Source organism: Lutjanus erythropterus, chromosome 2, assembly GCF_056507025.1.
Source record: "Lutjanus erythropterus isolate fLutEry1 chromosome 2, fLutEry1.hap2, whole genome shotgun sequence".
In the NCBI taxonomy this organism is placed as follows: Eukaryota; Metazoa; Chordata; class Actinopteri; order Lutjaniformes; family Lutjanidae; genus Lutjanus; species Lutjanus erythropterus.
The window spans coordinates 20,761,424-20,833,512 of NC_139318.1; the positions used below are offsets into that span (position 1 = coordinate 20,761,424).

The 72,089-nt window shown below is 37.8% G+C and overlaps 3 protein-coding genes across 10 annotated transcripts in view; 1 reads left to right on the forward strand and 2 right to left on the reverse strand.

The window, feature by feature from the left end:
• The first annotated feature begins 3,792 nt into the window (after positions 1-3,792).
• On the forward strand, positions 3,793-16,722 carry lrrn2 (leucine rich repeat neuronal 2). The gene is made up of 2 exons (XM_084731506.1): positions 3,793-3,975; positions 12,326-16,722. Exon 2 carries the CDS (start codon positions 12,742-12,744, stop codon positions 15,103-15,105), a length of 2,364 nt encoding a protein of 787 aa, XP_084587632.1. The 5' UTR covers positions 3,793-3,975; positions 12,326-12,741; the 3' UTR covers positions 15,106-16,722.
• Positions 16,723-23,171: 6,449 nt separating this feature from the next.
• On the reverse strand, positions 23,172-53,619 carry elmo2 (engulfment and cell motility 2). Of its 4 annotated transcripts, none has more exons than XM_084731523.1 (23): positions 53,538-53,619; positions 44,198-44,267; positions 43,766-43,863; positions 43,351-43,391; positions 42,075-42,147; positions 41,920-41,970; positions 39,521-39,690; positions 39,219-39,318; positions 38,613-38,764; positions 36,724-36,802; positions 33,544-33,579; positions 33,109-33,159; positions 31,370-31,492; positions 30,275-30,394; positions 30,050-30,154; positions 29,854-29,962; positions 29,548-29,684; positions 27,869-28,032; positions 25,852-25,964; positions 25,648-25,755; positions 25,405-25,487; positions 25,211-25,288; positions 23,172-23,887 (listed from the first exon to the last, which is right to left on the reverse strand). In XM_084731523.1, the coding sequence occupies exons 3-23, from the start codon at positions 43,841-43,843 to the stop codon at positions 23,687-23,689; spliced, it is 2,172 nt and encodes a 723-aa protein (XP_084587649.1). In that variant the 5' UTR covers positions 43,844-43,863; positions 44,198-44,267; positions 53,538-53,619; the 3' UTR covers positions 23,172-23,686. The 4 variants fall into 4 exon arrangements, with proteins under 4 accessions (XP_084587649.1, XP_084587642.1, XP_084587658.1 ...); XM_084731516.1 differs by having other exon boundaries at positions 53,317-53,603; XM_084731532.1 differs by lacking the exon at positions 44,198-44,267 and having other exon boundaries at positions 53,317-53,603.
• Positions 53,620-60,244: 6,625 nt separating this feature from the next.
• arfgap1 (ADP-ribosylation factor GTPase activating protein 1) overlaps positions 60,245-72,089 on the reverse strand; it is a 13,544-nt gene continuing 1,699 nt past the window's right edge. Inside the window, exons 2-14 of one of the 5 annotated variants that reach the window (XM_084731553.1) lie at positions 68,643-68,713; positions 67,984-68,093; positions 66,838-67,009; positions 66,590-66,690; positions 66,422-66,508; positions 66,223-66,337; positions 66,078-66,134; positions 65,536-65,568; positions 65,258-65,287; positions 64,222-64,278; positions 62,810-62,869; positions 61,998-62,053; positions 60,245-61,479 (exon numbers count right to left, since the gene is read on the reverse strand). In XM_084731553.1, the coding sequence (XP_084587679.1) occupies positions 61,140-61,479; positions 61,998-62,053; positions 62,810-62,869; positions 64,222-64,278; positions 65,258-65,287; positions 65,536-65,568; positions 66,078-66,134; positions 66,223-66,337; positions 66,422-66,508; positions 66,590-66,690; positions 66,838-67,009; positions 67,984-68,093; positions 68,643-68,702 (1,278 nt within the window). In that variant the 5' untranslated portion in view covers positions 68,703-68,713 and the 3' untranslated portion in view covers positions 60,245-61,139. The remainder of the gene's footprint in view (positions 61,480-61,997; positions 62,054-62,809; positions 62,870-64,221; positions 64,279-65,257; positions 65,288-65,535; positions 65,569-66,077; positions 66,135-66,222; positions 66,338-66,421; positions 66,509-66,589; positions 66,691-66,837; positions 67,010-67,983; positions 68,094-68,642; positions 68,714-72,089) is intronic. The other 4 variants (XM_084731561.1, XM_084731570.1, XM_084731578.1 and 1 more) reach the window with 4 other exon arrangements.

Below are 72,089 nucleotides of genomic sequence, written 5' to 3' on the forward strand. Positions count from 1 at the left end.
ATTAATTAACCATCAAAGTCCCATTACCCAAGGACAATCTTTAACATGATCAATGATCAATTATAATCAATCTTTCATCAATGTAATGACAGAGACAGTGATTTGTGACATCATGGATTCATCCTCAGCTTTGACCAAAATGTATGCATCACCTTTCTTTACAGTGTGACTGTGTCAGCATGAATTCAGGCAGCTGGCAACAAGTTTCCCTGCACTGAAACATTTACTGTACATTATCACTGTAGTAATAATCACTATTTAAATAAAAATTAATCTGTCTCAAGCTTTAGATACATTAGTAAAACACTGATCAATAAACAATCATTTATCATATTATGATCGGTCACACTGATGGAACATTCCTATTATAGTTATCACATCATGTTGGCGATAACGTGAATATTTGTGGGTGAGGATGACTGTGGTGCAGCTGAAACCACTTTATAATTCTGAAACTGGATTAATATTTTTTAATATAGGGCTCTAAATCATCCCTTAACTATATAGTGTAAATGATGAATGAATAAAATATAAGTGCTTTAACTCCATCACTGTTTTTAAGATAAATATCATGGTTCACATTTGCATGCATTCATATTTCTAAGTATGTCTAATTTTTTTAAACCTGCTTTCTGAAATAGGCCCCTCGACTGGAGTGCTTGGTGAAAAGCAGCTTCAGTAACTTTGTCTATGGTTTACTGCTGGGCAGGTAACATACAGCAGGTTTTTAGAAATGTTTGGGCTGGACTCAGATGCTTTGTGGGTTGAAACAATGACGATGAGAGTGGTTAAGTCTGAACAGTTATGTCTTGGGTCAAAGAACCAAAACTAGAGTTAGGTGATAATTCCCTGTGGATTGATTGCCATGAGTGTTACTTTTCATATTTCATGTTGTTGCTTGATCCTTTGTTAATATAAACATATAGCAGCTTTAAAATTATTTTTGGTAATAATCACAGATCAAAACAGATCCAATTCCTGATTCTGTGTCAGGACCTGTCAGGTAACCAATAAGCAGCTGAATTGAGGCCAGTGGTAATTTTATTTTAGTCATGTTGTGCAGCCTGAGCTGCCCGCCTCATACATCACCAGATCTCACTGCATTAATTCGAAAACCTGCTTGAAGTTTTCAAGTTTACTCTCAACACTCACATGTGCACCGCTGCTTTAACTACAGGTGCTATTTGTACAAACTTCAGCCTCAGCCTGCCTCACACCATTTGTTTGACACGCAGAGTGTCTTTTCCTTCCAAATTAATTCTCATGGGAGGTTACTAACAGTGCTGCATCCATGCTATTTACCATGTAACTGCTGTATCCCTGCAGTCTGGAGCAATCCACAGAGTAGAATTATACCTCCATTCCAGGACAGTCAGTGCCTTCGTCATTTTCATAATGACATAAGTTATTCCTCACAGAACCATGGTGATGTTATTGAAAATATATGCATGCTGCAGTAAGTCTGAGTGCCTCTCAACGTCTGCACACATACTGGACTAAATTACTGTTCTTTCATACATAAATTACCACCAGTAGCCACCACCTGTCAATTTGGCATACAGGAGCTGTTAGAGCTGTTAGAATATAAGAACTTAAGAATCAGAAAACACTGAGACTTCGGTAATCAGAGAAATTAAATAAACAGTACCTACTTGTTTTTAGTTATTGTTTCTCCTTTGTGTCTTCTGTTGCTTACCAGTATGTACAGAAGGTCTTAATTAGTTGATCAGTTTCGTCTCTTGACTACTTTCTATTTTTCACTGTTATAATGACAGATTGTGCCTTGGAAAAAAAAATGAACTGCATTAAATCACCATAAGGATGCTGTAAGGAAAAACTCTTTGAGTGTTTGGCCTTAGCTACAGTAAGTATTCTCTTATGCGTTGCAAGAAGGTCCTTAGTGACCATTTTCCTCATAGAATTGTAACAGATACATAACTGTCCCTTAAAAGTGAAATAACATGAGACACTAGCTGAATTTCTGGTGAATGAAATAGTTCAGGCAGACAACTCAAGCTGCATTGCCAATCATGTGACATACCTCACACTAGATAGTACATACCAAACGTACCCTTCCAGTCTAGCAGTCTATTTAAACTACTGAATCTCCCATTTCCTCCTCTGCCTGCATGCATCGCTGCCCCGTACAGTGTGGCTGCTTGCTCTTTTTACCCCACCTCCACCCCAGCATCCATCTGTAGGCTCTGACGGGGGGGTTTCAAGAATTTGCTCATCACTCCCCTTATGTCTCTATGTAACTTAACCTGTGTGGAGCGATGAAGTCGGAGCCTAGATGCCAAACTTAAGTCATGTTCTGCTGCTGAATAAACATGAAATGTGAGTTGTCTAACTGAAATGTATAAATTGTTACGTATATAAACATTGTAAATTTTTTAGCAAATTAACTAAAACTATATGAATTAACTTAACTTGTAAAACTTACACTAAAGCCAAACATTAACAAAACTCTATATAACTCTGCCTCATATATCCAAGTTAGCTATAACTCACCAGTTATTGTCGAGTCTTGCTGGTCTCCTTTCTTGCTGTCATACACTGATATTTTAATATTTCTTCATGAGTTCAGGGGAGGGAGTTAAGCTAGCTTGCTAATTGTTTGCTTGTGAAACAATGACTAGCCAGGCCACATAAAGCTGCACAGCTAATGTATAAAGTTACATCAGCGTTAGCTAATTTCAGCTGCAACATAAACGCTACACACGATACTGATCCCTAACTTGAGTGAAAAAGCTAAAAAGGTGACAGAACTTGACTGTCTCACCCTTGGTCTTGGTCAAGACTTGGTCTCGGTTTAGGTGGAATTAAAAATCAGGTAAAGCAAGAATAAATGTGTGTTTTGAGATTGTCACGCCACAGAAACGTGAAGGTTTATAACTGGGGAGGAAGAGGCTCCACAGTTCATTACAACATAATGTAGTTCTCAGTCTTTTCAGATGTTTTCAGCAACTATGCTCTTACATATACAATGTTTTTTCTTTAAATAGACATTAACCGTAAAACTGCTATTTCCTGCTAGTGATACCGACTTTTAGACATAGGCATACCCTAGCTCAATAAATCACAACCTTCATTGGGCTACAATAAATCTCATTAAAGCTTTGTTGTGATCTGAAGTTGTCTAAGCTCATGAAATAGTAAAAAACTGAGATCTGAACCCATGCTCTGCAGTGTGCACTGTAGGTTTCAAAGATAATTCCAAAATTGAAACAGAAACAAATCTGTTTAAAGGAGAGACAAGACACAGCCTCAGCTCTGAAAAAGTTACCGTGAGTATTGATCAAGAGTATTGATAAGTATCTATTAATAAGCAGCATCAGTATCGACCTCAGTATCAGTTAAATTCCATTCCAATAGATACTGTCATAGGATAGTGAAACAACTTTCCTAACTGCAACTGTGTTGGTCCTGCTGCTTTGCAACCTGCTCTCCATTCATGGCCCGGCATTATGAGCAGGTCTTTAATCTGCAGACGATTCCAGAAAACTAAAATGCCACCAGGAGCCATAGAAAACTTCTCATCTAGCAAAGTAACACACTGTAACTAACTAACGCAAGTGCTTTTCCTTCGGTTTGTGACAGAAGAAAAGAGAAAGAGGGAGAGTCAGGCAGGCAACAGAAAGAGAGAAGGAGAGATGAGAGGGACAGAAGCTCTGCTGCAGAACACACCTCATCTCCATTTTAGCTGGAGGGAGAGAGAGGGAGAGAGAGGGAGAGGAAGAGGAAGAGGAGGAGGGAGAGAGATCCAGTCTGTGCCAATTTGCTCTTCAGCTCCAGTGACAGAGAGAGGGGAGAGCTAGGGAAGTGATATTTCAGGAATTTTAAGAGATCCGCAAACGTGCGACTGAGAGAAAGAAAGATACAGGCACGAGAGGCATCTGCAAAGACAGAAAGATTGGCTGCAAATGAAGGCAAGAAGAAACAACAGGGAGAGATGTAGCTGATGCTTCAGTTGCGGTAAGAAACCTGGAATATGTTGATAGAAATATGTTGATAGCACTCACACAAACATGCAGTCACTCATGCACACAGCCTCTGAATGATAACAGTATTGAATCAGTGGTGTTGGTAGCAGGTGCGTGTTTGACATGGAAGAAACAGATTACAAGTTTATGTGTCTGTGTGCATGCTGGAGCAGATTCAGCTGCAGTACAATGCGTCTCTGCTTTTATTAATATTTTTATTATGATTATTAGCATCTGCATGCAGCACCTCTGTCTCTGTCATACATCCCTGTCTCCTGCTCTCTAAATCTTTCCTCTCTCTATTCCGCCCTGTTGCAGTGTATTTCTGTGTCGTAGCTGCACAGCAAAAACAAACCTTATGCAATGGACCATTTCATGCAAGCATGTATTTCTGCTCCGTACCTGTTTTCTCCTTCCATCCATGATTCTGGTCTTAAAAGCTTTTCCTTGGTTCTCTCTGTCTGTTAGACTCCAAAATAACAGAGATGGAGAGGCATGTTTGACTTTAACTTCTGTAGAAGCATTAATATAACTGGGCTGCAATAACACAGACTTTTAATTCCTGTGTGTTTTGGAAACCCCGTCCACAGGGGTTCCTAAAACTTTCAAGCCATTGACTTCATGACAGTTGCCTATTAGAGGACAGAGACCACCATCTAATCAATTATCCCGCATGTGATTGTCTAAATTAGGCCTAAGACTAGAATTGCATGGCACAAACTAAGTGTTTCTGCAAAGTTAAAAAAAAAAAAAAAGACCTTTAGTTTAGCACATTAAATGCTGTTCATTATTTTCAATAGTTGACATATTTCTCTCTAGAATGCAAAGGCTTGTGTGTCAGTTTGTGTGCGTGTGTGTGGGGTTTTATGGGATGGTTTCATTGTATGGGCTTGTATTTCTCTCTTGTAGCAAATTTTAAGTGTCTGTTACATCCCTCTAATCATTAAAGTACCAGACAGGCAGTCTGTAACAGTAAACGATGCAGAGTTTTTCATTTGTCACACACACAAATGACAAAATGCCAAGAAAGTGTAACAAAGGTAATCAAACATATGTCATTGTTTATGTATTTAATTATTTTTTGCCAACTAGACACATGTAGGAACAGTGGTAGTGGAGGTTTGGCAAATATTCACGGGTATTGGGTGTGTGGGTGGGTGTGTGGGAGGGAAACAAATCCATTTATATGTATGAGAGAGAGAATAATGTTCAAAATTGGTTAAAAAGAAAAAGAAACAAGAGAAACCTGTCAAACGGAAATGTGGGTAGATTAGGTATTGATCGAGGAACTTTCACTACATCTGTTGGATTCAGGACTGATATGAAAGTCAAACAATCCAGAAAAATGCAAAAAAAAAAAATCTGGTATTCTGTGTCATAAAGCATCTTTTAAAAGACAAATTAGGGCAACAGTTGCATTTAACATCCACAATAATGTTCAAATTCACATCTGCATGAGGGCTGAAGCCTGACTATGAAGCTTTGTGTGACTCCAGGTGTAATCTGACTATTCTGACAGGAAGTAGGCTGTTGTTATAAGCTTGTCATTGACCGACTACTTCAATCAGCATTCTTCTCCCCTTCCGCTGTATCCTGGGCTTAACAACACCCAGGAAGATTATGATGGGTTTTAAGAAATACAAACAAGCCAGTTTGTTTGTGCTTTTTCCCCTACACCAGAATGATAACTGGTTCAGCCAGACCTTCCTCCAGCACTGGCACAGCACTAAAACATAGGTCTGGATAAGAAAATGTTTTGGTGTGGAGTTAGAAAAGAGTGAGCTTAACAGACCTCTGCAGCCCACTCCTCATATCTGCCTCAGGTTAGCAACTTGAGGCTACATTAGCTGCTAATAGCATAACACAGCTGAATCTCAAACCCAATTGTTGGTAGTCGAGATTGAGGCACTTGGTTTTGACAAGGAAGTAGACTGCATGGAATAAAACAAGATCACACATCTGGTTCTGCTGCATCACTTTTTACCTATTTTTTAAACTGTTCATCAGTTCTGTTTAAAGAGCGTTTACAAAAGGGGTGGATTATTGCAGGCGTTCTCAAAGTTTTGATGAATGATTGCCAGTTTAGGGAGGCAACATATGATTGAGGAAAACCCATCTTGTTGTAGTATTTGTGATTGTGACGGTGTCATAATGGCATTTCACATTACAGTCCTTAAGCATCAAATTCACCTGTTTGCGGAAAAGACAGATCAGATTCAATTAATTTAAGAGTTGATCCGTTTATCCAGAAACTTCCCTCAGAGCCATTCTCTCATTCTCACATTAAACTGCTGAGTTGTCCACCACAATGACCAACTTTAAATTACATCACTAACACTGATGACAGATTGTAATTCCCACAACACTTGCAAGGTGCCGCTAATTGCCATGCAACCAGTTGCTACATAACATGACAGACACTTTTTGGGGGGCGCAGTTAGATGCAGTGGCTGAATAGTGTGAGAAATGTATGCTGATGAAAGGACTGATAACTAAAATAAAATGAAATGTTCAAACAAAATATTTTGCAGGGCCACCACTGCTCCATGCAATGCACTGTGAGAAACGCCGCTGGACTAGTGACATAAGATAGGGTTTATCTTAAAAGAGAAATATATTTGCTGTACTAAACCATAAAATGACAATGAAATGTCATGAGAGATGAAGCAAACGTGCTAAGTGAAATACTTCTCTGAACACAACATTACAACCAGCATGTTCCCCTTTGGAATTTCCATTCCAGCTAGGAATATCTGTTATTGTTTGCCAGTTTCACATTTATTAGAGTAAAATTAATGCTGAATGTTCACAGAATGATTAAGTGTCTTAATGAGCCCTAAGAAGTCTTTAATAGTCCGTCAGGAGTAGATGTTTATAAAGGTTAAACTAAGCAATATGTTAATGGAGTCTGGCAGGCACTCCAACTCCAACTGCAGAGTGTGTGTGTTCTCGGAGCAGTGCACTTTTGTTTTCAGGATAACAGGCTTAGCTTTACACTGACTGACAAAGTTATAAATCACTGATCCACTTACAGTATAGGACTTGTAGCTGCTTGTCACAGCTTAATGTTGCGCTCGTCTTGTACTCGTGTAGGCTCAGTATTTTGACTTTTGGAGATATCAGCCCTAGAGATGTCTACTTTCTCTCTTTTATAAGAGCTAGATGGCACTCGGCTTGTGATGCTGAAAGCATAAAATAAATAAATAAATACATTTTAAAAACTTAACAGCAATGTCTCTTTCCAGAAATCATGACTTGGTTACTCAAGATTATCCACAGACCTTGTTGTGAGGAGTTTCATGTACAAATTATTTTCTTTATATGTTAGAAAGTTCCTACATGAGAGAAAGCAAACATCTCTTGAGCTGTTATCACCAAACTCACGCCAAAACAATCAAGATGGATGATTAGCATTACAGGTAAGAGGAAATATATGTGTTTCGGATTTTAGAACGAACTCAGACCTGACGGAAATTTAGTTCAGTACAATTATATTCAGTCACTGTTCCTATTTACAATATTTATGCAACATTGGTCTTGCAAGTATTTACGAATACTTTAAGAAAAATTTTCTGTTCCTCAGCTGTTTACTGGAGGATCACGTCTGAATGTGGATTAAGGTCAGTGCGGTTTCATCTTTTTTGTTGTTATTATTCATCCTATTCTGGCCGGGGTTGCTGTGTGGATAATATGTGAGCTACGGTGCAGTCATACATTCTTTCAAAGAAATCTGAGTCAGAAGAGTCAAGGGAGTAATAATGGCCACTAAGAGCAAATATATTCTCTATTTATCCAGAGGACAAGGAGATTGTGGAGAGCCGGGTCGACACATGACTTATGAAAGCCGCTGAGTCATACAGATCTATTTTACACTCCTTTTCTGAATAGTTCAAATTACAAGGCAGCGAAAGCCTTTTGAATACACACACGAACACACAGTTGTGCTTTCCTGAAACACTGTGAGCTTTTGAGAGCAAATGACAAAAACTGTGGTACATCAAAATTAAATGATGAATCCATTATTGAGAAGGTTGCATATGAAAAGATGAGAGAGTGCAGATGAAAGTGAATGGCTGATACAAGAGTAGAAGAGCCCCAGGAGGTAAGAAATGCTCCTGTGTTTTTTTACTGTTACAGCTCCCAAAGTGCACACAAAATCATGCAAACACATGGTGTTCACTTTGTGCTGCTCATGCAATTAAACTACATGGTGTTTAAATGCTAATAGCTTTTCTCTTCATCTCAATAACTGTGCTAAATTGAATCTGTAAATGATTTCTCCTTCCTGTTTGTGAAGAAAACTTGGCAGGCATCTCTCCACACTTTCTCCTCATCCACTCACCGATGTTAAAGCCTGCAGAGCACTTCCTGTTAGTCACGTAGATTGCAGATCTCAGTGGCAGATATACAGTTTCATTACACCAGCTGCAACGATGCAAAGAGTTTGCATGTGGCAGGAGAGTTGAAAAGTTCATCTAATGACAACTTTATTTACAATCATAAATAACATCATCACAGAAAACTGACTGAGTTGCAGAAAAAGTGGAAATTGATTAAAAATGCAGTTTTGCAACTTCAGTAATGTAGTCATGATGTAGTTTCCTCAGTGCAGTCTGTCTTGTTTCATCTGTGTTCTTATCAACAGATACACAGATTGGACCAAAACAAATTCCTAAGTAAATCTCAAAACACTGAGACAGAGTGAGGCTGGGAGATTTGTTTCCATGGCAACTACGCAGTAAGCCTTGCATGGCTCCTCGGCATGTGTGTAATACCAATATCACAAAATACAACTCTTGTGTGTTCCACTGAATATTATTTTTCTTGTGAGGATGACAAAAACCATCATACTGAAGACAAAGGGCAGTAAAACATCCCTCGCCCAATGTCTCTATTATAAGTAAACTTTAAAGACTATATAACTAATAATAATTTATAATAATGTAATAATGTAATTCAGCTCATTAACAAGTACCCCCTCTTTAGGGGCGGCCCTGTAGCTCAGTTGGTGGAGTGTCTGCCCCGTGTATGGAGGCTGTTGGTCCTCTGCAGCAGCCGCTGGTTCGACTCCCGCCTGCGGCCCTTTGCTGCGTGCCGTCCCCCCTCTCTTCACCCCGCTTCCTTTCTGCTCTTCAGCTGTCCTATCCAATAAAGGCAAAAAAATATATCCCAAAAACAAGTCCCCCCTCTTTGTGCACAAGACCAAAAATTACATAACCAAACTCAAAATAAAGCCCCTCTGTGATGGATTTGTAAATTCTCTATGAACAGAATGTATAAAATAAAACTGTAATAACTTTGAAGAAGACAATCACATAAGATTTCTACAGGTATTTTCTAGCATTCCCACAGCTCTGCAAGTGCAGCATATGTCCTAATGAAGCAGGGGAAGCATTAAGTGCCAGCTGCAAAGATTTCAGTCCTGAAAATAATTGGCATTTTTCCATCATTCAGTGAGCAAGTATGATCAGATTTTTTGTCTGTGAACAGCAGGGCACAGTGAAAGGAGTTGGTTACCTCACTGACAAGTTAGTTTAGAGTGAGCGGCCTGTCGCCTGCAGCTCTTCACCTACCAGTTCATTCAGGCCCCTTCTTCTTGTTCCATTATTCCCTGTTGTAAACTGATCTGCTGTCCAAAAATGCCAAAAATTACCGTTGTCTCGTTTTATAGAAGCATTTTTGATTAACGATAAGGTCAAGTGTTAAGCTCACTGATAAACACATTGCACTTACTGTGACTACTTCATAATAAAAGTCCATTTGTGTGTCACCAGCTAATGCTTTTTAATGTAAAGCTGCAGCAGTGAGCAGAATCAGAACCCACCGTCTTTTGTCTATAGCAATAATTTAACATTTTGCATTCATATGCACATTTCTATTTTATTACATTAGTGGTAACTTAAGACACCATTTTTTCCATGAATGTTGCCACAAATATCCAGTTCATAATACTGCAAATATATAAATATTACAATATATTCATTACCTTGTAGATAGTTACTTTACCTTTAAATGAAAATCTTCAAAATTGCCACTCCTAAAGCTGATAAATTATTCTTATTATATAAATAATAATGCGTAAGGTGAAAGGTATCACTTTTCACAGTTTCAAAGATGTAGGGAATTAACACCATTCTCTGTGGTTTGCCTCAGCTCTACTGACCCTGTCAGTGTTTCAGCCCATTATTTTGGTTTTATGACACATATCTTTACTGTTTGATTCACTCTCACCATTCTTATTAGCATGTAAACTAACAACTAACAATAGTGATGTTATGTTCATGAACAATCCAATGCCAAAATTTCACCAAGCATAAGGCATAAGATCTGGTTCCCTTCAAAGACCCATAATTCCCATCACTAGCTAACAAGTAATATGTTAGTGTTGTGTTTACATCTTATCACATAGCCCACAAGTGGCCAACAGACCAATTAATACGGGTTTACTGTTGCAGCTTTTATATTTTGTAATGCACTATATCAATTAAACTCTGATGCTGAGAATAGGTTGATACTTGTTAGTCTGATGCATAAAATTTCTCCCGGTAGAGTGTTTTTCCACTGCTGGTCAGCTAATTAGCCTTCTGGGATGCTCTCATGGCTGCCAAATGTCTACAATCTGTTAATGTGATGCTGTTGTTGCATGAATACTGAACAGTACTGTCAGTCACTCTAGATAAGACATTTACCAAATGTTGGAAATGTAAATACTGATGTAACTGGTGTGTGTGTATGCGCGCGTGTGTGTATGTGTGCAGCTACATCCACAGTTTTTCTCGTTATAGCCTTAAGTACAGAAGCCTGATAATATAAAAGATCCTTGGGGTCTTTTTAACTGTTACATAATAAATAACATTTGTGGGACGTTATGTTCTAACAGGCACTGAATGTGAAGTACTGGCATGAAATATTTAAGTGCTACACGATTTCATCACTCCTGCATATTTACCTATTCTCCTGTAGGCTGAAAGAAACACTGGAGATTACAGCAGAGCACTGTTTTTCTCGCTTTTTCCTATCTGCTTCCATTTCCTCTTTTATTCTCTCAGTTTTTGCCATGATTGTCTACATTTGTGAATTACTCTGTGCTACTACAGTCAGTGCAAGATCTCCTTGGAAAACAGAGATTCCCCATTACATGCTTTTTTTTTTTTTTACCCTTCCCTCCTTCCTGTCCCTCTCCGACTCATCCATTTTCTCTTCTTTACCTCTCCCTTGCTCTTCTTGGCTGCTGCTAGTATTTCTGTCTTTATTAGTCTGCAAAATACATACTTGAAAACTCCATATGACCTTGCTTAGACTCGTATTGTATTTAGAATTCACACAGACTTGGTTTAGAGTGGGAACTGATGCATACTCAACAGAAATATAAACACACTTTAGTTTTCATTTCAGAAAAGATTTCTTCTCTGCACACAAATTTGTTAAAATTAATAAAAGTTGACTGTAAAATGTGCAGTTTTATCTTGGATAAGACATTTATTAGGCACTGAACTGTGGCTGTTTCACAGAGGGGTAGAAGTACTAGCCAATCAGAGGCAGAGTTGAGTGGGTCATGACTTTGCCCTCCTGGGGGAAAAAATTTGTATCTATAGTAGCCGTATGTGAAATAGCCATAGTTCTGTGCCAAGTAAATGTCATTTTAGACTGTCCTTTTATTATGACCACTCTGAGGCACACCTGTGCAATAATTGTGATGTTTCAGCATCTCTATTAGGGATGCACTCAAATCTGAATAAGTTATTCAGAAAAGCACAAATAATGCAATGGAAATAGATATTTCTTCTAGCTGCTTGTAATTCTTCAGGAAAAAAGAATGTCCAAATTGTAATGCAGTAATGTTCACAATAATGCTTTTAATACAATAAATATTTAATCATGTACTTAATTTTACCTGAGTATAAAATTCTAGTACTGAAAAATGCAGTAAGATTAACACATCGAGAATCATAAATGCAGCATTATCGCAGTTTAAGATTTTCCCACCAACCAAAGGATATGTTTTATTTCTTTCGTTTCAAGAGTTCATACTTCCAATTCAAAACAGAGTCTTTTGATTTTATAAAGCATTTTCTTAAGTTTCTTGTCACTCACTGTTCCCCAGAGAAAGAGAAGTGCTCACTAACATGGATTTTAACTAATTAGTGAACAAAATTTGAGAGAAATAAAAATCTTATGTGCACAGAAGAGGCCTTAGATTTTCTACTTCAACTCATGAAAAATGCTTGAAAATGTTTTCTGACACATTGACAACAAACTGTACTAAACAGCTAATTATAGTGTTTAGCTATTTTAGTTTTCATTTCTGAACATCTTTCTTTCTCTTCTTGTGTGTTTGTCAGTGAGCCGCCGCGCTGCGAGCCATGAGTCCTCCACCTGTGGCCAGGATATGAGATCGATGGTGTGACAACAAAGGCTGTCATCGAGCTGCAGCCACTGTGCAATCCCTGTTCTACCACTGCAATCAAAGACACACATAAAAATATACTCTTGGTATAACAGAGTCCTTGACTACAAAGGAGAACATACACAGTTTTTATTTGTCTGAAGCCACTGTAGAATGCAGTCAATGATATAATCACTTTTATGAATGATGACACTAAACCATCTGGCCTACCTTTTACAGTTTGCACACACACCTTGAAACTGTTAATAACACGACTTCACACACATTTCTGGTCCAAATGATTCATCTGACATCCTCATAACCAACTTTTCCTCACCTTTTCTGAATCAGTTCCTGTGACCTGTGAGGATTATGAGGCCCACTTTAGTGTTTCTACAGACACAGTGTCTCCTGTGTGTGCTTGTTGGTGTGTGTGTGCCCACCGGCGTAGTGGGCTCGCTACCTCACGCACTACCATGGCACGTCTCCTGCCCTTCACGATGTGTGTGTCAGATCAAGCCGTGGTTCTCCTCTGATTCGGTCTACCATGAAGCTCCCACCGTGGACTGCAACGACCTGCTGTTGACCAAGCTTCCATTACCCATACCCACGAACACACACACCCTTCGCCTGCAGAGTAACCTTCTGTCTGAGCTAGATGCTGCTGTGCTGCACGGACTCCCCAACCTCACCGACCTTGACCTTTCCCAGAATCGCTTCAGCCGCGTCAGGACGATAACTCAGAGCTCCTCTCTGCCCTCTCTGCTGTCTTTACACCTGGAGGAGAACCATCTCAGTCGCCTCCCTGATGCCTCCTTTTCCTCGTTGCCAACTCTGCAGGAACTCTTTCTCAGCCACAACAACTTGCACTCAATCGCACCTGGAGCCTTTGCTGGATTGGACTCCCTCCTGCGCCTGCATATCAACAACAACAGGCTCATCACGGTTGACCCTCGCTGGTTCAAGGCTTTGCCTCGCTTGGAAGTTCTCATGCTTGGGGGAAACCCTGTGGAGGTCCTGCCTGAGCGGGGTTTCCTGGCCCTGAAATCCCTCCGGAGTCTCGTTCTTGGCGGTATGGGTCTGAGAAGTTTGGCTGAAAAAGCACTGGAGGGGTTGGAGGGCCTGGAGAGCCTCTCCTTCTATGATAACCTGCTGACGAAGGTGCCCACCCAGGCCCTGAGGAGAGTGCCAGGATTGAAATTCCTCGACCTCAACAAGAACCGCATCAAACTGATCGAGACTGGAGACTTTCGAGACATGATCCACCTGAAGGAGCTTGGCCTGAACAACATGGAGGAGCTGGTGTCCATTGAGAGAGCCGCCCTGGAGCACCTTCCGGAGCTCACCAAGCTCGAGATCACCAACAACCCGCGACTGTCCTACATTCATCCGCAGGCTTTCATCCAGCTGAGCCGGCTGGAGAGTCTCATGCTCAACTCCAACTCTCTGAGCGCTCTGCACCAGCACGTCATGCTCTCCTTGCCGAGCCTTCAGGAGGTGAGCTTACACTCTAACCCACTGCGGTGTGACTGCCTGTTTCACTGGGCTGCCGGGGACGCCTCTCACCCTCACATTGAAGACACACAAACAGACACGCGGACACCTCGGATGGTGCGATTCATCCAGCCCCAGGCAACGCTGTGCTCCGAACCTCCAGAGCTGAGAGCTCGCAGGGTGAGAGAGGTGTCCTCCAGGGAGATGTCAGCCTCATGCCTTCCCATGATCCCTGTCAGTTCCCTTCCCTCCTATGTTGGGGTAAGAGAAGGAGGAAAACTCATCTTGCACTGCCGAGCTCTTGCAGATCCACAGCCTGAGCTATACTGGGTGACTCCCACTGGATTGAGACTTGGTCCTGCACCAAACCATGCATCCAAAAGTTTACCAGCTCCTGCTCCATGCCACAGCCTGACAGCTTTTGAGGGGTTCAACCACACATCTCCCAGCCAGGCTCCGGATGATGTTCCCTGTAACCCCTCCAAACACTACCGGCTACTGCCTGAGGGAACTCTGGAGATGAATAAGGTCACCCCCAGTGAGGCAGGGTTGTATACCTGTGTAGCCGAGAATGCACTGGGAGCAGATACACGCAGCGTTACTGTGGGTGTGCATGGGAGAGAGAAGAAAAGAAAGAGGGGGGTGGCTGCTAATATGAAGAAATATCCATTATTCAGAGCAGATACCAGGTTGGAGGTGAGGGAAGTCGGACAACACTATGCTATACTGTCCTGGCAGAGCGGACGCAACCTCCCATCAACTCGCCTGTCTTGGCAAGCCATATACTCAAATGCACACACACCTACATACACCACACGCATTCTGGCTGGCACGCAGAGCTTCAATCTGACCCACCTGCAGGCAGAGACATTTTACAGAGTATGTCTACATTTAGGGATCAGTGAGGGTGCCAAGCACGCCAGCAGGAGATCAAGAGAGAGCAGAAAGACTCAGTGTGTTTCATTCAGGACAAAGGATGTCCCAGAGCCTCAGCCCAGCCTGCAGCTAAGCCCAGAGCTGACCTCCACAGCAGTCACACTTCTGCTCCTCGCACTCATACTGCTGCTGCTGGCAGGCCAGGGCTGGGACAACGAGGCCGGCGACGGGGCAGGAAAGCACCACAGTGCCACCCTCCAGGAGATCAAGAGTCCCAAGGCTCTGATCATTAATCAAAACACAGATGGGTGCAACGAACCTCAGCCAAAGCAGAGTGAGAAACTGCTATTACATCAGGACTGCTGAGATAATTATGTTTGTGCACATTCAAATCCAGACAAAAACACTGACACACACATACATACGTGAAATATCAACCCATTCTCATCCCAACTCGTCAGATGCCAATGTTTTGTCACTGTACCTTGACGTCTTATACAGACACACAAGGTGCCCTTTTGCAGCTGTATAAGACGCTGCCGGAAAGACTCTTTTAACATGTGCTTAACATTGTGAAATGATTACAGTTTGTGTAGGTTTAGGCACAAAACCTCCTTGGATAGTTTTGGGCAACAAAACATCTCGGGTAGTTTCAGTAGAAGACCAATAAATACGTTAATTATGTACATCAAATGATGTCACTGAAGTGACTCAGAAGACATAAGTCACATGATGAAAGTGTTAGGGGCTTGCTGTATGGCTGTACCCTCTTCTTCACTGAGTGAGAGTCGTGTCAAGAAGAGAACCCTTGATTTGCAAAACTCTTTGTACTTTTTCTCTTTGTTGTCAGGGTTAGAGAAAGATCAGGGTTTGGGTCAAATGATCACTTTTGTAAGATTTTTGGCAGGTTGGGGGTTACCTTCTAGACACAACTGTGAGTGAGAGACAGACAGACGAGGCGAGTACTTAGAGAAAGAAAGCAAATTACAGACTTTCTTGAAAGAAGAATTTCCAGTCCAAATGGAAAGTTTTCAAAGAAAGAGTGATTTTTTCTAAAAGCACCCTAATTAATATACCCTTTGACAAAAATGCGAAATATTAATTTTCTGTTACTGCAATCAGATGTGAAATTGGACTAGGTAAGGCTAAATACTGTGGTCCCATTCCAGCTAATGAGTATCAGCTATAGGTCATCTGCAGGCATCTCTTTGCCAAAAATGTACCTGTTATTTTGTTATTTTCATTCACTAAAAGTCACCAGAATGTAGGAAACAAAGTCTAGACTTTTTGAGGTTCCCAAGATTGTCAAGTATGGGGCTAGGGGCGGTGACAAAGCATTGGTATTTGGCGAGGTGGGTATGAGAAGGGGCTGCAAATATACACTTTGTGAATCACACAGATAGAAGAGCAGAGTCATAGGTCAGAGCAGCGGTGTAGAAAGAGATTTGTATTTATTTTATATACCGTATAAAGTATATATTGCCATTGTTTCTGTGTTGAGATGTATTGTAAAGAATGCCTAAACCCTAACCAGGGAAATCAATCTGGACAATCAAGCTCCTGCAGCACAGTGACTGAACACAGGAGAAACAAATGAGTCTGAGCTGCTGGTAACCACTGGACTGAAACTAAAGAAAACCTGATTCAATCCAGGGACAGACATTTACAGAGGAGAGCGGCTCAGACCTCCAGGGTATTGTCATGTTTCCTCTCTACATGTTCCACAGACTGAACTCATACTTCCTCCAAGCAGCTGATGTCTTGAGACTGATACTGAATGAAACTCCTGCATTGATGTAAAAACAACCTTTTTGCTTACAGCTTTCAGTACCTTTGGACTGGGTTGTCCATCTTGCAGTACATATACAGTATACTCATCCAGATTCCCTGCCTAACATCCTCTTTCAGTATAAAAGTGATCTAAAAGTGATTGTGTTAAATTCTATTTTGAGCTATTATACAATAAATTCTTTTTAATTTACACACTTTTACTCTTTATTTCTGTTTTGTTATCACATAATCTAGTTTAAATTACACAGAAACATATGATGATGATATTAAGGGATCAAATCAATAAACAGCTGTGTAAACATGGCATTAAACCAAACTCCCCACATAAATGTCAGATATTAAGGATTCATCTGCAGCTACAACTCCCTGCTCATCTGTATGCAGCCGCCGTTTCGCCACAGTAGGAGTAAGTATGATAATAGCTCAGGACTTCTGACACCTACTCAGTAAACACAAGACTCAGTGTGTCCCCTGCTGGATAAGACCTGGAACTGAGCTGAGGGTTAAAGGATACGTTCACATTTTTTTCAAGTCTGTCTTAATACAAAATACCCACATGAGCATTTAAATGTCAAGTTAGTAGTTACTGTAGTCAGTCTTCCTCATTATACTGGAAGTGAAGAGATTACTTCCCGAGATCAGCCACAGGTAATACAAAGTTTCAGCAGTCAGATTCAGTCAAATCAAGGGATTATCTTCCACAGTTAGAGTCTTTTGGGTATGAAATTCACTCCTTATGTTTCCACAAACAGCATCTGAACTGAAGCACAACCAGTAACTCTGTCAGTGTACATAAGGGCTGTCATTAGGGCTTTCACTACACAAATATTGTGGATATTCTCATGATATTATCTAAACAAAATTTGAAAAACTAAATAATGTTATCAGTCAAATTCATCTTTAATTTTGTTCATTGTAGGTTTAGTCTCTTTTTAGGCAAATGAATTTCACACTCGGCACTCAAAATATGAGTGTGGGGAGGCGGAGAGAGCTTGTTACCATAACTACAAAACCATACAAAAAGTGCAGTTATACTTAATGGATAGTGAAAAGGTTTGTTGGGGTCGGAACAGAAAGAAATTATTTAAGAAATTATACAGTATACAGTATGTTTAAGAAGTGTTGGATTACACAGTATTATGATGATGTCTATATTTCAGTTTTTAAATATTTATTGTTAATACTAGTATATTGTGACATCCCTAATGTACATTTGCAAAGAAAGAAAAGACAGACATGAAAAAATGTATCTGTCCTTTAAAAGTACTGCGGTATGTCCAAGTGTCCTTATTACCAATTTGTACAGCTGACACAGGCTAAACTGACTGCACTGACGCTTTCGTGGATCAGAGGTGTGAAATGAAAATGTCGATTCATCCTTTAGTTATATTTACAAGAACTTCAATCACAGATCATAAGGAACATAAAGGTCATAATTACTCTGCTATCACTCTCAGACTGACGTACAGGACAACATACAAATGAACACTGAACAACTAAATGTTACTCAAAGTGGTCAAAGCAACAAAGTAACTACATTTACTAAAGTACTTAAGTTAAAAGTACTCATACCTTTCTTTACTATTTAAATTTTATGCTAGTTTATAATTAGATTTCACAGCATTTCAGCAGGAAATATGTACTTTTACTTAAGTGCATTTATTTGACAGGTGACATTACTAGTTACTAGATAACATTTTATTTCATTTTGAATTGAGATATTATTACATTGTGGTATTACTACCTTTTCTTTAAGGGCCCCTATGGAGTTTTCACACTTTAAAAAACATATTTATATTCACTCACCAAAACACACTGTGTGTATCCTTGAGGTCTACAGAATGTGTTGAATGTGTTTCCTTCCTCATAAAACAATTAAAAAGCAGATTAGAAAAAAAAAATGCTGCTTTTCATCTGTCATCTATGAGAAATACAAATCTTAATTTCCTATCCAGAACTCTAACTCATCAGTAATATGTTTGAATATACCTTAATTTTTGATGATTTATATTGGATCTTTAATGAAAAAAGGTAAGCACTGGTCAGTGAAAAACAAAGTTTCAACAGTAGTTAGACTTTGTATTTATTCACACAAAACATAATACATTTTCTTCAATAAGGCAACACAATACTGTATATACATACAATGATCTATATGTATACCATATTTAGATTTTATGTTGTTATTTCTTAACTAACAACATGTCATTCTTTACTATCACTAGTAGCAAGTGTAAATAAATAGTTTAGCAAGTCATGTAAAAGAGTACCAGATGCGAAAACTTCAAGTCATACTGTTAGTACATCCAATGCAACAATCCTTTATTCACTGTGTTATTGATATATTTTAGTTGCAGCTGTGATTTTTCTGAGAGCAGCTTCAGGGTTTGATGACTTACTGGAATATAAAATAACCCTTTCAAGCAATTAAAGGTTCCCTGTGAAGGTTTCGCGTACGTTTACATTCACTAATATGCACTAGGTATATCCTTGAGGTCTAACAAATGTGCATTTCCTTCCCCGTAAAACACTGCAAAGTTTGTTTTGAAGTATTTTAAATCCTGTGTTGTTTACAGCCACCTTTACTTCTTTCTACCCTGCCTCTGTTGGTGCATTGCTGTAAATCTTGGTGAATTACCACCACCTGTTGTTCAGTGCTTGAGACAAACAAAACAGGGACTCATCCATAGAAAAACAGATCTATAGCGCTACAACAGGTAAAAAAAAAAAAAAAAAAAACTCCACAGGGAACCTTTAAAATCTCCAACATCAGTTAAAAAACAAATAAATTCAAATATATTCCTTTTCAGAAACAGCATCAGTAATGGCAATTGTAATATTCCCATTAGCAGTATAAGATACATTAACACTGACATCATCATTAGGTGCTGGCATGGGTGTCATTCCTAAACCACATGAGGTGCTTGTGCTATGAAAATGTTTTTGTGAGTTTAAAAAATGTGAAGACCAAAAACTCTTTTTTTTTTTCAGTGTGCAATATTCATAGTAATAATGAACGTGTTGAATGTACTGTACAGAGTGACACAGAGTGAAAATGCTGTTTAGTCTGATACCCATTCTCTTCACAGATAAGATTGTACAGTCATTTACAAAAATATACTTCTATTCTGCATTAACAAATGACAGCAGTGATTAGTACTGGTTTAGAAGTGGACAGGACATTAAATGACATGGATAAGACAATGACCAAACAATATCACTATAATTTATACCACCATATACAAAGCACTCAACACTGTATGCTCATATGTTTCATGAACAGAACTCGATGCTCCTGATGCGCGCAGCTCTGTCACTCTGTCTTCATTCATCTGAGGGTCGTTCTTTTGGCACATCAGATAAAACAGGCCAACAGAGCTGCTCTTTGTCAGGTTTGCGTGTGCAAGTTTTAAAAAAAAAATCTGAAATGAAGCCTCAAAGCTGCAGATTAATTGAAACATCAGGGGGATCAAACACTGTTGTAATGTGAGTTAAGTTTGTTTTAAACAAAATGTCTGTACTGAAAATAACACCACTGTAATAACACTATAATCTTTCCAGATATAGCACACTTAATGTTAAAGCTACTACAAGGAACTTTCCTGTTGTATTGAATTTGGAGGCTCCCTGTGGACTAAAGTGTGTTTCCACTGTAATAACCACAAAAAGTAATGTCAAAAATGAAATTATCTCCTGCTGTTTCTTTTTAATTGGCTTGCTGGAATTTTTTAATTGGCTTGCAGTAATTTTGCCTAAGAAAATGCAAACACATGCTCATTTAATCTGATTTGAAAGAGAATCCGACCTGGTGGCAGGTATTAATAATAACTATACAGAAAAAGCACAGATGGTTAATTTAAACAGGTCATGACGAGGCATCAGTAATCAAGACTGTTTTAAAACCGATTAAAAACTCCTTGTAGTAGCTTTAACCCAATTTACCATTTATAAGCAGTATATATACATGTAATGAATGGTTTTTAACACACTAAACCGTCATTGTAGCCGACATAAGGACATTATTAAGTGTTTATTATTGTCTTTGTGAACAACTGTTGCCACTCCTATGCATCAAAGCTTTAATAACTGTTAAAGAATATTTGATAACACAGTATAACATCATAAGTAAATCATACATTTCATTTTCATTCATTTAATTGTCGTTTTAATCCTGCTGTACATGTTTACACTTTATGTAAACAGTTAATAAACGCTTTATAACACTTTGTAACTAATCATTAACTAATGAAAATATACTTTTATATGTCCAGGGTTAAGATAAGGAGCAACATGAATCTAAGTTCAATATTAGCTCTCCTGTTTGCTCAGGTTTGGTCTCCTCCCCCTGCTAAAAGCTCAAAGGATGCTAACGGAGAAGTGGCATGCTGTGGATTTTTAGATAGAGTTAGTATCGCTTTCTTAGAGTAAAATTCAGGTTCTTTTTAAGCATTTTCAAGGTACCTAAACCAAGAGCTTTCAGAAGCTTGACGCTTTGATCATCACATCTAAACTGTCACTATAAATCCAATTGTAGAGTCTTTTTAACCCACTGCAATCGATGTACATTGTTACTGTGTTTATTTTAGTTGTTGGTCATATTAACTTTGTTTTGATCATGATTTTTAATAATAATTTCCAGATACTTATCTAGCTATGAATGACAAATATAGTGACAGAATTACTTAATTTCAAATAATAAAAGGGTTTTGGTTTACATGAGTGATTGTTTAGATGAAACACCTGATTATGTTGAAAGTCAAGCATTTATACAGAGTATATTTAAATTCAAGTATGTTTCTAAACTTGAAAACATTTTCACATGAAACATTTTCCAAACTTTCAACACTTTGTACAGACCTGTAAATTACTACAGTTATGTTATACTGTTATCAAACATTCATTAAAACTAGTTTATACACCACTTATGAATGCTTCATAGGAGAAGTCATAGTTGGTAACAAAAACATTAAATAACTAAAATTAAACCATTCATACACTGCTTATACATGCTAATGTCACCCAAAATAGAGAGTGTATGACTGATAAGGTTTCGGCCAAGACTTCTTTTTAGCATCACACTCATGAGATATAAAGATTATTCCTTACATCTCTCAACTGAAACAACTAACCTGCACACACAGACAAACACACAAATACACACTCACAGACACATAAAGCAGGCAAGGGCTTTGTCAAGAACATTCACACATCACGTACTTCAACAATTCAATGGGACAAATTTAGTCGCACTGTTTAACGGGCTGTGAAAACGATGTGTGTTAGTCTGAGGAGAGAAGTGAGTCAAATGATCTGAAGCAGCATGAATATTGAGTAAACACCTGACAGATATATGCTGACAGCACCACTCTTGTGCAGCTGAAAGGATTAGTGTAATAATGTCTTGATTATTATATGGTCTGATTTTAGTATTTTACACTGCAACATGTAATTTTAACCGTTGCCCGAACGATCAATGCCCATCAACGGACTGTTGTTGGAAATGAGCTTCTCCTATTAACACATGTACAGTATGTCAGACACTGCTTATGCAACTGTCAATGTTTTTTCTGTACTTGTCCCTTACAAATAAACTATGAACTAAACAAAACAAACAAAAAGAACTGATTACTTGATTGACAGACAAATAATCAGCAAAAATGTTCCCAAACGTTTAATCGTTTATGGAACTTTTCCCTTGTTCTAGTTTCTCAATTATGACTCAGTGATGATTTTCTGACTCTTCCATCACAGCAAACTGAATTTCTTTGGGTTTTGAAACATTGTTCAGATAAAACAAGCTACAATATAACAATGAAAACGTTCAGAAAATTCAAGGCAACTTGTTTCAATAGATTTTTTAGTTTTGAGCCCAACTGAAACTTGCAAGTTTGAGTAGGGAAAGTATAGAACTCAAGTTTTTCTTGTAAGTTTTTAAAAAAGTTTTACCAACTAATAATGTTTTGTTGAGACAATTTACTTTTCTTCTTTAGATAAACTCGAGTCTTTGAGTTTTAGAAACCTAGAATAAATGTATTTCAAAAACTGTTGGGTAAACTCATTGAAGTGAAAGTTAATCATGATAAAAAACAATTTCTGAAATACACATTTTTGTAGGTTTCTAAAAGTTTGATTCCAAACTCCCTCTAGTGAAGGCAGTTGCCTTAAAATTTTCTGCAACTTTTTTTTTATGGTGTGATTAAATATGTTAAATTCTGGAAAATGTGATGGTTATTTTTCACTACTCTCTGATATTTTATAGATCAAATGATCAATTTACAAAGAAGATAATCTGTTGATTAACTGACCATGACAAGAGCTGTTAGTTGCATTCCTAGACTTTTGTGTCCCAGTATGACAGACAGAAATGATCCTTCCATTTTATCTGCTCCTGCTTCACGTTGGTAATTATTATTTTTTTAATCACTGATTTTCAGCACAACTTTTTTTTTCTCTGAACTGTCAAAGAAACATCATGTTTGATCCGCCATGACATCGACTCTCCTTCCTACTGGAATGACCTTGAGCCACACACGGCTTCGTAGTTTGTGAGTGTGTGAGCCCTCAGCCCACTCACTCTTCTCTTTGTGACGTTTTACTACAAGTCCGTCACGTGGAGGGACAGTGAAAATCAATCTTAAAAACAGAATTGTCACCATTTCATCTTCTGTTGCCATGGAGACCACACACGTGGCTCGATTGATCAATTAAGCCACAATCTGATTAAAATATACTTGAATAAAAGACTAATTAGCAGATTTGTACAGCTTATCATCAATATTGACAATCAGGCACAGTATCCCTTAACGTTATAGGCAGGTTTATAGATTTAAACAGCAAAGAATGGGGAATACAAATCGAGTTGTTGCCTGGAGACCACACTGATAAATGAGATTCACTCACTGAATCTCTACCAGCTCCAGGAGCGCCGCTCTGTAGTGGACCCTGACCTCTGAACTCCCTGTGAAGCTCTAAAGACAGTCTTCCTATCTGACAAACCGTCACAAACACAGATGGAGAGAAGTCTGTAAATAAAAACTCAAAGGAACCTTTCCTGGTGCACACGTCTGCAGCTAAATCCATCAAAAGATCGAGAAGACTCATCCTTGACAAACACACACATGCATTGCAAAAACACACGCTCTCTCACGCACACTTCTCAGCTGTAATTGTAGGTGAAGTTATACGAGCTAGGCTCCTTCGGCACCGGGGGCGGGGCTTCTGGGATGGTGATGTTCTCAAGGTCGAGGAGGCGGAGCTTCATCTCCATGCTGATGAGAGTATCTAGGTCACTGCGTGTCAGGTCGCTGCCCATCTCTCTGCCCAGCAGCGCACACAGACCGTCAGTCCAGATGCAGTACTGCTCCGGACACATACACACACACACAGACACAGACACACACACACACACACACACACACACACACACACACAGGGGGAACATACATGAAGGCTGAGGATAGTGTGTCAAAATTGTCAGTCACACTGGCTACATTGTGCCTTTTAAGAGAGTTTTTTCATGGAAACCATATTGCCATGAAATAGTCAGGTAAACACAGGTGTTACCAATGATATTCACTGAGGCCTGGTTCCATTTAGTGTAGCAGAGCCTTTCCAGTCAGCCAACATGCACAGTAGCAGCACCCTGACTCTCTTTGACATGAATGGTATTTATTTTAATGGTACTTAATTAGTATCATTGATAACACCTGTGTTTATCATGCTATTTTATGTCAAAATGGCTGCCATGAAAAAGCAAACACAGCTGAATGTAAATTTGCCTGATTCTAACTGAGGAGCTGCTTGAATTTCTTTTCATGATCACATAAATAATTCTAAGTCGAAACTCTTTAATCACAGCAACAGTAATAACTTTTTTGACCTCTTGGGGGCAGCAAAAACAAGCTGAAAACACAAAGTGGTAAAGTGACATGATAACATGAGGAAACAGTGACCTATTTTACATATACAGTAGACAGAGAACAACATGAGCATTTATTTGGAGTCACATTTCTGTCGACCTGACGAATGTGAGTCTAATATTTACTCCCCTGTTCACTCAGTTTTGGTCGCCACCAACTCCTGAGGGAGATATGTGGCTCTTCAGCTGTTAAATGTTTCGAGTTACTGTTTCTGTCTGCATTTTAGTATGAAACAGGTGGTATAGTGTGGGTTTTTAGAGGTTTTTCACTGAAAACAGCTGCCTGCTGTAGCTAGAAATACATTTGATGAAAGCCTGTGAGAGTGAACCAAAACAGTAGGAAAACTAAAAAGAATGAGCCAAAAGACACTAAAATGCTTCTTAGAGGAACTGTGGAGTCAGCTTGTGCTGATTGGCAATCAAATGCTATATTGACGAGTGATGGGATGAATATAATAACCTCTAGTTTTGTTTATTTATGCTTCAAGTTTATTTTTTAAACAATATACATGTAAACTTGAAGTTAATGCCCAATAAAAAGGTTTACTGCCAATAAAAGACAATGGTATATTTGTTGGTCCTCCTGATTCCTTATGCTTCCTTTCATCTTCTGTCTCAAACTTTATCGGAGGCTATAGAGTCATGAGGGGGAAACATGGGTTAGAGAAAGTTCATCATCTAGTGGTCATAATTACAGGTCTAGCCTAGCGTCATCCCAGATACTGATTGTGCAGATTTACGTCTCACTGTTGATGAGCTTACCTCATACTTGTTAGGTGCAACAAAATTGAGCGTCTCATCAGGATCATAGAGGACAGAGAAGGCTAACTCCAGCACCTCCTGAGAGAAGCAAGCGGGACAAACAACACAGTGTTTCTACACTCGGTGACAGTAAAGAATGACAGAACAGCCGTGTGCCTGGAGTGACAATAAAAAACAAATGAAAATCTTATTACCTTGTTTTGTTTCAGAGCACTTTTTTCTTTCATATGAGGGCAGTCCTTCCCGGTCACCACAGACTTTATATCAGAGACGGGGACTAGGAGGAACAGAAAAGAAACTATTTAATAATTTGAGAGGTTTATTAAGGTCAGCCTGCAGACAGATACAGTATGGTCTGCTACTGAATGTGTCATCATGTGTGTTATTAGTTTTGACATGACGCCACTTGGAGAAATAAAGGTTTCATAGTATCTTACTCTTGTCACTGAGTAGCTCAAAAGGCACTTCACCCTGAGGTGACTCATCAAGGTCCCCATAGTGCAGCACTTTGTGATTCAGTGAGAGTCTGCAGAACCAAAACTTCTCTACAGAAAAGAGGCAGGGAACACAATGCTTAGTTCATAATCAACAGCACCAGCGCTCCTAGAAAAGCGGAGTGATTGTATTGATACTGTGTGTACCTTGCCTTCGGCGGTTTCCCAGTTTACGGAAGCAGCTTCCCTCGCACAGCCGGTTCAGTCGCTGTTGCTTGATGAGCTCTAAGATCTCTGGTTGGATTCTCTCCCGCAGCTCACTGCAGCACAAACACAGCATGAGCAACAGAGACAAACTCACACGCACAAATGGGTACAACACTGTTTTATTTACCATTATGGAGAAAGAGCAGGTTTGGATTTGAGATGAATTAAGCAGCAACAAGCAATCTAGGTATTATACGACATATAAATAGCAACAGAAACTCTTTCAACTGCTCTAAATCGTTTTTACTGTGTTGAAACGTGCAAGAAAACCATGTGATAGTTCATGCTCACTATGTGATGATGTACAGTATATTCCAATGTAGGAAGTGCTGTGAACATCCGCAGTCTGGATTCTAATGTTTTTGTTGGGTGCGGTTTTTTACTGGATATCTGTAAACCCATTAGTGGAAGGAAACAGCGCGTTTATATGCACAAAGAATTATTGCTCTATCATATTTGGTTACAATTCTACCAGCATTTAAAAATAGATGTGCAAATGGGAGCGCCGATGCTCCCAAGGGTAAAAAAGGGTTAGAAATACAAGTGGAGGAAAGTCTTAAAAAGTGCTGAAATAATTTTCCATTGCTGCCCACGTTAAAAAATTACTTCTGGATGTCTTCTTGTCTGATGTCCACATTGAGAGTTCAGTGTTGTCCACAATCAATGCTGCTGTTTTGCTGACCTATAATCTTTTGTTGAGATAATTTACTTTTCTTCTTTAGATAAACTTGAATCAAGTTTTACACCCACCCCCCCCCCCAAAAAATGCATTTGCAAAACTGTTCACAGTAAGCTGTGAACCTGATTTGTCATTATCTGAGAGCTTGAAAATTAAATGTTTGCAACTGAAAATCTAAAATTATTAACCATATTCCCTTTCACAGGGACAAGTTTACTTAAGAATTTTTGAAATACAATTTCTTTGCATTTCTGCTGTAAAACTCAAAGATTCAAATTTATCTAAAAGTAAGTTATCTCAACAAAAGATTATTAGTCGGTAAAACTTTTTTAAAACCTTAGAGTTTGAGTTGGGATCAAACCCTGTTCCTTCATTCCTATTCAAAATCTATTAAAGTAAGTTGCTTTGAAATTTGGAGTTTTCTTAACTTATTCATTTTTACATTGTGTTCTAAATGAAACGGGGTTACATAGGATACAGCACAGTTCATATGCAAAAAGAAATTCTTAATCATTAGAGGCATAAATGGGTAAAACTGACCCCAGTTTTATTGCACTATCTTTGGAATTAAAAGGTTTTATCATTCCACCTGGTATCTGACCATTTACATTTTTAATTTGCCTTTTACAATTTTAAGTAATTGTGATTTTTGTATTACTACTCCAAGCTTGCATAAGTGGAACATAGGAACCTCTGATTCTTATCAATTGTCAGACAATTTACACTGATGATGACGAGCAACGTTAAAGAGTCACTTAAACTAAAGCTATGTTCATCTTTGCCAAGTAATATAAAAGTTTTAAGTTTTTTTTAAGCTTTGTTTTTATTTTATGTTAATCAATGGCAATATTTATATGGATTGGTGCCAATTTATGTTGACTTGTGTACAAGTATACTGATATAGTGATGTCGATTTAAATAAGCATTTTAGGAAGTAAAAAGGTGGTACCATGGTATGATTAAGGAACACCCACTTGGATATCTTGGATAAGTTTTTCAACGTATAGAGGAGACATTTGTGAGTAACAAACTATCAGATGTTGTCAGATTTTCTGTTGTGTGAGGTTCATCCCTTTATTCTCACAAAATGACTGCACTAAAAAAGACATTTTTGTAGGATATTTAGGGGATTTTGAAAACCTTCCCTTCATTTGATTCTACAGACTTTCTTTCTCTCATTCAGAACACATTGAGGACACAAAAGTGAGTTTGTTTCTGTTACAATTTGTGTGAGGTTGAGCCACACTTTTGGATAAAATGCCTGGACTATAGACTGACATGATAGGTGGAGACTGGAAGTCATCCTGGCTCATTCGCTCTGACTGCCGCAGGCGCAGGATCTCTGAATAGTTGAGGCCTCGCAGTTTATTCTTCAGCTGGTCTAAAGACGACGGCTTCATCGCCAGAGCTCTGGTGATCTGCTCACGCACCACCTGCATCACCTGCTCACACACACACACACACACACACACACACGCACGCACCAAATAAGTGAGGAAAGGTGGAATAAAACATAGCAGACTTCCTAAAATGCTGGCAAGTGGCAGAAATATTGCTGTCACTTAAAACGTTTTCTGGTTTTTCATGAACCATGAATATTGTTACAGCTGTAATTCAAGAACCATTATTTTCACATTCAGAGACTCATTGTGCTGACAGACATCTTTTCCCGTCTGAGGGCATGAATATTTCAAAGATATACTGCATGGTTCCAGGTATTCTGTAACCATAAATGTCTGTAGCAGTAGTAATTTCATCGGGGCAAAAATACTTTGAATTGAAATAGATAGCATTTAAAATATAATTGTCATATATTATTTAACAAACCAAAAACCTTTCAGCTATCTGCTTCAGCTGGCTGCTGCTCAATCACACACAGAAAGAAAAGGAATACAGAAGCTGCAGTTTATAAATAGGAAGCCTGACATTATGCACATTCACACTGAGGAAACCTTGTCAGGAGGGATTCTGGGTGCTAATTAGGGTCAGTGACTGTAAACAACCTGCTGAAACTGTTTTTATTTCAGCTAAATGGAAAGCAATCATTACTTTTAGTGTTTATTTTTAATACAAAATTACTCGCAGCTTCTCTTGACATTCAGATTCTGACTTTTTATTATAACTAATTCAATATATCCTGTTTAAAAATCTGACAAAAGTAACGTTTCATTTCAACAAAATTAACTAGCGGCCACCATGCTAATAGCAGTCACCTTGTAGTTTTGTAGTCATAAATAGAAGTATTGGACAAATTAAAATTCTGACCTGATGATGACGCTAGATGAAAAAGTTAAGGGAAGTTATGACAATTCATCATTAGAGGGTGAAGAATATTCAGATTTCATGACCATAATTTCAAACAATAATAAATAATAAATAAAACAGTATTTTTTTTAAAGCAAGAGTAGAGAGGAGAAACTGTCCATTAGGCAAATGATCATTTAACTGATCAATTTTTCTAAACTCTGGTTTTATACGCCCAAATTGCCATTTTCCATCCTTCCATCCCAAAACTGTTGTTTTGATGCTCTAAATTCACAAGTGAGTTTTCCTGTTCTAATCCCAGTTCACTTTTTTTTGAATTGGTCATTTGCATTCACTTTAATTTTAATGAAAGATTTGAACCTTAAAGCAGGATAGTATATTTGGCTGTTTGGCTCTTACAGCAATAAATTTGCATAAGAGTCTTAATTATGCAGTTCATACATTCAGTCAGCACTTTTGGTTTCCATTTGGATGCTTCCTTTGATGATGCCTAAACAAATTCAGTATATTGTCCCTATTTCATATCTTTTTAAATTTTCTAAAAGAAGAGAGGAACAGGTTTAGTTATACTTTGTAAAGTTTGTCATATTTATTGTTGTTAAATATATATCTGTGAGGTCTGGGTTAGGAGGAAATATAAATATATGAATACATAAATGTGTTCAAGACGACTGAGTGTTTTAATCTCAGACCTTATTGAAGTCTTCAGCTGTGGCCCTCATCTCCTTCCAGGTTTTATTAAGCAGCTGGATGCAGACACAGAAGAACTCTTCCCATGCCCGATCATGAGTGAAGAACATGGGGTGATAGTCGTTGCAGCCCTCATTAGCTACATAATGGAAAATATTTCATTTATAAAATTAAAAAAAACAGGAAATAAGTTTGAGCATTTTCCTCTGTCACACAAACCGTATTCTGGAAAGGAGTAATGAGAGTCATACTACATTTTTTGACATTTTTTGATTGTGGATTTATATAAGTACAAATTCTCTACTTACGCAGTTCCCCAACCTGGAGAATCTCACACAACATTCGAGTGAGTTCGATGGCACACCGGCCGAAGGGACATTCATGCTTGTCCTCGCGGCTGCTGTTCTCCAGGACAATCTGTCATGAGTGAGAAGACATGTTAGGTGTGACTGGATTTTTCGCTGCGGGGAGATGAGCAAAGTCAAGGCTGAGGCCAAAACTAACCCTGATGTACGTATCCTGGTGAACCTTGGCGAGGTACAGCATGTTGTCCAGAGCCAGCATCCCCGGAGGAGTCTGGGTAAAGTCCATGGCCGGGTTGACGTGGTTCTGCATTTAAAAGAGAAACATAAGCCATAAGCAGCATTAAAATTAAAAAAAATCTATTTTAATCTATTTATACCGGTGGTTTTACAAGTGTTAAAGAACAGATGTGTAGTGGAGACTCACAGTGAAGCCCAGCATCTTATAGTCCTTGGTGTACATGGCCTTTCTCTTCTCTGTACCAGTGGGGTCGTTTTCTCCATCGAAAGCAATCCTACGCAGCTCAAAAATGATGTCTCTCTGAGCCTGAACCACAGCAAACAAACATGTTATCATCATCTTTATGTTATCAGCGTGAAGAATGACACTACACATTACAGCAGAAACACAATCAAGTCAATCAACGGATTTTGAAAGGATCAGTCACATAGTTATAATATAGCTGGTGCTTCTTGTTTTATGTTGCTTTACTGCGTTACAGTTTGTGTCTTGTATTGTTCTAGCTGTATTTTCTGGTTGAGTTCTAAGTTTTGTGTTTTTAATGTTTGTTTTTATAGCTGAGTCTAAAGACCCATCTAGAGACAGGCACTGCAAATTAGCTTAGGCTAAAAATGTTGCAGTGTGTGGCACTGGTTTATACTACATAACTGTCCCTATACAAATAAACATTAAATATATAAATAAAGAAAAAAGAAAACACTCAAAAAGTTGCATGAATCAGTGGTCAGCAGATGATAGAACCTGATTTAATTTCAGGATAAATAGATCAGAAGTTACTGTAATTTCCTGCCTGTGGAAACTTTCTATTGTGTGAGATGCAGTAAGTTCACTGTGTGCATGTAGGTTCAGTACATTTCTGGCCTACTGACCCATTCCACAACCGAGCGACCACTCAGGTCAACTAATCAAAGCCTGTCAGCTTTTTTAGGTTGGCTTTTCAACAGTTACAACCGTGTGACCTGGGTGGGATCGTATGTTTACATTATGTTTGTATGTAATTTTAAGTGTTTTACCTTGCATGCACTGTGTGCTTTTATGTTTTATTGATGTTGCTGTAAAGTGCTTAATAACCTGTGTTTTAAAAGGTGCTATATAAATAACTTACTTTACTCCTAGTTTCAGTTTCATATTTCCTTACTTACTCCTATTCTTATATTTAAAATGCATTTGGGGTATTTCACTTAGTAATGTGGGAGAATATTTGAACAGACTACGTGACATTATGGGAATACACATGCTAATGACCTGCCAAACTGATAGTTCATTAATCTAAATCCTTACCTGGTCATTAGGATCCATTTTGGTCATCATTCGTTCTTCCAAAAGGTTGAAGGTCAGTACCTGCAGCACATACAGCTGATGTGCCATCTCTGCTTTGATCGGTCGATTTCCTCTGATAACATGCTGGAAAAGAAGAACATTAAATGTAGAAAAAAAGCCTAACAAAATGTTCTCCTCCACTGACAGGGAACTAGATTGTCTGTAACGTTTGGAAAATCACCTGAAGACAGACAGAAAGCTGCCAATGCTAACTGCATCTTTATGGACTGCATGCGATGGATAACGTTTGCAGGGACCACAACAAAAAAGGAAAATAAAATGACTGATAAATATATAAATAATGTGGCATCACTGTGAGAGCTCCACAGGTGACCAGGTCTCATTAACAGAACAGACTTTAAAGCACACAATGCTGGAGCTGCTTCACTGTGTTGCCTCACTCTGGGATGCAGGAGTGCAGCCAACACTTGCAGCTCCTCCAGAAGAGTTGGTGCCAAAAGGAATCATTTTCACTGCAGATTTTGTTCCACTTCACGGACTTGGTGCCATATCACATTTGCCGGTTCTGTGTCACAGCTCTCCAACAAAGTAAATCTTTCCACTTTCTGAACTGCTGGTCCCTGAGATCAAACCTCCAGCCTCTAACAACCACCAAACCCCAACACAGGATAGTCTCAAAAAGGCTGAACAGACCATTTTTCTTCATTTATTGTGGGACTGTTTGTTTGTTTTTGCTTTCTGGAAACAAGTGGTCAAATAGTAGAGTGTCTCCATAAATCATTGCCAGAATCTCCCAGCTGTGTTTATGAAAGATGGGTCTCTCCTACCACCAGCGTGGGCAAAATTACCACCGCCCTTAGCCCCAACTGTTTCAGTGGAGCTGCTCAGTGGCCGGCAGATAAGACTGTGGTTGTTGTGGGCAGCTTTCAGTAAACTCTCCCTGAATGAATACAGGTTAAAAAACACAAAACCCTAACCTTTCATCTACCCTAACCATAGTCCTTAACCATTTTGAAGTTTCCTTAGAGGATTATCCTGGGCCGTTCATGGTCATTACCCCTAAACATAACCCACTACCAACACTCAACCCCACCCAAAGCTCCAACCGTACCTAAACCAACATCCAACCACACTCAACCCAACCCAACCTATTGGCTATTGCGCCCCCTTCCCATTGTCATAGAAGGTTGGGGATGTCACCAGTGGATCTGGGTCCCCCAAAACCCCTTTCATCCTCAGTTAAAGTCTATTAATTACAAGGACTAATAATTACAGAGAGAAGTTTTATCAAGTCTGGAGTCAGTTTTTAATGTAAAGAAAGAAAGAAACAAAAAGAAAAAAGAAAGGAGAGGAAAGTATGCTACCTCATTTACAAAATTTATCTTGTATTTTAGGTTATTTACATTTTATATCCTTTTTTATGTACAAGTACTTTGTACCCCCATTTTTAGACTGCCCAGTGCCAAGATCTGTGCTGTTTTATGCTGCATTATGTTGTTTATAGAATAATAAAAAAAAAAACGGGGCTTAAAAAAAAGGAGGCTGAACATACATATTTTGTGTATAGAAAGTTTTCTGATGTTTTAATAGTGACAATTTTCAAACACAATTTATGAGAACCACTGAAATCCTGTGCCAAAACCTGGATATTTCACAACCTTCTCCTAGTAGCCATTAGAGTAGAGAGTAGAAATACTTTTTACTTTTATGTTTTTCTGCATTTCAGACTCGATACTTACATTGAGGATGATGGACCGCAGGTGCTTCTGCGCCAAAGTGCTCGCCATTTCCTGAGGAGAGATAAAAAGATACAGCAATTCAACACACACGTCAGATGAGGGAGAAAAGGGGTGCACAGAAGTAAATTTACATGACTCAACTTGCAGTAAATGGGTGTTTTAGACAATTTCTGCAATGCAACATCACTCTGAAGCTACATTTGCAGCACTGGCTTAGATGACTGACTTCATGCCCTTCACACCTTCTGTAAAACATGACGACACGCTCTGCCTCCAATCTGTCAACACAGTCTGTCTGCTGCTGCAGCGAGCTATGGTTCTATCTTCATTTGCATGGATTATGCAGTGGCACAGAAAGAGCGAGAGAGCGAAGGAGGAGAAGGGCTGTGGGGTGGAAAGGGTGGTGCTATGAGATGCTGAGGGATGTGTACTCACAGTGAGGTGCTGCTCCAGCGGGTTAGTATAGTCCTCCTACAGGTTGAAGGGAGGGAGGGAGGAGGGACGTGGGTGTAACAGCAATGGAAACAAAGAGTGCACACACGGACAATGAGATACAGGGATACATCACCAGCACAGCATGCAACCGAATAAGAAACATGACACAACATAACGTCAAATATGGACTTTAAGTAGTCACAACATATAGCTGCTGGCCTATGTGCAGGATCAGACGACCACACATTTATTGGTTTATCCAAATGGTTTTGACAGGATTTCACCAATCTAAGAACTGTGAAATTACATCAACCCACAGAGGAAAGCATGAAGTTCACTGTAGTGTCCTGATAGCTCCCTTAGTGCAGATAATTATTATGTAACCTTGATCTGTAGAGGATTTTCTTCATTAAAAACTTTATTGATAACCCACTAGTGATGGTATAATACACTGGACTGTTGTTCCACTGCAACACCATTGCCAGAACTTCTTTGAAAATGATGACAAACTGCACAAGCTAGAAGAAAAACACCTATGAATCTACATTAAAAAAGTGTAACTCTACTCTAATGAGCTGAAAACTGGAGTTTAGTACATTTAATAATCAGTTTAACAGTACAGTATGTGCTGTATGTCCCTCTGCTGCATATATCTCAATAGGACTGGCTCAGTTCGCCCTCCAGTGGTCAACAACAGCAGCTGGAGATGAGTGCATGTTCAAGGACAACTGTCCCAATGTACTGTATGTCATATATGATCCAAAAAATTACAACCCACAGTAAAATGAAGGCAAATACTTCATCTCCTCTTCTCATAATGTCATCCATCTCCACCTTCATACCCACTCTATTTTCATTGGCACTGTCAAAACCAAACGAGGACTTTGAGAGGATTTGAGCATCTCTGCATTTGGAAGAGATATTTTTTAACATATAAGAAAATTCCTAAATTCAATGTAAGGGGTCCACCAATGTAGCCTACAAATTAGGCTACTGAAGCAACCACAGCTTTTACAGTCAGTCAAAGGTGTGTGTTTTTACGCATAAGACATCTTAATCTGCCTCATCCACTTATTCTGTAACATTTATCCAGATTAATGTGATTTCATTTGATCACAGTGTTCAGACTAATTACTTAAAAAAGCCAAATCCATCCTGCATTAACAGCATGTTCCCCAGCTATCTTTAATATTTTACCTGTACGAATTTCTTATCTCTGCATTTCTCTGAATAGATCCCTACCCTCCTTTTCCTGCATATTCTCAGCTTTCATTTCATGAACTATGGTGACTACAGCCAAGGCCACACTTCACGATCTTGACCCAGATTTTCCACTGGTCAACAGATTATGGAGATCACAAACAAAAGTCCCTGTATCAGAGACAAATTGGCACATGTCCACGTGAGCAAGGATAGTGATATGTTAACTGTTCAAAGACACAATCCTGCATCAGGACTGTGTGGAGGTGAAGCTAGTTTGAACTACTTTATAACTTTATAGCCATTACTACTACATTGTAAATGCTCATTTTGCTATATTAGTGTATTCTGGCTGCTACTCCATTACTAATCTGTCTCTCCTTCTCTGTCCCTCCGGTCTCGATTCCTTTCCTCACAAAGCCTGCGTCATTGCTTCTAGCTATTGCATGGCAGATAATAAACCTGCTTTATTCCTGTCTGGGCGGGGGTGAGGCACCAGTGAGATCTCTCTGAGCTCTGGATCATGTTTTTTGAACATCACGATCCTCACTCACAGGAGTGTGCAGAGATTTGATACTGAGACACCTGATGTGCAAAAGGCAAAGAGTTAAGTTTGTCGTAGATAAATGTAGATGTCTGCAATTTGTTTATTCTGTTGCTGAAAAATCATTTTGGAAAAGAAAATTAAATAAATCTTTTGTTGTAGTTAGTTGTAAATGTAAGGCATTCAAGAGATACTTAAATTATGCTACAAGAAATATTATCTTTATTGTTAATTTCTTTTGTTTTACTAATATGAGATTTGATTGTGCAATAGGATGTAATTAGCAGGTTTTTACTGCTAATTCTCTATATTTTCCAAAATGTAATTCCTAAGATCAGTTTCTGGGACTGATGCAACTTCAGGTTGTGAAATGTATTTTTCTGGTAAAAACCTTAAAATACATAATTGACACATCATTTAACTTGGTGCATTAACCGACAAATCAAAGTTCAACATGAGGACTGTCATTATAAACAACACACACACACACACACACACACACACGCACACACACAGAACAAGACAGTGTATGGAGGATGAAGCACAGTGTGCTAGTGCACTATGAGAGCTGGGACAGACGTTATTACTGCAGGGTGAGCGGAGCAAAATGAGACATTATGACAGTGATGAGTAACACACTGGACAGACATCCAAAGAAGCTCTCACTCCTTTAGTTTTTGGCATTTGGCAGTGCTACAAAGACATTTCAGAATCAGGATGTGTCTGTTTGGGATGTTTCTGTCTGACTCTGTTAAATCAAACTGAACATCATGTCATATTTCAGTTTCAGTGAATTTTGTTAAATCCTGCCTGCACAATGCCAGGTTTCACTCAATCACTTTGGTGGATGTTTTCACACTCTGCTCTCCATCATAAGCACATTATGATGATATATCATATACTGCACCACGGGCTGGCATCAAGTCCAACGCTTGCGATTAATAGAAATGAGCACTTTTCACTGAATTAAGCCTACGAATAAATCCTCAATAATCAAGTCATCCATCAGTGACAGCTGGATGGCTGATCTACCTCGCTGAGCTGTTCTGAAATAACTGCAGCATAACAAATGTGCAAACTTCAAAGGAAAGCGAGCACTATTTTGAGTGAGTGTGTCATTACAGCGGTGACTGTCAGACAGAATCCACAACATGACAGCTGGCAGACAGACGTCTCTTCAGGAGATCAGCTTTAGTAACAAACCTACAGCTGCACACATTAACAGCCAGGGTGAAGCAATATCTGCAGCTCCCTGACACCCAAAAACATACGACTGTTAAGAATAAATGTCAGTCTGTTATGTATGAGTGGCTTTTTTAGAGTGTAATGTGAGGATGGAACATTATTAGTATTCTAGTTATGTCTGTCTATTATGCCCATTCAGTCCTTTTCTCTAAAACAGCACGGACGCTGTGCTGTGGGTACCAGGCACTGACCTGCCGTCTGTCCTCTGGTGCCTTCAGGAACAGAGCGTTGATGAGGGCGATGGCGTAGGTTTGGATCTCCTGGTTTGACCTGAAGGAATATCAAGCAGCGTAACAACCAGTTAGAAGCATCATGCTCCACAAGTCTCCATACAGACTTTAAACAACAGGCTAACATTCAGATAAGATTACTTTTATTCTCCATTAATCTACCCATTATTTTCATGAAAAGTCGATTCATTGTTTAGTCTATAAAATCTCAAAAAAATGCAAAAATTGTTCATCACTATTTCCCAATTTCCTTTGTCCAAAGTGACATCTTCAAATTGATTATTTTGTCCAACCAATAAAAACCAGACACTTTCACATTCTTCACATTTTAGAAGCTGGGACCAGCAGGCTTGACATTTTTGCCGAAATGATTTATCCATTACAAGGTTGTTGGCAACTAATTTTCTTTGAAACAACTAATCAATTAATCAATTAATTGTTGCAGCTCTACTACATAACAATTTGTTTTACTTTTATCTGTATCCCTGCTAATACTGGGTGTAGGACACAACAGATTTGTAAAACTGAAGTTATTCTTTAGTATTGGTAATATTGGCCAAACACAGATATATCTGTCTATATCGGTATCAGCATATATGTTGACCAATTTTTTTTTTTTGACTGATTGTAATACAGAATGTTTTATTCTTTAATTTTTTTGTTTTGTTTTATAGGCAGCAATTTATGTATATTTGATCATTTTTCAAGTTGAGCAAGTTTGAAGTTGTTTTATTTGTGTTTTTATTTTTAAATAAATTGTATTTATATATATTTTATTTATAGTTATAATAATAATTAAAAATAGCAGCATAAGTTAACTGTTTTAATCTGTTGTTTCTGATGAATATTGTATGATATTTCAATATCACAGTTTTTTACTCACTATTATTGCTATTACGCCATACTGTTTACTTCTCCGTTAGAAATGTTCACTAAAATCTTTTCATTTTCATTTTATTTATTTATTTAACCCTTAGTTAACCAGGGAAACCCATTGGGACCAAGATCTCATTTTCAATGGTTCCCTAGTTACATACAATACATTTTACAATCATGAAACAATACAAACAATAAAGCAATTAAAAAAATAATTTGAAAAAAAGAAAAAAAAAGATTTACATTTAAGATTTACATGTTCAATAGGAACCAGTGAGTTTTAGGTATAGAGACTAGAGAAGCAGGAAAGTACTGAGAGAAAGAGTAATTGATTGTTTTGTTCATGGAATTTTTGACAGTAAGAAAAATACAGAATAACACCAGCCTTGTTTGATTGGGGTGATCTAAACATCTCGAACTCACCCTTTAAATAGTCCGACAAGCCAAATACTGTGTCAAATTTCCATTATTTTATTTCTCTAATTGCCCCACACTGCTACATTCACTCATGGATGTATAATTAAGACACTGGATACAGCATTGCCGCACACCACTTCTAATTTTGTCCAGTGGCCGCTCACGGTGTTCCAGAAAAAAATTCCCCTGCAGCCCAAAAAGCATTTTCCTCATAGACCGTTATAAAATAGATGACTGTAAAACTGTTGAAAGGACACCGTGAACTAGAAATAAGATAAATTCTGATTCCATCTATAATGAAATATATTTGTAAAACCTTTCTTGGACCCAAAAAAGGAAAAATCTGTGACATCACCACAATGGAAAGTCTATGGCCTATCGAAAACTTGCATATGCCCAGAAGTAAACCTGGAAGCTAGAAACTTTTTTGACTTTTTTGGACTGAATAAGGCACCATCTTTGGGTCCAGTATCCAGGTCTTCATACATCCATGCATTCACCAGTCCGCCCCCCCATATCAGAGTGCGTGAAGCCCCTGTGCATGTGTGTGTGCTCACACTTGCAGGTGCCCGATGAGCTGTCCCACGGTGATCTCCTGAGCCACTCGGTGGTAGAGGCTGTGGCTGTTTAAGACCATGCTCTCGAGGATGGCGAGAGACCGCTGCAGGATGGACACGTCCACCATCGGCTGGTTCACATAGCCTGCAATCTGACAGTTGACAGAGGAGAAGACCAAGCAACATATAACTCTGAATCTTTGACATGTAAACTGTGTATTTCTGGTTCAATTCAATTGGAAGTATCTGTGTCGACCTAAGAAATGTTTAAAAGATTAAAAAGTTTCTTCTCCCAGTGAAAAAGAAAATATATCTGAAAACAACAGATACAGAGTTCAGAAAGTTTTCCCCTGAGTGACAGTGAAGGCCACACTGAAGTTTGCAGAAGAAGACTAGTCACACATACACTGAAGGAGCTCTGCACAATGCGGGGAGTTGCTAGGCAACAGCACCCACTTATTTCCGGTACGTAGGAAGAAAGGAGGGTAACGTAATTAAATAAAAGTATATGAATAAAAATACAGACCCTGAAACTTTTAAGAGTGGAGATTTGTCCAGTGAAACTGTAATGTGTCAGATGAATGGCTCTTTTTTTGGACGAGGTACCTGTTTGATGAACGAGAGCGAGATCAGGTCCCAGGACACAATGCCGTGATCCATAAGCTCCAGGAAGGCAGTGAGAGTGAAGGCCAGCATTTCACCAAAGCTGAAAGAAGCACAGAGCAGTGAGTGCAGATCTTTTCACATCATCTGAGCGGGTTCAGATCTGACTCAACCTCAGCATCAGTGGCTTTAACCATTTCCAGCACTAAACGCAGCATGAGCCAGGTGTAGGACTTCCAACTCTTACACAGGTAATACTTCACACTGTCATCAATCACCATTAGAGAAACTAAATCTGTGCTCACTGGGTGCCACTCTCAACCAGACGTGCCAACGTCGCGATGCCCTCCATATTGATGAACTCTGTGGCGAAGGTTGGGTCTGCGGACAGCTTGGCGAGCTCTTTCAGAGCCTCCAGTCGAGCGTCGATACCGTGGGACTGAATCCTCTCCAGGAGCTGACGAGCAGCACGAGCCTGTCGGCCACAAAAAAATGCAAATGTGATGTTCATGATTAAGTTTGCGTCACCAACGAATTCACTGAATCATGAAGGTCTTTAAAGGGACAGTTCATCTCCAAAAATTAAAAATACATATTATTCCCCTATATTCCTGCTGTTCCATCTAGATTTCTTTTTATGAGTTGCTGAGTTTTGGAGATATCAGACCTTGTTGTGAGCAGTTTCATGAAGGGACTACTTTTTTTCTGCAGCAGAATCACAAGGTCTGCGGATTATCTTGAGTAACCAGCTCATGATTTCAGGAAAGACACATTGCTGTTGAGTTTTTCAAATGAATTTTTTGTTGCTTTGAGCACCACAGGACTGGTGCTGTGTAGTTAAGTTATACTGGAGAGAAGGCAGACATCTCAAAAACCCAGCAACTCATGGATTCATGGCACTACAAGCCAGTGGAAAAATATGTATTTTTGTACTGTCCCTTTAAAGACTCATGTAAAAGTTCTTACAATATGTTTGTGGTTGTATTTGTTCTTTCTGTTGGATTCACATATTTGAACACTGATGTACTCCTTCTGTGTACATTCAGGTCTAAGTAACTACATTATCAAAGTGCTGTTGAACAAGTACAGCTAGTCTGATGAGTTGTCACCCAAAACAGAGTGCCAGAAGTTAAAGGACCAGTGCGTAGAATTTAGGGGCATCTAGCAGTGAGCTTAAAGATTTTGAACACCTCGGCTCTTCCCTCCTTCCAATCTTATAGGAGAAACTACAGTGGCTGCAAAACTTGTGCAAACTGTAGTAACTGTAGATATAAACAGCAGCATCTTGATTCTCCAAATCCACGATTCAATTTGACTTTCAATTATAAGATCACAATTTAATTAAATGCAACTTTCAATTTAAACAGATTTTTTTTTACCATTGACAGCTTTTCTATTGTTACACCAAAGAGTCTTGATTTGTAAAGATCAACATGTCATAATTTTTTACGCCCTGAACATACATTTTCAAATTCTTTGTTAAAAAAAAGTTCGAAAAGTGCAGCTGCTGGTTACCAGTAAGCTAAACTATGTCATCTTGGAGCTGCTGCTTTATTTTGCTCTTTCTTCGGAAATGCACCAGAACACACCGAGGAGAAAAAGAAATCTAGTGAGAATAAGGGGTGCTGCTTTTGAATTCAATCCATTTTTGATTTTCAATTTAAATTGCGATGAAAACACTACTATTCTTAATTTCAGGTGATTATATACAGATGAAAACATTTATGAATATTATATTTCATTCCTGCCATAATCTGCCGATAAATACCTGTAAAATCTTACACACTGGACCTTTAACTTTTTGTTTTACATTCCAAGGATTTCTTTTTGTCGAATCAACTTCATAAGACTAAAATATATGAAAAGTAGGACACATGACATAATTCATGTAATCACAGAAGTGTCTGAATTAGAGCTGTCATGATACCAGAATTTTAAACTTTGATACAATACTAGTATAAAAGACAATACTTAATACCTAATAATAAAAAATGTTTAAATCATTCAACAATCTGCACACAGTGCTGATATAGGAAATCATAGAAAAAGTCACAGATATGGTACAAAATTTAGCTGCCTGGTTGTGTTTAGGTGACTATGAAAGGCTAACAAGAGAACAAAATAAAACATAAAGGTCTTTATTGTTAGGAACTGAGGCACAAAACATAAAGACATGGACAATATGTTAAATATGACAACAGACAGTTTGGGTCTGTTTTATCATGTCTTTATCTTTTCTTCTATATAAGTTTGGCTGACTTGGGAATGTTGTAATGAATCAGAATTATTCCTGAAAGAGTGCACTGAGTAGCACTTTTGGTGTTTGGGTGTTGGAGGCGTGAGGCACACCCACAGAGCACTTTGGAGGCCGGGTGGGATTAGGAAGAATACATTATCATACATTATTATTCAGCGTGTTAGATGCTGGTATCAACTGTGGCAAATCAACTCCTTTCATTCTGTCTAAAGCACCGCTCTCCTACCGAGTACAGACAAGCGTGTCTTAAGAAGAAACTTGCAAGGCACAGAAAACTTTGTGACCTGCACAAAAGTAGAGCCTGATGATGCTCCTGTGTTAAGACCTTTTCAAGTCACGACAAAATATGAGTTAGAAAACAGAGCAAGGGGCCAAAATACACAGCGGTTAGTCATTGTAGAACTAAAAAAAGACACAGCTGAACAGGAATAAACAAAGCTGACTCACTGGTGAGATGGCTAACCGAAGGATGGTCCCGTTCTTGATTTCACCGCGACTCTAAAAGACAATAAAGGAGGAATGTTTCTACACAACCAGCACTCATTTACATTAATTTATTTTCATTTCAACACACAAGCTCAGGACAGAACAGTGAAGCTCACCTGCTCTGTGATATAAAGCTGAGGGCCGTCAGCATAACGCAGAGCAAACTGCTCGGACCCTGACAGAGACCAGCTGAGGACAGAAAGAAAATGTCTGTTAAGAAGTTAAAATGAAATAAATAAAGTGTTAGATACCTACTAAGGGATATGAAGTAAACATTGTTGAATGTTTTACTGCAGCTTCCTCTAGTATGCAGGAACAAAATGTTGTTGAAAGTCACATTACTCCCTCCAGCATTTACACAAGAGATTGTGGAGGAGAATTATTCAGTGGGTGTTAACAGTAAAGTGCAAAGAATTTTCAGTTTCAAATGGAAAAGAGAGGCAGTGGGTAGATACAGCCATGAGGTGGATGGATGGGTGCGATAAAATTTTGCAATATTCATCCCTAAAGTACAGGTTAAAAAAAAACCCCAAGAATAAATGATAGCAGATCTCTGTGTGTCAGTACCACACACATTAGATTATGGTACAGACAGGTACCAAAAAAATTATGCCACAGCACCCGCTGTCATCAAAATCACACTGAAGAACACTCAAAACACAAGTAGAAGTGGGACAAGCTGTTGTTTTGCCTGAGCAGCAGGTAGCACTTTAGCAATAAACAAGCTCAGCAGGCTGCATTTAAGGAATATAAACCTGGTTAAGGCTGGGTCACACCAACAAGGACTGATTTTTAAACCCTATTAAGTCATGGTTTAACTTTAAATTAAGTCTAAAATTAAGCAAGTATTAACCTTAAACTTGCACTGAGGAGGCTGAACTTGTAGAATCTCTGCCTTTTTGAGATGATTGAGAAAAATAATCAAATTCTTCTGAGAAAGTTAATTGACAGTCTTAAACCAGTTGTGTTTTATGATGCATCTCTTCTTTCTTTCACTCCAGTTGACGATTCGGCCAGTAAGTTTTTCTTGAAGGAAATAGAGCCTCTCTGGCAAGCGAGCCATCATGAGCAGGCTGGCTAGGCTAACTAATTATTTAGCTAGCTAGCAAACAATATATTTTCTTTTTAACTTTCTAGCTAGCAAACAATGCAATGTTTTGTAAAGGAATACAGAGAAGCGGAACAGTCTTCATCTACTCATCCAAACCACTGCAATGACCAAACTGACTGCAATTTTAGTTAATTCCTCCAATTAACTTAATATAACAAGATAAAAACAAGGTTGTAACACATTGTGATTTTGCCATCACTCAATCATTTGGTGACTGAAAAGAAAGTCAGACAATAAAAATCATTAGGAAAATATTAAAATGATGACATCATAATGCTTACCCATCACATACTTCCCGTATTATTGAGGACAAAGGTCTTTTCTGCAAACAGAAAAAAACATTGCAAACATTATAATATGAAGGGACACATGAATCATCATTAGTCATGTTTTTTTAATATCTCAACAATGTCAACACGTAAATAGAGCACATACTTTTAAAAAGCAAAATTACATTTACTAAATATATTACTCATGAAGAGTAATTTATTATGACAAACACTAAGGTACTTGTGTGTATTTTGCATTACTAAAAACGCATGTCTGCATTACTCATGCCTTTCACATTCAAAACAAATTAAAGCTGCATAATTCAACATTCAAATTGCTCTAAAGTTTTAGCCACTAACAGCTACTAGAAGTTATTAGCAGCAAACTGAAAAGGCATTTAATGTCACATTTTGCACAAACACAGACCTGGTCCATCTCTATAAGCTGAGCGTTAGCACCTGGCCATTCAATAGCCACCTTCACAATGTCAGCTGGGGGCGGCATGGCTGTCTTATCGTAGCACCCTGAGGAAGAAAAAAGAAGAAAAAAGAAATTCATTTTATCTCTAGTGCAACTTCACCTGTTGGGCAGTATCTGGGTCGATAACACCAGTCGATAAAACACCTTTTACTTCCCTCAAACACTGAATTACATTTATAAGTGACTCTGGAAAATAAAAAACATCATCATAACTGATAACTCACCTATTCCTATTCAGAATGTGATTCAAGTATTGTTGTATTATTCTGCACTGCCACAATATGTCAAAATGTTTAGACACTGCCTGAGTAAAAATATTTGAGAGTTTCTGGTGACTGATTAAGCTGAGAATAATATGAACTAAAGGTTATACGTCACCTAATGGGGAAGTGTGGAGGGGGTCAATCACTCTCACAGCTCTGCTGTGTAAACCACTGTGTCAGCTCCTCTGTGAACACACAAACCCACACAGCTGTCATGTCAGAGCAAAACCTTGTTTTCCTTAAAACCCAAAAGCTTCGGTTTTGCTCCATCCTGCATTTTCTCTCCTCTGAACTGAATCTGTCAGTGAACGGATCAATAAGCATGACTGTTTTACAAAACCACCCACACACGCACACACACACACAAATCTTGACTGGGTCGAGCCTTCTGCTTACTAGGCTCTGGGTTTGCTGTGCTTTGTTGCCTCTGACATGTTATTATTATTGCCAATCAACATGCCAAATATACATGTGTGTTACATCTTGCTTTAAGTTTTTTGAGATTTTACTTTTAAGTGTTCAACACAACTCTTCTATGGTTGGATCTGTCATTAAATAAATGTGAAGTAGAGTCTGACCCTTACATCACCAAGAATGATATCATCATACAGTTTTAGTTCCTGTTCGTTTCCGCTTAAAACCAGCCTGCATTACAGTAAAGTGATGCAATTTTCTGAAACTGCCATACTGTTATAGCTGTTCTATTATTTGTCTTTGCACACTTAGGCATTATATCCACATTACTCATGATTATCATTAAAAACCTTACTGTGTTAATATTTAGTGAAAGTTCAAATAGCTATCCCTACAATATTGTTGCAGTATTAATCAATACAAATTAGGCATTTAATCAAAAATAATTTGAGACATGTTTGAACTGCAAATAAGAAAACAAATGCAAAAGGAAAAAACTACAAATCAAGTTATACAATGGAAGTGCTCCAGGCCTCTAGGGGCAGTGCTGAGCTGATGTATCAAAGTATGGTATGGAGCAGATGAGGGATAAGAAGAAAGTTATTGATAAATTACCTGTTTTATTATCAGAATTTCATAAACACATATTGTTATACTGGAAAATGATATATGTACACAACTTTTCATGCCATAATACCACACTGTGAATTAGCAGATATATTTTGTACAGGAACAAATCCCCATTTTATGCAGATTGGTACGAGAGAAATATATGGTCTATAACTGACTTAATGGACGCTGACGGTAAACAGTTCTGCACTAAACATAATTTCAACCCCCTAGAGTCAGATTTCATTAAACTACACAAAGCACTTCCCCAACAATTTGTGTTCCTAACAAAAAATATAATGGCACACCAAACAACAGAACAACTGCCTTCACTGTCAATTCAAGGATTGTCAATCACGGATAAAAAAAAAAAAAATGTAATAATTATTTTATGAGGAACAGTTTCACTAAGAAAAAAAATATTCCCACACTGACAAAATAAAATCCTACACAAATTTGATAAAAAAAAAAAAAAAAAATCAGTTGACAGACTAAGAACAATGTACCTAACATTCCCCATGTCACCCAAAACAAAAGAGACACAATTAAAAATTATTTATCCCTCTAAGGAGCTACTTAGGGTACGTTTTAATTGTGATTATGATTTTTTCATGCCAATATGTACACACATTCTGGGTTGATGTCCATAAATGGATCAAAGAAAAAAAAAACATCTTTTCCAGATTGAATGATATAATGATATAATAATAATGTTGATTACTATGGTGTAAATTCAACTACTAACTATACTATATACTTATATACTGTTACTATTTTTATATTTCCTCTGCTTAAATTGTTCTTTTGTATCTTATATTGATACTTCTTTATATTTTTGCAATCCACTTTGCTGCTGTATATCATAAAATTTCCCCATTGTGGGATTAAAATAGCAATATGTTACCTTGTCTTACCTTATCTTAGTTTTCTCGATTAATTGATTGTCAGTAAAATGTGAAAGGTGAAAAATGTTTGTCAGTGTTTCGTGAAGCCCAAGATAAAGTCCTCAGATGTCTTGTTTTGTTCACAAAAGACAGTCAGTTTATTGTCATTAAGGACTAAAGACTTTCTTTCTGAAAAAAAAAAAAATATTCAAATAAACTAATCCATTATCACAATAGTTGGCAATGAATTTAATAGTTGACAAATAATTAGGAGTGTAATGATTCACTCATGCGTCCGATGCATCAGACTTTAATGTGTAAGATATGAGTGCATCGGTTCAGACAGCCTGTAATCGTAAAAAGCTGAACACGAATTGGAAACAAATTGATGCAGCACCAGCGTATAGATTCATCTCATTAGGATGTGCATACGTTTCATTTTTGGGATCAGGGAGCTGCCACTTTAACTTTACTGCCTGCACCGCTCCCGCTGGACGCCTGCTGCCGCGATCACAAAAACAAGCGCTCCCTCCTCCCTCTCCTGTGTCTCCTCTTCATTTACTTAAAACAGAAAAGAAGAAGTGACATTGTACCACATCGCACCACCAAACTTTCATAACGCACAAGTGTAGAATAAGTCTGGATTTTATAAGAAAGATGAGAAACTCTGCTGCAGATCATTTATGCAAAACGTGTCGGACAGCAGAGTACAGAGCCACGAGTCTGACCCACAGAGACGTCATGTCACTGTGAGAGCAGGTAACACTTCACTGTTCCTCCACACTAATCAAAACCACAGCACTCTTCATATGAAACAGAGCAGCAGATCATCTTACTGCAGAAATACTGATACTTTAAACAGTTTTAAAGTTTGTTCACAGATTCTCATTTAGGCCACAGGATCTCATTTACACATGAGATTCATAATAAGATGTTAACACCACTGTAATGTCTCCTTTCTGTCTCTACTGTTGCTACATTTAGTAAAACTATCAGGATTTTTTTTGCAACTAAAAGCATTCTACAAGTGCAGCATTAATTGAATCAAAATGTAAAGATTGACACACTGCATTGTCTTGTATTGCATTGTATTGTGACAGAGCTGGATCGTATCGAACCGAAATGTTGGCCATTTAAAGATTTATAAGACATATCGTATCATTGAACATATATCAAGATACGTATCGAATTGGTCTCAGTCAGTGAGACACACACCCCTACAAATAATGAATTAATCACTGCAGCTCTACTCAGGGAAAACACAATGAGCATTTCTCACATTTTTATAGACTGAACGATTACTCAATTAATCCTTAAAATAAGAGCAGTCGCTAATGAAAGTAATCAATGTTGCAGGACCACACACAGATACACACAGACTTATTACAGGATCCCTTGACTTTCTTCACATTTTGGATTTGAGCAATCAATAACTTGTATGTACCATATGTCACAAAAACTGTGCAGAAACAGTTACAAATTAGAACAAAATGGAATATAACTGTCTGGCCATCTGCTCTCAAATGACATTTTACAGCTAAAACTCATGCAGATCACATATTTATACTAACTCAACTGTTTAATTCACATCACTGCAAAGACAGGCTATTATTTACTAAAAAAAACATGCACTGACAAAAGACTTATCATTTGCAACGGCTGTTCTTAAATACAAGAACAAGAGAAGCAATGGCAGGGACTAGTCCTGGCCAGCAGAAAGACATCTCTCTTTCTGAATAGCTGCCTGACAGGCTCTGCTGGTGATGGGAGGAAGGTGGTAAAGAAGAAAAAGACACTGCTGTTCTCCAAATGACTCTTCGCATTCAGGGTGCTTTCAGGACACAAAACACTTTGTGTGGCTACAGCTGCTCATTTTAAAAGGATAACTTAATCATTACCAAACTGTTACGAATGAAACAAACCAACCTGAACCCGCCTGAATCGACGACTGTCTTCCCCAGAGATTTACCAGCATCATGCTACATTTCTAGCACTGCAGCAGAGTCTTTTCTAAGGAGCTTGAATGTTTGTTTGATTCTATAAATATGCCCGCCTGTCGGTTTACATCTGCAATGTCTCTGACGTCTGACATCGTTGTCCTTTGATCACTTGTAAAATACAGGATATTTTGCTCCCAAACACAAGTTTATTCTTTTGACATAACACACTCTGACTCTCAAAGACGTCTCAAAGCTGGAATAAAATTTAAGCTGTGGTACTATGAATAATAAGCGAGCATGAATCCTTTCATCTCAACGCATTTGAACCACGGGGTTGCTGCACTGAATCCTCCAAACAATTTGTGAAAAATTAAGAGCGATTAACAGCCTGAGACAGGGTGATACACTGTATATGTGATTAACATCAGTGACAACAAATTAAGGTGGATTCTGCAAATGATACAGAGTGAAAACTGCCAATTAAACTCAGATTCCAAGCAGCCATCTGCACGAGAAACTGCACCGCCTCCGCATCTTCAAGCAGAATGTCAATCACATCACTTAAAGTGTGATCTCTGAGCCTGCCCTGCTGGAAAAGTTTGTTCTCACACAAAAAAATAACATGTTTTCAAAATGTTTTCCACAGGTTCTGCTACTAATCTACTTTTCAGCGCTGACATTTGACTCAAGTTTTGCACAATGATGAGTTTACTGCTGTGTTGTTATCTATGCAAGATAGTTGTTTTCCTGAGGAGCTAAGCAGCATTGTGTCGTTTGTAGGGCTACAGCTGCCAACAACTAGTCCATTAATCACTTAGTCCACAGAATGAAAATTAATCATTAACTATTTTGATTATTGATTAATTGTTTCAGTAATTTTCCAAGCAAAAATATAAAGCATTTACTGGTTCTAGTTTCCTAAATGTAAGGATTTGCTGCTTGTCTTTGTCATTTTTGGTAAATAGATTATTTTAGGATTTGGGCTGTCAGTTGTACAATAGTATTTCTTTGTGAAATAAATGAGATTGTATGAGACTATATATGTATGTATGTATGTATGTATGTGTATGTGTATGTGTATACATACACATAGATAGATAGATAGATAGATAGATAGATAGATAGATAGATAGATAGATAGATAGATAGATAGAACATATATATATGTTATATATGTACACATATATATGCTATCTGGAAGTTTAAAATGTCTTACAATCCAATATATCATTGGCATAATACTGTCAAATCCTCCAATTCTTTCTCAGACTCTTGCACAGAGCAGTGCCACACCTGCAAATGAAACTGGAGCTGAACCATTATTCACTTATAGGTTAACATAACTTTCACAGAACTCCTGGGAAGAATGTGAGGCTAATAAAAAGCCAGCGAACAGGCAATAACACTGTCGGGTCCCTGATTCTGCTTACAAAGGCCCATGACAGAAATTAATGAAAAACTAACATGTTAAAAGCACAAGTAATGACTCATAGCTTGAAACCAAGCATAAAAGGGTTATTAAATGATAACACATCTCTGCGCTAAAGAATTAGGAATATAAAGCCAGTTTGGAAGAGAGAAATCACTGCATATACCGTGACATGATACATCTTGTGAAACCTGGCTGCTGCTTTTTTTGTTTGGCAGTTGTAGCTGATTCTAGTTTACACAAAAAAAAACTTCTGCAACAATTACTATCTCAACATTGCAAATGTAAGGTAGTGGTGTAATTACGGTCCCATTCCATTTAGTGTAGCAGAGCCTTGTGTTAGTGATAACATTAACAATGGCTCAGTTCTATTCAAGTGTCCCAGTAAGTTAAAGCAGTGTGACAATGAGCCGCCACGCACAACACCAGGCCCCTGAAATGAAGCCAAATAAATTCAGCCATCATAAATATTTACACCTCGGCTTTTCCTACTGTGACAAAATTTTCTCCATGAAAACGGCTATTGGGTCAACCCACAACTAAAGCTCGACAAAAAAATGAGCATATAAAGTAAGGAAGTATCACTGCAGGCCACATAAAAACAGGAAAAGGTGTACTAACAGTACAGCACAGTTTTATTTAGATGCCCCACAAAGCACCTGAAAAAATGAAATATCTGAGGTAATCACAACACAACGTCACGTGTGCAGGCCACCAAATTCTTCTCCTAATAATATAAGGTATCTTGTTCCATTAAATACATCTTCAACTCATACCTCTAAATACTGGCCTATGACTAAAAGTGACAGCCCCAACAGGACCCTCAGATTTGGTTTTCTACATATCAGATCACTGATCACCAAATCTTACTGGTAAATGATTTGATCCTTCAGAACAATCTGACATGATGGGTTTTGGTAAAACATTGCTTGAACGAAATGTTTTCTTGACTCCTTTCACTATGAAGGCAGGTCGTTGTTGTGGAAAATCTGAAAATAAAGATAGAAATCATGACTGAGATTGTCTTTGTGGAGTTTTAATAGAGCTTTGCAAAGGATCAGTACACAGTCGCACAGAAAGCGTAAAAGGAACTGATAATGAGTCAAGAATGTAAATCTGTCTTATAGGGTTAGGAGATGAAGGAGGTTGGGTCAGGATGGACCTGAAGTGCTTATCAGGAGAGTCAGGATGTGATTGTGTTATCAGAAGTTGTTCTTCCAAAGGGAGAACAGCTGTGTGTTCAAGGACAAGTAACCAGTTAGTGCCTGACAGAACATGAGAAATAACTAAGAGGAACAACAGTGACCAGTTTTAATTTTGTAATTTTCCCACTACATCGTCATTCCCAAATTATTAAAGTCGAAGCCTTCTTGTCTGCTGTGAAAACCTGGATGTCAGGAATTCTAATAAAAAAGACATGCTGGTCATTGACCTGGCTCGATATAGACACCTGTCTCATCAAGTAACAGTAATTCTTAACAACTAAGGGATTTTTAAATGTTGACAGCCAAGAATCTTGGTGTCACATTTGACCCTACCTCTCTTCTGAGCAGCATAGTTATCACTAAGTCACCTTTTTGTGTAAAATAGCTAAAATGAGGTCTTTTCTGTCCATGGCTGATGCAAAGACAATAATTCACCCTTGTTTCACCCAGACTGCTGTGTAATTGTACTAAGAGTCGTTCAATGGTTCAGGATGCTGCAGCTTGAATCTTGGCTAAAACTAGAACATCTGTCCACATTAAACCAATTTCAGCTTTTTAAATTTCCTTTATCCTCTTCACATAACAAGATTATTTAATTAAGATACACTTACAAGTCTTTTTTGCTTAAAGCAGATAACAGTCATCTACTTCTGTCTGTCCCCACAGTTGGAAAGAAGTCAGCAAACAAGCACTTTTTCTATTATCTCTGTTCCTCTGGAATAATCTCCCTGCTGATATCATACAGTCTGACTTTGTTGAGGTCTTTAAATCCAAACTTTATAACTCATATTTTTGTCTTAACTTTACTGCTGAAGAGGAAGTCTTGTGATTCAGGTCTGTTTGGCAGCACCTGCAAAATGCCTGATATCCTCCTGGATCCATATTCTTCATACAGTGTATATACACAATCTATTTATAATTTTATTGTCTTGATTGTACATACTGTAATTTTACCATGTTGGTCTATTCACACGAAGTCCTCAAAGAAGGATCCCTTTCTCTGTTTGCTCTCCTTGATCTTTCTTTGAAATGTTTTTCCCCTTTAAAAGGGTTTCTGGAAAGTTTATCTTTATCTAAAGTGCAGTTCTAAAGATAGAGGATACCCTGTGGTGAATATTGTGATATGAGATATTGGCCCACATAAATGTGTTTCCTTGACTTAACAAAATGCAGGGACAGAACACAGATGCATGCTGATGAAAAGCACAAAGTGAAGAGATGGCAACTCTTTTATCCTTGATACTGTTTTCCTTTTTTGTTTTCTGTTTTTCTACAGCCCTGCCATGAAATATGACCACAAATACATGAAAAGAATCTTGCCACAAATTACAAACATTTGCTCAACAAATATATCAAAATACAGATATATTGATATTATCACATTTTAGGTAGCCTCAATATGGGTCTGACTTGACCCCCCTACACTGAAAAGATGAAATCTCACAATAAAATTACATATTAAACAATATATTTCAAGTACTTCAAATACACACATATAAGCTTAAAGTATTTTGTTACTAATCACTTCTTTTTTCTGTCCAGCAAAATACTCAGGGGGAATTAAATTTATATTTAAAATACATTTATTTGAAATACTTCCCATCTCTTCCTGTCACCTAAGTGGTTTGTGACTGGATACTAGGCTGCTGTACTGGGAGGTTTTAACTGAGACCGCTTAGCAACAGCTATCTAACTGGACACGCTGTGCTGGTGGTGCTGGTAGCATAGCAACAACAGCTAAAGGAGCTCCAGCCTGAAAGGAAATCCCACAGTGTGGTCTCTGAGCCTCAATTCAAAACACTCCCAACTTCTTGTGTCCCCCACCGCATACTTTTCACCGCGACCCGGATGTTTCTGACGCCATTTTACTTTTCCTCTAATGTGGTTTGGGGCTCCTGTCTGGGCTGGCTCAAATAAAAGATTCACACATGTTAGCTGTGAAGTGCCTAACTTGGTCGTGTCTGGAAAGGACCCACAGACCCGCGAAAACTCTCGCGAGAGTGACCATTTTAATAGAAACCATGACATTTCACTGACCCTAACAAAGTCTTTCCTGTTCCTATGTGCAGCCAAATCTTAACCACAGCGGTGTCATATTATAAAACATTATTAGTATGAAGACGGTCCACGATGAAGAAACAACGTGCACAAATCTCGCGAGAGTTTATCAAATCTAGGGATCCCTTTTAAACACGACCGCCTAACTTTTACAATAGCTAGTTAGCTAGTTAGTTGGAAGTGGCGCCCCCTCTGGTCATACGGTGCTTAGTGAGAGACGACTGCTCCGTTAGTGGAGAAAAAGCAGCTTTGTTAATTTGCTGTAACCCTCTTCTCATAAAACAGAGGATTAAATTAAGACAAATTTAAAGTCTTTTAACATGAGGCGCGGTGACAGTCCTCCGCTTAGATGTTAGGAGATGTACCGTTTTTTGGCATGACCTGTTAGCCATCATCTCACAGACGTCTGTAGTCACCGTTCTGTCAATACGAGCTTATTGTAACAGAGGGCTAAACACAACTTATAAAAAGGTTTAAGACCTGATCATCGATGATCGATCAGGTTGGGCTGGAGCTATGGTAACCAGAAGGGAGCCCACAGACTGATGCAGTAACGACTGCTGTATGCAACCTTCTGATCTTCAGCGAAATCAATCACAACTCGTTTACTTTATCGATAAATGACACAGCGGCGAGGACAGACAGCACCGCCTCTTGCTATTCTGCGCGAAAGTGACATTTAACAGTAAACTCACTCGTTATAACAGTCAGCAGCAGCGTTATTCCTCAAAAGGCGGCTAATGTGATTCAGTCATCCAGCTCAGTTCCCGTCTGTTCCTCCATTGCAGTCAGTCATGATGCAGCCTGTTTCTCCCTTCAGATGATGTCCTGAGGCTATGTGCCTCTTCTTTAACCGGCTGAACAGTTATAACTGAGGGCTACTTAGCTACTAATGTCGATCCTCACTGTTACTCACCCTGCGTCTGGGCCATCGATGATGCTCTCAGTCAGTATCCCCCTCCTGTCTCTCTCTCTCTCTCTCTCTCTCTGTCCCTCTCTCTCCAGTGAAGTACTTTTGGAAAGGAGACACATTTCCACGCCTTGTAGGCGGGACACCATGTAAATGTCACCGTCTGTAAATGAGGCAGCCCTTCATCTCTATCATCTGTACGCACTCAAACTGACATCTTCCTCAAACACTTGTCTGCTACAGCAAGGAAGATGCGACATCACCGTTTCTGTGTGTGTTTGGTTTATGCAGGTGCAATAACTGTCAGTCAAGCTCTTTCACAGCGGTATATAGTGAGGCTTAATTAGGCATCCAGCTGTACACACAGAAATATATGTGATCAATTATTCTTTTTCTAATTTCATTTATTTATTTTTTTTATCTTAATATTCCTCCTAAGTGGTTTGTGCCATTCTGTGAAGCAAGGCAAAATATTTGTTATCATATATCATATTTTTTGTTCATGCAAATCATCAAATATATTTAAGTGGTGCTGTCACAGACTAACGCTGTTGACAACATTTACAGCATCTACAGGTTATTTTCGTTGTCGATTCATCTGTTGACGTACCACTTAGTTGTTTAGTCTATAAAATGTTTTTTTTTTAATGATGAAAAATGTCAATCAGTGCTTCCCAGAACCCAAGATGACATCCTCAAATATCTTGTTTTGTCCACAACTCAAAGATAATCAGTTTACTGTCAGAGAGGAGTACAGAAGCCAGAAATTATTATATATAATTATTATGTATAGAAATCATTCACATTTAAGTAGGTGGAATCAAAGGATTTTTCCTCAGTGGTTTGTGCTGTTCTCTCAGTGCTGGAGGAACTGCAGTGAAGCAATGCAAATTATTTACATATTTTTAATTCATTAAAATTATTAAATGTATTTTGGTTAGAAGTTTTTAAGTTTGAGAGTTTAAAGAAAAAAGTTTTTTTTAATAAAAGGAGGAGAAGAGTTTAAACAAATAAAAGCAGAGTGTGTCATACTCGGGAAATCTCCATATGGTCTCAGTCAAGATGAAAATTGTTTATTCAGAGTCCTTAGAATCATGGCACTGAAGCAAATAAAAAAACGGTGTGGGAAAAAAACCCTCCAGATTTAATAAAATGGAAAAATAAAATTCAAGTACAACTCATGGAGAAAGTGACTCACAAAGTAAGGAATGTGCAAGATGTGTTTGGGAAAAGGTGGATTTTTAGATGATGGGATATTCCAACTAATTCTTGACTCCCTGTAATTAACATGTACCCTCTGCATGTATACATGCATATTTGTGTATGAACATGCATATGCATGTATAAATGTATCAATGTATAAATATGAATATATGTAATATACATAAGTGTGTGCAGTATCAAATGTTTGTCATGTCTTCCCATGTTTTCTGATTTCCTGTTTGTATTTGATTTATAATTTTGATTAAAAAATGTTTCTTATTATGAGTTGTAAACATGATTTGTGCCATTCAAGTCCAAATAAGGAAAACATCACACTGAGAATAACACTAAGCAGCAAATCTAAACTATGTGGTCTGTATGCTGTCCAGTTTTTGTCCTGGTAAACATATTAATTGATACTTATTTTGCTATGACACAGGATTTCACATCTGAATTCACATTTTAATATATTTTTGTGTTAGTATTATGTTGTAATGTGTGTGTGTGCATATATATATATATATATATATATATATATATATATATATATATATATATATATATATGTATGTGTATATATATATATATATATATATATATATGCATGTATATATATATATATATATATATATATATATGTGTGTGTGTGTGTGTGTGTAGAGAGAGAGAGAGAGAGAGAGAGAGAGAGAGAGAGAGAGAGAGAGTTCTATTTAATTTACCTAATTCAGTTTTTATCTACAGTTTTTATCTCTGACTACTGCTACTATTTCAGCTAATGCTCTTACCGCTGAACTGAGCTGACCTGTTCTTCTCCACTCACACGCTTCAATTCAGTGTTGACTGTGTTAACTTACATCAGACCAACAAAACCAAACTTGAGCTTAGACATTACTTAGAAACATGTCACAGACTACATCTGTACTCTCCGACGCAAATCCTGCAAACAGCTTAGAGACAGCTATAGTAGATAAATGTTTGTTATAGCCAATATTGTTATGATAGTGATGACATTACTCTTGCATCTGCTAAAATGTACAAGGCCAATAAAGGCTAAATTTTTCAGATCAACCATGTTTATCTTCCCATCAGTACAATTTTTATTACAAACTGTAGCAATGACAAGAACGGCCATTTTTACTTTTAACCAAGTCTTCTTCATCACATATTTACCTTTTTCTTCCAAGTTCTGACAGGCTGCAATACAAGTTATATACATTGAAAAATAACCTCCACAGCTGGAGAGCCCCCACATTAAACATGATGCACAGTAAAGACACCCAACGTGTAGTATTTTGATATTTGTTGTAAGATACATGATTTTAGAGTCTAAGATGCATCTTATGTCCCAAAATATTGAAAATCTTCAAACCTTTCTTGAGAAGCTTGCATGAAATTTTGCCAAACTTTTTAACTCATCTCTCTGATCCAGCAATTGTTTTCTTTAAAGGGACAGCTCACCAAAAAATTGAAAATGCTTAATTCTCCTTTGCCCTGCAGTGCTATTTATACATCTAGATATTTTTGTTGTGTTTTGCCGAATTCTGGAGATAGCGGCTGTAGAGATGTCTGCCCTCTCTTCAGTATAATGGAACTAGATGTCACTCAGTTTGTGGTGCTCAAAGCGCAAAAAAAAAAAAAAAAAAAATACATTCAGAAAATTCAACAGCAATGTCTCTTTACAGAAATCATGACAGTTATTCAAGATGATCCACAGACCTTGTTGTGAGCAGTTTCATTTAGGAACTACTTTCTTTTTACCATAGAAAGAAGATAAGTCCCTTATGATTTTTGCATTTTGAGCACCACACACCAAGTGCCATCTAGTTTCATAATATTCCAGAGAAGAAATCTCTTTCCAAAAATTTGCAACTCACACCCAAACAATCTAGATGTATAAATGGCAATACAGATAGGAGGAAAAATATGAATTTTTTGATTTTGTTTCGAACTGTCATTTTTTATAGTGTTGTGCAACACCTTTCTCTCCAAAATAGTTTCAACAAAGAGCTCTAGGCCCAGGCAAAAAGTCAAATACCATTGCATTCACATCACAATACATTTTTTATTGAGCACAGAAACCATGTGTACAGGAAAAATATCCACAGCCTCAACACTGGCTCACCTCATGGAATGGCTGCTGGTGACACTTGAAGGGGCAAGCAGACAACTGCACTTCAACTCACTGAGGAAACAACTTGTTTGAAAATTAAACAACAGCCGGATGTGTTTAGCTCCACGTTACATCTCATGCATGACATCAAAAATAGTATTTCTGACATAATAATTTTTCATCATCAACAAACACGGACATACCCGATCTCAAATGTTTAACAGGCACAGACACTGAGCTCAACTGCTGCTCTGGAAAGTTGAAGTTTAGAATCAGGTTTCAGGTACACCAGGTTTACAAAAGAAAAATCATCTTATATCAAGGCCTATCAGATGCATTTCAGTCACATTCTGCAGTTTATCCAGGAATCAAGTGTACCAGTATCCTCAACAGGACATTCACCAATAAAAAGATATTTCAGAACTTAAAGTTCTTTTACAGACTGTTCAAATAGTTCCCTTTTTAAACTGTGAGATATCACAGCATTTCTTCCATTCATACAAAAACAAAATAACTGACATAAACTTCAGAAATATGGGGAAAGCTGAGGGTGACAATACATCATATGACATTATCATTGATGGTGATTTACTGACATATACACCTCACTGCATCAGAGACACACAGGCAAACTGACATCAACAAAAAGCAGCTGTTTAAGGTTCGTAACACATGACCATACATGAGCACATGACAGCAGCGGTTCAGCCACACAAATGTTCCAAGAGTGATCGTTTTTGTTTTGTTTTGTACATCACTGCATCGTCACTGAGAACACATCAACACCGCAGACTCATTTTTGTTGCTTTGTTTGAACACATTTCTTTAAGCAAAGACAAAATGAGCCACAGAGAACTGAGCCTGCTGTAATTAAGTCTACAACAAAACAATGCCGAAAGGTTACAGTAGAAAAAAAAAAAGCATGTTCACTATTGAAAACCTGGCAGTAAACTGAAGATTTCTTAGAGGTAGGAGTTGGGCGTGGAATAAAGGTGCCAGGATTTATCCTTCACACATTAAAACTTGTGATAATAAAACATTATTTTTATCAACCATAAGGCCCAATCAGCATTGTCTACAGAAGTTCAGCAAAGTGTTATAACACCCTAATATAATGGCAAACAACAGTCCAGCAGCTGTATTGCACTGGTTTACTGCTCTATGGGCAGTTAAAATTTGACTACTGGCCATTTCATGATGACAGACTGCAAGCTTCAACAAATCAGATGCACACCAATCACATTCAGATGAATTTTCATATTAGTCATTTATCTTCTTGTAGTGAAGTTTTTAACAAATATAGACTAATCAGTCCCAAATCTGAAGTAGATATTGGTTTTATGTGCAATTTAAGTTGAGTTTAGCTAGAGTGGTCTGCATCATTTACGAAGGCTAAGCATCTGCAGGTTATCATGTGTATAAACAGATAAACATTACAGTCATTTACAACATGATACAGTTGCGACACCTTAAGATATAGGAATTAAAGGCCACATACGGAAGTTAGGATAGGTCAATTTTGCTGCACGAAAGTCTCAACCCTTTTCACTCTGTACTCTAATGACAACTGAACAAGCTTAGTGCCCAGTGAAACTTGTCAAAGCTCTCCTTTGCTCAGTTTTCTCCTTTCTCCTGTGCTCAGCTCATTTTTGCTGGAAAGAAAAACAAATTTTAATGAAGGTTAAAAGATGCTGCTGGGGGAACAATAAAAGTGACATACAGTGACAGCTTAAGTGAGCTAATTTTAGCAAAAGGCTAGGTAACTAGCTAGGCAATCTACATAATTTCTTAGCTAGCTAGTTACGTCTGTTAGCCACTGCCTAATTTAAGTTTACGTACCTACAACAGTTAGTTAGCTAGTTAACTAGCATTTTGCTAACATTAGCTAGCTGAAGATATGACTATATATACGTTGATCCTCAGCAACATCTTTTGACCATTTTCAAAATGTGGTTTTCTTTTCAATATAAATGAGCTGACACATAGCATATCTAAATTCAGGAAAAAGGGGAAAAGTTGACTGAGAGTCTGCTGATACCAAGCTTGCTCAACTCTTGTTAGAGCGCAGAGCAAACAGGGGCAGGATTCAGGTTCATAAACTGGCCTAGTCCTATACCTCGACAGCTCATTTGAATTTTAAGATCATCTAAAAATATTAGGCTTCTACATTACTTAATTTCACACTGACTACATTCCTACTTGTTAAAAAAAAAGAGCTATTCATGATACATTTGCATCTACCATGAATAATGTGAGTGCAGCTGCCATTTCATCTGACTGAGGGATGCACTGGGTTGATCAAATTCATTCAAAACAATTGTTTGAGAGCGATGACAATCTAAACATCCAGTGTGTGATGAGCCTCAATAATGTTACTCCTCTATTCTGATGTTAATACGAGTGTGACTGCATCTGTGACACCAAATCATAACAACATAGGCGCAACAGCAGATGTGGAGAGCAGCTCACACAGAGTTGCTTCATACAAGATGAAATTTACAGTTGAGTTGAGGTCACGAGTTACAGGCTCACAGGCAACACCATGCAGTTAACAATGCAGTCTACAGCCCCCATCCGTGTCCAGTTATTGAATCACACTGCAATAAGTGAAGATAAACTGTATAAATAACCTTTAGACACCAGTTATTTAAAATTCCCAAATGTTCTTGAAAATAAAACTGAAAATTATGAATAAAACAACTGCTGGCAAGTGACTTTCATAATGTGAACAATTACTCACTGTTATGTTGTTATAAGAGAAGGAAAGTTGCCTGGCCCAACCTGAGCCTGGTTTTAGGGACTTTGCAACAAGTGACTACAACCTGTCCTGACTGTGTGAGCTCTCACTTTAAAGTTGGCCTGCTTTTCAATTCAAGTAGTTTCAGCCAGTTTTAAGGTCAGAAAAAGGAAAACTGTCCTTGTCTCTCTGAGTAGATCAATAACTACTGGCTAAATTTCACTTTGAGTGATTCTGCCAGTTTTTAGCTTGACAATTTTTAATCCAAAACAATGCATTTCAGCTGTGAGGTAAAAAAAAATATTAATAAAGAATTGCAAAATGTTGCAGTATAAAGTAACAATACTTGAAGGATTGCATAATAAAAAATCCTAATATGACTTTGAGGATGTGCTTAAAAGAATACTTTAACTGTCACTGAAGACCTTTGTGATGAATGTTTGAATGGGAGTCACAGAGGTTTTGAGGTGTTGTTAACAAAGACAAAGGATGAAAGGAAAAAATCAAACCACAATATTCTATCAACCAATAAAAAAAAAAATTCAACAGCTCATTGATTTTAATTAAATACATCAATTTTGACAAAAAGCTAAATTAAGTCAGTCTGTCTCCATGACACCACTGTGACAGAATACATGTATTTATAATAAAGCAAATTAGCCATTTTACCAGAGGGGCAATTATTGATAAACTTTTATTGTTCAGGACACCACAAATTCATCCTCCAACCATTCACTTATATCATTTTCTGGTCTTGATGACATGATAATGTTGTATCAGCAGCTCCCTGCTCTCACACCCCTCAACTATTTGCACATTTTTAACAAAAATATCTATTTTAAAAAACAAACAAATACTATAAAGATTATTTAGCCCCAACTCATTACACATTAGATTATTTTCATTTAAAATTTAGACATCCAAACAGATTTTGATAAATGGGAGTCAATTTGCTACAGTGGTCATTTGTTCCTTTAATCTAATGTAACGCTCTGCGACTGCAGTACAGTATTCTATAAAAAATGTGCTTCAAAATCAATTTTTACATAAACAAAATGTGCAAAAGGTCCAGGGGCAGAATTAAATCAATTTGACTGAACACAGAAAATAATGCCATTAGTGTTTAGTCAAACATACTGTATCTACAAGGATTTATATTTACAGATTTTCTCTTTTCATGCATCATATTTTTTATGAGGTGAATTGACAACCAGTATCATTACACGCATGACACATGAACACTGGCTCTTTCACCGTTTAGAGTATAATATTTGGGCAAGTAATGACCATATCTACACTGACTTATCTTAATTCCTTTTGATGAAGGTACTTTACAATAAAAATTAATGACTGCAAGTCAATATAGTTTTACATTTCAATGAATATTCATTTTATAATGGGATCAACTTAACCCTGGGCTTCATTTATTGTTTTTTGGGTTTATAATAAATATATTTAGAATGGATTGACAGCTCTTTCCCTGAAAGTGCCAGTGAGATGAACAGAGAGAGAAACAGAATGGGGGAAAAGGGGGAGGAGATGTATGGTTGTGAAGTCACTACCAGTCTGCATTATCCCAGGCTTCCTCGGCAGGTTTTGTGGGACTCTTCTTCGTCTTACCATCGGCATTCTCCCAGTTGTTGTCCCAGGCCTCCCAGCTCTCCTCTGTGCTGTGTTTGTTGTTGGATGCTGCTTCGGAGCCCCAATTGTCCCAACTGTCAGAGCTCTTCTTTGCAGAATTATCTGCGACGGTCCAGCTGTCACTGCTGGGAGATTTCTTGGCTTTTAAGGAGCTGTTGCTGCCAAAGGTTTCCCAGAAGTCCCTGTTAACGGGCTGGCTAGAACCACCCTGATATCCCTCAGTGGCATCCATGTTCTGATAGCTCTCTCCAGCAGAACTGAACACAATCAAAACATAAAGAGAGGATGAGTAGTTCATGTTGTATCACAGCATTGAATTACACAGTACAGAATTACTTCATATGCAGCAAATTTAAAGGACCAGTGTGTAGGATTTAGTGGCATGTAGCACTGAGCTTGTAGATTGTAAACCTCTTGTCTCACTCTCTGCTTCTTAGCCTGTTTGAGAACCTATGGTGGCTGTGAAACAAAGGTGCAACATTGTGGCCTCCACTGAAGAGGACTCACACCCTCGGTAGATATAAACAGTTCATTGTACGGTAATGAAAAACAAGAATTCTTATTTTCAGGTGATTATACACTAATGAAAACACAGTATATCATATTGCACTTCTGAAATATTCTGCCAGTAAGTCGTAAATCCTCTGCACACTGGACATTTAAATTGTATTAAGTTGTTCAGTTTTACTCAGTCAGTTTAAATTGCTCAAAAAAGCACCTAATTTACCTACAACTCTAGGTTTATGTGTCTGCAATAATAATATGAGTTTATTACCCGTCTTCTGGTTTTCCCGAAAAGAGATTGGTCAATTTTGCACCAGCTCCCTGGACCTAAAGAACAGAAAAAAAACTGTTGAGCTCACATAATTTATACGCAGTTATTACTTCAAGATTGAAAACATCATGACTTAATAAAAAGCAAATTACAAATACATATTAAAACAATTACTGCCCAAAGACAATTCATGCCAATTATTTGCACGTGCCATGCACAGGTCATGGCTGTCTACTTGTATTATATTTTATCAAAGAAGCAAAACAGACGCACCTCAAGTTTAAAGGAAAAGTGAATTTTATACAAAAAATGCTGTACACAGCAGATTATATTTTTTCAAGTCTTCATTTTTTCATGATTAATATAAAATCATGGACTTTTTATTGTAGTATTATCGTACCTTGAGTTGTTGGTATTGTTAGAACTCTAACTGATAATCAATATTTGCAAAACAACAAAAGAAAATATTATGCTGTAATTATAATTATAGCAACAGTCATGCAGACAGTAATAATAAAACTGCACACAGACGTTTCTTCTCTAAGATTTTCCATCAAAAAGATTTCCATCAAATGATTACTCACCACCAGATTAAAAACGGCAGCAAGAAAAATGAGAAATTACATTTAATTAGTATTGTTCAAACATTCATCATCGGAGCAAAACCAGTCTCCGTTTGAGGGTTATGATGGGTTTTTTGCACTAAAAGGCCAATTTTAACCAGATAATTGTTGGATCGGGGTTGCTGCCGTTCCTCGGGCAGGAGACTGGTTTTGCGTCTGTACAGCGTGGCAGAGGTCTGCCCATCCTACCTTGTTTGCCAGCCCAGTCATGCTGACTGTCCATTCATCTAGCAACTTGCCATCTTTCACCTGAGTGAGCCAAATCATTATTAAAAACTAATAAAAACAACAATCTCCATCCACATAAGTTTCTCAGACAGAAATGTTGTGAGTAACAGTTTGTCTTTTGATTGTGAGAAAAGTGATTTGTGTTTTGTTAAGAGCACTGATAATTAACATGAACAAAAATAATAATTTGTTTGAATTTAATAAAAGGTTACTCTTATTAAGAGGAAATAGCCACAAAGAAACGCATCTTGAATCATTTTGCTAGTAAAAATACTGTTACAATAGCACACACTATAGCCACCTTAAATCACCAATGCCAACTGTACATTAGAAGACAAAAACATTTTGTGTTACACTTGTCTCTATATCAAACACTAGCCTCTACTTTCTGTGATTTGATTTACAAATATTAGCATTTTCTTCTAAAAGCTACACAGGACTCATTTGATCTCATGAAAAGACACATCCAGGAGCTGCTCAGCTGATAGTAAGAGTGAGAGCAGTTATGTGGAAGCGTTTGTGTGGAAACACTCACCATGACCTCAGGGATGGTGACATATCATTCAATTCAAACATGTTGCCAAAAACAAAGCTTATTTTCATGCAAAAGCTCAAACGCTCTGAATCTGCAAAGCCAGCAAGGAATTAATTGTCAGTTGAAGAGCTCCAGGTTGTGTCTTTCATGTTTACAGACCTCAACGAGAAAGTATGTCGGAAACATGAGAAGAAAGACATTTTATCGTTTGCAATAGACCAGTGAAGCTCAGCTTAAATTTCTGGCCAAATTTGAGATGTTTAATTCAGTTATATTAAACACAGATTTCCATATTTGTGAAGGGTGGTGTGGCCCAGCTTTGAGACTGAATTTAACTTTTTTTTTTTAATGTAGCACTGGTAATAACATTACAATGTTTAATGCCTGTGATTGCTTTCTTAATTAAAAGTAGAACATGATTATAATACATTCAATAAATCACCAATGTGATACTTTAAAACTCTACAGTGAAAACTGAATGCCTTGCAATGAGGCGTGATATTTGAACAAAGACATTTGATCATAGAAATAAGACTTTTTTAAGCCTTGTCCAGTGACTATGCTGAGAATTCACACTGACTCACATTCATTCTCAAATAAAAAAGTTCATAGTTGTATGGGTCAGGCTGAATCACTGAGAGAAAGAAAGGTTTGATTTTTTTTTTTCATCCTTGAAACCACAGCTTTTGTCGTTTAATGTAAGCTGGCACAAAGCAGATAAACTGGCACAGACAAGCAATGTAGAAAATAGCACATTCACATCTGAAGCTGTTTTTTTTTCCTTTTCTAAAGCACGCTATCCCACCACCAAGTCAACAACTTCAAACATCAATGTTACCTTTTCTTGGGTAGGTTTGATAACATTCTCATTTAATGTCTGTCCTAACTCTGTGGCCTAGTTGGAAGTCAGAGGGGAGAGTTCACTTGAATGAAAACACAGTTTAACATTCACAGTAGAGCAAGACACTGAGCTGCTTGTTCTGCATGAAGTGACAGATCATTCCCATTCACCATGACACTGAACGAGCACTAGAGGGTGTAATGGTTCAAACAAACTTGCACCATCAATGGACAGTAAAAGACATTATGTTGGCTTTTTTTTCTGTTTTTTTTTTCAAATTCTGTCTCCTGAGTTCTGCAGACTAACGTGTTGCATTGAGGATTTATGGAGTACTGGCACAGAAGCTAAACAATGTGCTGCTGTGGACAGGATCAGCAACAAAAGGTGTTCTAGCAACTTAATAAAGGTTAGTCTAAAAAAGAAAATCAGTATCAGTTTAAGTTTAGGCTATATTTAGAATATTTGACTGACTGCTTATATAACAGCAGTTATATAAGCAGTCAGTGTATTACTGTAGGTAACACACTGACTATCAATAACTACCCCATACAACCTCTCTTTGAAAAGTCCGAACTATCTCTTTAAGAGCCAAACTTCAAGGAAATGTACTGAAATCCTATTTTTTCACAAACCATTACACCTCTACAGTGCAGTACAGTTAGCAGTCAACACAAAAAAGGTCATGCATGAAAGGATAACCTTTTATAAATGGATGTGAGTTCATGAAACGTTTCTATATTAAAAGGCAGGAATTAAAATAAATCTAACCCACAATACAGTTACCAACTGTCTTTCACAGGTTATCCATAAACTAAAAAGTACAGGTACCAAAACAGACACAATGCTTTGTGTCAGTATGTCCAAGCAGAAGCGTGTGAAGATGACATTCACCATTTTGCTTTTTTAACTGTGTAAAAAATACACAATAAATTGACAAGCTGAAAAAAAAAAAAAAAAGGGTAATGTGTGTATTAAAATAAATTTAAAAAACATGATGCAGAAAAAGCGCCATGCATCTATCAATCTGCTTTACCGGTTCTGGGGGCGCTTTATAGCCCTTTAACTACATCCAGAGAAGGCAAAGAGATAGTAAAGTAGCAACACAGTTATTACAGCTTCAAAGTTTCACTTAGATGTCAAGAGATTTAACAAGCAAAATGGCAAACAATGTCCCTACAATTCCTTAAGTAAGAAGGTACTATTTAATACAGTAGACAGAAAAGAACAGAGGAACACAAAAGGTAAAATTTAATCCTAACAGACAAAAATCTTTATCAGCAGTTCTGGTGACAATGACTATATTAGTCTTACCTTTAGGGTTGCTTGGTTTGCCAGTTTAGTTGTCTGTATCAGGGAAAAAGACAAAAAAAAAAAGTTAATTACGCTGATTTTTAAAGTGTTATTTTTATGGCTGCAACTATATTTTCATTGCCAATTAATCCATTCATTATTTTCTCTATTAATCTCTTAAATGTTTGGTCTATAAAATGTTGAAAACTGTTGACCAGTGTTTCTCAGAGCTCAAGGTGACATCCTCAAATGTATTGTTTTTCCCACAACCCAAACATATTTACTTTACTCCCATAGAGGACTAAAGACAACAGAAAATATTCACCTTTAATAACCTTATAATATATATATTATTATATAATAACTTTAATAATTTTGATACTGAGAACTCTGAGAATCACTCATAACCGATTCATGTATTACCAGAAAAGTTGCCAATTAATTCAATAATTGATTCGTAATCCATAAATCATTGCATCTCTTGTTATTTTTATTCAGAAATTCTGACTCAAATTCAATGCTGCACAAATACAACACAGCATTTATGGCATAAATACACTTACGTTATCTTTAGCAATAGAGGCAAACTTGCTAGCTCCAACGGTGAAACTGCTCCAACCCTGCCAAATACAGAAGAAAACTGTTACAAGGAAAGAAAAATATATCAAAAATACAACTCATATGATATCCATACATATAGTGACCTACTGAATAAATAGAAGACATGGCATTGTTGATGAAATCATCCTCCTTCTTCTCTGGGGTCACCGTGTTGCCAAAGCCAACATACCGATTCTCTTGATTCCCACTGTAACCACCTCCACTGAAGAAGCAGACAAAAAAACACTTAATTTACAGAAAAAAAGAGTGCTTAATAAACAGAAATGAATGAGTATAAGGCTTTTACCTCTGATACGAATTAACATCATCACTCAACCAGTCTTCAAATGCTTTGTCATTAGATTTTGCTGAGTTTTGTCCAGGTCCTCCAGAGCTAAATAAGAGAAACACAAATTCACACCTGTCCTGTCTCTGACATTACACAGCGTGTTAAAAACAAATCCTCCACTTTTACCGATGAGAAGATGAAAGGCCGGTCTTGGGTTGAGGAGACGTCCAGTTTCTGGCAGGGGATGTCTCAATGGACCACTCCTTACCCTCTGCTAAAGTTGCGACCTGTCATATAGAACGTCAGTCACCTCAGTGGTCCTTTCATAGTTAGCTGTTACTGTAGTTTATCGGTCTTAAAAGTTTAAACCTTACAACTGGTCAAATAGAGAATTTAGTCCTAAATGTGAAATGTGTAGTAAAATTAATAATCACCTTGTCTCTAAAGAGTGCAGCAGCTTTACTGTTGTATTTCTCCTGTAAAGTCCAGTTGGGGTCATAATCTTCTTGGAGTTCAAGAAACAGGCGGAATTTTCCATTTCCTCCTGCTTTCATCTTCTCAAGCTCAATATCTTTCCACTTATCCATGGTGACAGAGCGCACAAAACTGCAGACAGGGCAGAAGAGATAAATTTGTTATTATCAAGCTCAGGGGTCGACTGATTATCGGCTCTAACATTCAGCATTTTTGCATTTATCAGAATCTTTATTTTTGGCTCTCATGCAGCCACATCTCTCTGTTTGTAGTCCACTCTGTAGTCACACTATCTAACTGGTAATTAGACTACTTTATATAATGCCAACTAAGACTGGGTGATACCATAAATTTGTGAAAAGTGAAAACATGGGATGATCTTAGAGTAGGTGATTAGGGCTGGGTCAAGGGGACAAAATCCTAGGACATGAAATTTTTGACCAAGTACCTCGATGTTGATATTGTGATAATATTGCAGCTGAGTTTCTGCAGGTTTGAACAAGCTAAATTTAAGACTTTTTAACACTTCACCATTGTTATGAAATAGTTTGCATAGATATATACATGGCTTACACAGATAAATTCTACAATCACTCCCTAAACACATTTCACAAGCAGCATATGTATTTATTAGTAGTTCAGCCTTTCAAATCAGCTAAATCATAAAATCCTTTGGTTGGTAAGTTTGTTTTCAGACCACAAACAAATTACACTACAGTCCATTTGGAAGCAGACCGAGACCCACCTTTTCAAGCAGTCTCAGTCCAGTCCTTTAGTCTGTGTCTCAAAAATATAAACATGGACATTTTATCAGTCTCTTAAGTTCAAGCTGAATACGGTCTGAATATTTTTATTGATCCCTCCACACAACTAAAAGAGAGCTCTACTGCAGTACCATGTGAGCCTATACAAATTAGCTAGCAAGCTAGCGTTAGTGTGCAGGCCTGTGGTCTTGTGCCTATGACCAATCTATGATCTGTGCTGATATTCAATACAAGAGCACTCCCTCTTGTGTGGTTGCACTTTATTATGAGATGGCACACAGTGTATGCCATGTGAACATCTCCAAAAATCCATCACACCACAGTACACTCCACTATTATTACCTGAGATGTACTCCCAGGCCCCTGTGTTTTCCAGAGCACTCGAGGCAAATCCAGATCCCATAGGTCACACTGACCCATTGAGGGTTAAAGGCCCCACACTCAAAACACAGCTGGAAAAGAGAACAAGACATATGGGATAATTAATGAACGTATGCATTATATTCAGTAAAAAACTACAGAGATGGATTTCTAGACTTTTGTACTGCATAATGAAGATGACAGTAGCCTGACCTTGCATTTATAGGAAAAATATCAATAATCAAAAATATAAAAAAAATACCTGCAATTTAAACATTGACGTAATTATTGTTTAAAGGTTGAGTTATTCTATTTAAGTACACCAGTGAAATAATACAGAACAATGTTTATTTTTAGGTTATGAGACATTATATCTGTCCTGCTGTTATTGCCAAAGATGCAGGCCAACAACATGTCCACTCTGGCAGTGAAATTCCCACCTAAAATTACCCCCACCATTTATCAGAACAAGGATGAAAGTGGGGAAACTTTGTGAAGCATTGTGGGAAGGTGCTAGATTACAAGCTTCCCAAACACCTGCTCCCTGCAATGTGAATTATAAGGTTGCAGCGAGGTGACTATTTTGACTAAGAAGTGAATGTAGTCCTAAGTGAGGCAAGTAAGTTGATATGAGGATTTACATTGTTCTCATCTTCGGTTCTCACTTCCTTCAGAACTCTTCTGGTCCTTGGACTCGCCATCTTGACCCACACTGAAAGAGAATCATAGAGGATCTTACAGTACAAAGTACAACATTTAGTTATCAAAACAGGGTCATCAAAATATTCATGTAAATCTGCTCAAAACAACTAATTATACTCCAGGGAAGAGCACTATTCCATATGCTGAAATCACTAATTCCTATTGGACTATCCTTACAAGAGAAAATCCACCCTAAAATAGAAGAGACTGATTATTTTTTTATTATATGATATAGGTCATTTTTAATTGTGAATTTGATCCAGTATCTACAAAAGCTGGACAGCAGTGAGAGAAACTGTTTTGATGGTGTCATCAAAAACAAAGCTGGACCTGCTCCACAGACAGCAGGCTTGTTTGAGATGAACCGTGTCTTGCCCAAAAAGTCGATGAAAGCAGCGGGCTGCACCCATGAGAAGTGGCAAAAAACTGCAGTGAAACCTTCCCAGAATGACACAGGAAGTCAGCTAAACATTCATCAGGCCACAAGTTACTGCTGACAAACTGAAAAAGAAATTATACTTGTTAAAAATAAATCAATCCAACTTTTGCAGGTCACAAATAATTGTTGTTTACTGATGTTGATATTCTCAGGGATAAGCCATATAAGAATCCTATAGTTATTATATATTCTAAACAGTGCTGCAACTAATGATTTGTATTATCAATTAATCTTTGGATTAGGGTTCAACATATCATATCATTCATTTTCACATTATTATTCTCAATTGTCATTTAAAAACATATTCACATGATGATGGTGTGGTTTTTGTAGCAATCTCCAAACACAGATGTTTAATTGAGTCTACATAATATGGAAAGAATTACTTATAGGTTGAGAAATAGGGAGGATGAATTCATGACAAACTGGAGTAAATGGGTCAAAGAAACATATGCAGTGGAATAATAACACTCAAATTATATCTAAGAGAGTACAGAAGGACCCCCCCCCCCCCCTTTTTTCTTTCCCTGTTTCCTCTCTTATCCCCTTTTCTATTTTATAAGTAATTATTATTATTTTTATTTATTGATTTACTTTAATCTCTTTAATTTTGTCTGTAAAATACAAATTCTGCATGGCAGGATGAATGAAATAATTAATGAGTTTGAAAACTAATAGCAAAACCTGCAATAAAGTTATAATAATAATGCTAATAATAAAAAGAGTCAGGACATCTCTACAGTGGAGCAATATTTAATTTAAAATGGTATTTTGACACACATTTTGCCTTTACAAATATGATGCCTCGTGTGTTTTGAAAATTGCAACTTCAAAAAATTTCTATTAATTGTTTAGCCCTAATTTGGATTTTATATTTGATGTGTTTAGTCTATAAATGTGTCAGACAATAGTAAATCCCAGGTAATGTTTTAAATTACTTGAAAAAAGGCACCAAATTCTCAACCTTATAAAGCTGAAACCAGTGAATCTCGGCCATTTTTGCTTGACAAATGGCTTAAATCCTAGATTCTCAAACTACTTGTGGTATTTGAGCTCCCTGTAGTTGTACACTGAGAAATCTCCTAAAATTTTAAACATGAAATAAATGAATTTAAAAACATAAGATCCCTGAAATAAAATCTAAAATCTCTTATTAATCTTATTGTTAGAAATAAACCTGCCTCCTGTGTGAACTGCCTGTAACTGAATAGAGTAGGCCTGTAACACTGTGTTTTATGTTGGGTAAAATGGTGGTAATTGGAGGCCCAATGTTGTAGGGTAAAAAGAAAAAACACTGGTTTAAATTATTCAAATTATGATTTTAAATTGTTAACTAATTTTCTGTTGACAACTTAATAACTGTTTCTACAAACACTGCATTTGTATTTTTGAATTCAAAATGTATTATTTGCTATAGATGTTTCAGGTAATGACCCTGTCCATGCCAAACTTATTAGCATCTTAGAATGGAGAAACTTCTGCAACCAGCTCAATCTCCTGAGGTTATTGTAGCTCATTGCACTGCAACACCACAGCAAGTCAGCAGCAAGTTGTACAAACCTCAAACTACCAGACATTGTGCAAAGATCACCAATGATTGTTACTGATTGTTGTTAAGGTCGACCTCAGTAATTACTGAAGCAACTAGCAGGACAGCAGTGGGTCCACACCATTACCAAACCAAGTAGGCGGGGCTGCACACCATCTCGACCTCACCTACCTCAACCACATGGCCTATACAAACACAAACAAGTCAAGTGAGATTTATAAAACAGGTGACTGCTGAAAGTCATCCAAACTTAGATAAAATCACACTTGAACTTGTGAACATTACTGTCCACACTGGCGATTATTTGTCAACTAGGAAAGCTACAACTCTTTTTCCAGCCGTTGCTGTGACATGTTAAGCGGTGTGCCGGCATGCTGAAATTGAGTGGACCCAGTGGTGATGAAATGGGTACACATTTACAGCTGTGATCCTTGCCTTTATTTTCATTTGCGACATGGACCTTTTTTTCCCCACAGTCAGAGTGGGAAAAGAACAGGTATATCTAATAGGCCTAACATTAATGGCGGCTCTGTCCAAGTAAGCTAAATGGAATTCAGCCATCACTGCCATCATCATCTGCGATTTGTCAAAATGCTGTCTGTGAAAAATTTGAAACACTACATGCTGACAGAGTCAGTGTCAATGGACCAACACCAAAACGTGTCACCTAAAGACAGTCAAATCAAAATATTCCAGTTTTCATGCCCAAGCATGAACACACACATTTTAAGTGGAGCTGTCAGGTTTGTCAAACGACAAGTCTGGTAATATTCTGTTTCTTTTTGTCAACAAATCCCATGACAAGATTAAACCAACAACGAATTAACAATTGATCCTATAAGGTGACATTGTTGCCAAAGCCTGATATGTCATCTATTCCTCTGTGCACTCCACTGTCACCCAGAAACCATCACAACACATTAGTGAGCCACACCACTGCAGTGGGTGACATGTTCCTTTCAAATAATGAACGTGGGTGGAGTTTATTTTGAGCCAATCCTATATACACCACTATTCTGCCATAAATATTCTCTACAGCACCAAATGTGTATAATTGCATGGCTGAAAATAGTCTCTACTATATGGACTATTTACTACTGTTTCAATAATGATAGCTGAAAATGGCAGTACCCAGCTGTTCTAGTAAGGGGCTTAGAATTCTTTTTAAATTAACCTATAGACTTAACCTATAGAAATGAAGGGGCCTAAGACTGAGGCCACAGACAGGGTTGGGAAATCTGAAAACATTACGATAATGCATTGTTGGTTATAGTCTTTTCATGTAACTTGATGACAAACGTAACTGTAGAAAAACATATGTTTTAAATAATTAATTATTTATTTTATAAAAAGTGAGAAAATAATAAAAATTCATATCACATTTTGGCAGAGCCAAAG

What these genes read in the sequence shown, in the direction of transcription:
- lrrn2 (XM_084731506.1), top strand. Translation starts at nt 12,742, where the DNA reads ATGAGGCCCACTTTAGTGTTTCTACAGACACAGTGTCTCCTGTGTGTG.
- elmo2 (XM_084731523.1), bottom strand. Translation starts at nt 43,843, where the DNA reads ATGCCGCCCCCAGCTGACATTGTGAAGGTGGCTATTGAATGGCCAGGT. An exon ending in TGCGGTCCATCATCCTCAAT is followed by an intron (nt 31,493 to 33,108) that starts GTAAGTATCGAG and finishes CTTCTTTTCCAG; the next exon opens with CATGTTATCAGAGGAAATCG. An exon ending in CAGCTGAAGACTTCAATAAG is followed by an intron (nt 28,033 to 29,547) that starts GTCTGAGATTAA and finishes GTGTGTGAGCAG; the next exon opens with GTGATGCAGGTGGTGCGTGA.